Here is a 71,403-nt window from a genome sequence, read left to right on the forward strand (position 1 = left end):
AGAATTTGTCGACGGCGACCAGCAGGTGCGTGTAGCCCCCGGGCACCTTCTGCAAGGGACCGACGAGGTCCAGACCCCATACAGCGAAAGGCTAGGTGATGGGTATTGTTTGCAGAGCCTGAGCGGGCAGGTGGGTCCGCTTCGCATAGAATTGTCACCCTTCGCAGGTGCGGACAATTCTAGTGGCGTCGGCCACCGCCGTTGGCCAGTAGAAGCCTTGCCGGAAAGCACTCCCGACGAGGGCTCGAGGCGCTGCGTGATGGCCGCAAGCCCCCGAGTGTATCTCTTGCAGAAGTCCCTGACCTTCGGCGATGGAGATGCATCGCTGGAGGATGCCCGAGGGGCTGCGGTGGTAGAGCTCCTTCTCATCGCCCAGCAAGACGAACGACTTGGCGCGTCGCGCTACCCGCCGAGCCTCGGCTTGGTCGAGGGGTAGCTCTCCTTGGCGGAGATATTGCAGGTACGGGGTTTGCCACTGGCGTGGCCCCACTCCGCTCCTCCTCGATGCGCAGCGCCTCGCCCTCGGGGGCCGAGGGTACCTCGGGCTGGACCGAGGACGCCTCGGGATGGGCCGAGGGTACCTCAGGCTGGGCCGAGGGTACCTCGGGATGGGCCGAGGTTACCTCAGGCTGGGCCGAGGGTACCTCGGGCTCGGGCACGTCGTTGATCCTGACGGAGGGTTGGTGTAGATCCCGGGAGAAGACGTCCGGGGGAACCGTTGTTCGCCCCGAGGGTATTTTTGCCAGCTCGTCCGCAGTCTCGTTGTAGCGCCGAGCGATGTGGTTAAGTTCGAGCCCGTAGAACTTGTCTTCCAGGCGCCGAACCTCATCGCAGTAGGCCTCCATCTTCGGGTCGCGGTAGTGGGAGTTCTTCATGACTTGGTCGATGACGAGCTACGAGTCGCCGCGAGCGTCGAGGCGTCGGACCCCTAGCTCGATGGCGATTCGCAATCCGTTGATCAGAGCTTCGTACTTAGCCACATTGTTGGACGCCGGGAAATGGAGGCGTAGCACGTAGCGTAGGTGTTTCTCGAGGGGTGAGATGAAGAGCAGGCCCGCGCCGGCTCCCGTCTTCATCAGCGACCCGTCGAAAAACATGGTCCAGAGCTCCGGTTGGATCGGAGCCGTCGGTAGTTGGGTGTCGACCCATTCGGCTACGAAGTCCGCCAATACCTGGGACTTGATGGCCTTCCGAGGCGCGAACGAGATGGTCTCGCCCATGATTTCCACCGCCCACTTCGCAACTCTGCCCGAGGCTTCTCGGCACTGGATGATCTCCCCCAGGGGGAAGGATGACACCACAGTTACCGGGTGAGACTTGAAGTAGTGTCGCAACTTCCGCCTCGTCAGGATCACTGCATAGAGTAGCTTCTGAACTTGTGGGTAGCGGATCTTGGTTTCGGACAGTACCTCGCTGACGAAGTAAACCGGCCTCTGAACGGGCAATGCATGCCCCTCTTCTTGCCTCTCGACCACAATCGCGGCGCTAACCACCTGAAAGGTCGAGGCGACGTAGACCAAGAGGGCTTCTCCATCAGTTGGCGGTACCAAGATAGGCGCCTTTGTAAGGAGCGCCTTCAGGTTCCCGAGAGCTACCTCGGCCTCGGGTGTCCAAGTGAAGCTCTCGGCCTTCCTTAAGAGGCGATACAGAGGCAGACCTCTTTCGCCGAGGCGTGAGATGAACCGGCTCAGGGCCGCGAGACATCCCATGACCCTCTGTACACCTTTTAAGTCCTTGATGGGCCCCATGTTAGTGATGGCTGCGATCTTCTCCGGGTTGGCTTCGATGCCCCGCTCGGAGACGATGAACCCCAAGAGCATGCCTCGGGGCACCTCGAAGACACACTTCTCGGGGTTGAGCTTGACGCCTTTAGCTTTGAGACACCGGAATGTCACTTCAAGGTCGGAGAGGAGGTTGGAAGCCTTCCTTGTCTTGACTACGATGTCATCGACGTAGGCCTCGACTGTGCGACCGATGTGTTCGCCGAACACATGGTTCATGCACCGCTGGTACGTCGCGCCCGCATTCCTCAAACCGAACGGCATGGTGACATAGCAGTACATGCCGAAGGGCGTGATGAAAGAAGTCGCGAGCTGGTCGGACTCTTTCATCCGGATTTGGTGATACCCTAAGTAGGCATCGAGGAACGACAGGGTTTCGCACCCAGCAGTGGAATCCACGATTTGATCGATGCGAGGCAGAGGGTAGGGAACCTTCGAACATGCTTTGTTGAGACCAGTGTAGTCTACACACATCCGCCATTTCCCCCTTTTCTTTCTCACAAGCACAGGGTTGGCAAGCCATTCGGGATGGAATACCTCTTTGATAAACCCTGCCACCATTAGCTTGTGAATCTCCTCGCCTATCACTCTGCGCTTCTCCTCGTCGAATCGGCGCAGAGGCTGCCTGACGGGTCGGGCCCCGGCCCGAATATCCAGCGAGTGCTCGGCGACTTCTCTCGGTATGCCGGGCATGTCCGAGGGACTCCACGCAAAAACGTCGGCGTTTCTGTGGAGAAAGTCGACGAGCACTGCTTCCTATTTGGGGTCGAGCGCGGAACCGATCCGGATCTGCTTGGAGGCGTCGCCGCCGGGGTCGAGAGGGACGGCCTTAACCGTCTCCGCTGGCTCGAAGTTGCCAGCATGTCGCTTCACTTCTGGCACCTCTTTGGAGAGGTTCTCCATGTCGGCGATGAGGGCCTCGGACTCGGCGAGGGCCTCGGCGTACTCCACGCACTCCACGTCGCACTCGAACGCGTGTTTGTACGTGGGGCCGACGGTGATGACCCCGTTGGGGCCCGGCATTTTGAGCTTCAGGTAGGTGTAGATGGGGACGGCCATGAACTTCGCGTAGCATGGCCTCCCCAATATCGCGTGGTAGGTTCCTCGGAACCCGACCACCTCGAACGTCAGAGTCTCTCTTCGGAAATTGGAGGGCGTTCCGAAGCAGACGGGTAGGTCGAGCCGTCCGAGGGGCTGGACGCGCTTCCCAGGAATGATCCCGTGGAAAGGCGCAGCGCCTGCTCGGACGAAGGACAGATCGACGCGCAGGAGCCTGAGGGTCTCAGCGTAGATGATGTTGAGGCAGCTGCCCCATCCATCAGGACCTTGGTGAGCCTGACGTCGCCGATGATGGGGTCGACGACGAGTGGGTATTTCCCCGGGCTCGGCACGTGGTCGGGGTGGTCAGCTTGGTCGAAGGTGATGGGCTTGTCGGACCAGTCTAGGTAGACTGGCGCCGCCACCTTCACCGAGCAGACCTCCCGGCGCTCTTGCTTGCGATGCCGAGCCGAGGCATTCGCCGCATGCCCTCCGTAGATCATGAAGCAGTCGCGAACCTCGGGGAACTCTCCTGCTTGGTGATCTTCCTTTTTGTCGTCGTCGCGGGCCCTGCCACCCTCCGCGGGTGGTCCGGCCTTGTGGAAGTGGCGCCGAAGCATGACGCACTCCTCGAGGGTGTGCTTGACGGGCCCCTGATGATAGGGGCACGACTCCTTGAGCATCTTGTCGAAGAGGTTGGCACCTCTGGGGGGCTTCCGAGGGTTCTTGTACTCGGTGGCGGCGACAAGGTCTGCGTCGGCAGCGCCGCGTTTCGCTTGCGACTTCTTCTTGCCTTTCTTCTTGGCGCCGCGCGGGGTAGATGCCTCGGGAGCCTCTTCCGACGGGCAGCCCTGGGGCTGCTTGTCCTTTCGGAAGATGGCCTCGACCGCCTCCTGGCCAGAGGCGAACTTGGTGGCGATGTCCATCAGCTCGCTCGCCCTGGTGGGGGTCTTGCGACCCATCTTGCTCACCAGGTCGCGGCAGGTGGTGCCGGCAAGGAACGCGCCGATGACATCTGAGTCGGTGATGTTGGGCAGCTCGGTGCGCTGCTTCGAGAATCGCCGGATGTAGTCCCGAAGAGACTCTCCCGGCTGTTGCCGGCAGCTTCGGAGGTCCCAAGAATTCCCGGGGCGCACGTACGTGCCCTGGAAATTGCCGGCAAAGGCTTGGACCAAATCATCCCAGTTGGAGATCTGCCCCGGAGGCAGGTGCTCCAACCAGGCGCGAGCAGTATCGGAGAGGAACAGGGGGAGGTTGCGGATGATGAGGTTGTCGTCGTCCGTTCCACCCAGTTGGCAGGCCAGGCGGTAGTCCGCAAGCCACAGTTCCGGCCTCGTTTCCCCCGAGTACTTTGTGATAGTAGCCGGGGGTCGGAAACGGGTCGGGAACGGTGCCCGCCGGATGGCCCGGCTGAAGGCCTGCGGACCGGGTGGTTCGGGCGAGGGACTCTGATCCTCCCCGCTGTCGTAGCGTCCCCCACGCCTGGGGTAGTAGCCTCGGCGCACCCTTTCGTCGAGGTGGGCTCGACGGTCGCGACGATGGTGCTCGTTGCCGAGGTGGCCCGGGGCCGCAGGCGCGGTGTTGCGCGTGCGCCCGGTGTAGACCGAGGCTTCCCGCATGAATCGGGAAGTCGCGGCATGAGGTTCCGAGGGGTATCCCTGCCTCCGGGAGGCAGAGCTTTCGGCCCGTCGGGCCGCAGCGCCTTCCAGGAGATTTTTGAGCTCGCCCTGGATTCGCCGTCCCTCGGTGGTCGATGGCTCCGGCATCGCGCGGATAAGCATTGCTGCGGCTGCCAGGTTCTGACCGACCCCGCTGGACGCGGGTAGCGGCCTGACCCTGACGTCGTTGGCGACGCGGTGCTGGAAACCCTAGGGCAGGTGACGTATTTCTCCGGCCGGGGGCTGGCCCGCCCATACCTGCCCGACGTCCCGGCGGATCGACTCAAGTGCTCCTGCTCCCTCGTTGAGCCTGGCCTGCGCCCCGCGGACTTGCTCGAGCTGTGGGTCGTGACCCCCCGCCGGAACGGGGACCACAGCTAGCTCCCGCGGGATGTCGGCGCGAGGCGCCGGCCTAGGGAGATCACCGTCCTCCGGCATGCCGAGGTGGTTGCCTTCGGCGGGATCCCCTAGCTCGACGTGGAAACATTCGTGGCTTGGGCCGCAGTCCTTGTCGTCAAGGCTGCGGCTACCGTCGGAACAGTCGGAGAGGAAGTAGTCACATGCGGTCATAAAGTCCCGCATGGCACTGGGGTTGCCAAATCCAGAGAAATCCCAACAGATGCTGGGATCGTCATCTTCCTCAGACCCAGAGGGCCCGTAGGTCGAGACGTCCGTCAACCGGTCCCAAGGCGACCGCGTACGAAACCCCAGAGGGGTTGCACTCGCCTCAACGAGAGCGCCCGCCAAAGCGAGGTCGCTAGGCGGGTTGAGGCCGAGTCGACATAATGCAGGATGGGAATCAGTCAGTACCTTTTGGTCGACGAGGGGCGATGTAGTCACGCCGGGGGCTGATCGCGCCATCGTCCTAGGTACGAGGGCGACGTCCTGCAGGCCCTCCGCGAGCTCGCTGGCGTCGTCCACTTGCTCGGGATTGGCGTGTCACGGGGGGACGGCGCTCGCCTTCGTCTCGAATGCGAGGTCGACGCCCGACGCGCCCTCCGTTGGGGCGCTGGGGACATCAATTCGCTCGACAGCCGACGAAGCGCGGCCTCCCGCCCGGCCTTGGTTGCCCCGCCTCCTCCTCCGTTGGCGGGGGAGAGGACGGGGCGAGCTCGAATGTCGTTCTTCCACTGCGCGGGGAAGACGTCGTCGATTCCGCCACCGGAGGGCGGGTTGTCGGCCACCATTGTCGTTTTCGCGCGACGGTGGAAGGAGTATCATGTCGTAGCTGCCGTCGAGGGACATGAACTCAAGACTCCCGAAACGGAGCACCATCCCGGGTTGGAGAGGTTGTCGGAGACTGCCCATCTGGAGCTTGACGGGAAGCTGCTCGTCAACACGCAGCGGGCCCCTACCTGGCGCGCCAACTGTCGGCGTTTCGAGACCGGGGGGTCCCTAAGCCGACGAGTGAGTGTGCTGCGTGCCCCAGCCCAGATGGGTCGAGCGCGTGGGCGAGCGCGAAGGGGGGAAAGGAGCGAGGAGGCCGGAGTCCGGCGAGAGAGAGGTGGGAATCCCGCGGCCTTCGTGTTCGTCCCGCGCCCAGGTCGGGTGCGCTTGCAGTAGGGGGTTACAAGCGTCCACGCGGGTGAGGGAAGCGAGCGGCCCCAAGAGAGCGCCTGTCCCCGTCCTCGTCCCCGCGCGGCCAACCTTTTCTAAGAAGGCCCTGGTCCTTCCTTTTATAGGCGTAAGGAGAGGATCCAGGCGTACAATGGGGTGTAGCGGAGTGCTACGTGTCTAGCGGGGGGAGAGATAGTGCCCTAAGTACATGCCAATGTGGCAGCCGGAGAGATCTTGGCACCCTGCTGGCGTGATGTCGTGGCTGTCGGAGGAGCAACGGAGCCTGGCGGAGGGACAGCTGTTGGAACGGTCGTGTCCTTGCTGACGTCGCCCTGCTTCCGTAAGAGAGCTGAGAGCCGCCGTCGTCACGGGGCTAGCGGGGCGCCATCATTGCCTATCTGGCGGAGCCAGCCAGATGGGACACAGGTCTTGTTCTCTGCGACCCGAGTCGGCTCGGGGTAGGGTGATGATGGCGCTTCCTGTCGACGTGGCTGGCCTGTGCCCTAGGTTGGGCGACGTGGAGGCTCCTCCGAAGCCGGGGTCGAGTCTGTCTTCCATGGCCGAGGCCGAGTCTGAGCCCCTGGGTCGGGCGAGGCGGAGGTCGTCAGCAGAGGCCGAGTCCGAGCCCCTGGGTCGGGCGAGGCGGAGGTCGTCAGCAGAGGCCGAGTCCGAGCCCCTGGGTCGGGCGAGGCAGAGGTCGTCAGCAGAGGCCGAGTCCGAGCCCCTGGGTCGGGCGAGGCGGAGGTCGTCAGCGGAGGCCGAGTCCGAGCCCCTGGGTCGGGCGAGGCGGAGGTCGTCAGCAGAGGCCGAGTCCGAGCCCCTGGGTCGGGCGAGGCGGAGTTCGTCAGCAGAGGCCGAGTCCGAGCCCCTGGGTCGGGCGAGGCGGAGTTCGTCGTCTTCCAGGGCTTAGCCCGAGTCCGAGCCCTTGGGCGGGTGGAGCGGAGTTCGCCGTCTTCCGGGGCTTAGCCCGAGTCCGAGCCCTGGGTCGGGCGGAGCAGAGTTCGCCGTCTTCCGGGGCTTAGCCCGAGTCCGAGCCCTGGGTCGGGCGGAGCGGAGTTCGCCGTCTTCCAGGGCTTAGCCCGAGTCTGAGCCCTTGGTCGGGCGGAGCGGAGTTCGCTGTCTTCCGGGGCTTAGCCCGAGTCCGAGCCCTAGGTCGGGCGGAGCGGAGTTCGCTATGGTGCCTTTGGCAGGGCCTGGTTCCCTTTGCGTTAAATGCTCCTGCGACTTGGCCGGTCGGTGTGGCGATTCAGTCAGGGTTGCTTCTCAGCGAAGGCAAGGCCTCGGGCAAGCCGGAGATGTGTCCGCCGTTGAAGGGGGGCCTCGGGCGAGACGGAAACCCCTTCGGGGTCGGCTGCCCTTGCCCGAGGCTAGGCTCGGGCGAGGCGTGATTGAGTCGCTCGTATGGACTTATCCCTGACTTAATCGCACCCATCAGGCCTCTGCAGCTTTATGCTGATGGGGGTTACCAGCTGAGAATTAGGCGTCTTGAGGGTACCCCTAATTATGGTCCCCGACAGGTTGCAACAAACCTGTAGGTCTCTGATGTTCTGCTTTAATCCTTTGACAACAGTCACATACAGCCACATACTCTGCTATTTCTCTTTTCATACCGTACCACCAGAATCTTTTCTTCAGGTCTTGGTACATCTTCTCACTACCAGGGTGTATAGAGTATGTTGTCTCATGGGCTTCCTTGAGAATCAGTTCCCGGATTGATTTGATGTTGGGAACACACAATCTGTCCTTGAACCATACCACTCCTTCTGCATCTTCATGGAAATCCTTGCATTTTCCATCTATGATCAACTGTCGGATCTCATTGATCTTCAAATCATCCTTCTGACCTTTTCTGATATCTTGCTCTATAGTGGGTTCCAACTCAATTGCCACTCCTTGGGTGTTGTTCAGAAATCCGAGACTCAATCTATCGAACTCCTTCGCTAGCTCATACGGCATCGGGTGGGCTGCCAACATATGGACTTGACTCTTTCTACTCAGAGCATCTGCAACCACATTTGATTTGCCTGGGTGGTAATGAATCTCCAGCTCATAATATTTGATCAACTCTAGCCATCTTCGTTGCCTCATGTTTAGCTCTGACTGAGTGAATATATATTTGAGACTCTTGTGATCCGTGTAGATATCACACTTCTGCCCATAAAGATAATGTCTCCAGGTCTTCAATGCATGAACCACGTCTGCTAATTCCAAACCATGAGTAGGATAATTCTTCTCATGAATCTTCAACTGTCGGGACGAGTATGCCACTACTCTCCCTTCCTGCATCAACACACATCCCAGTCCTGTGTGCGAAGCATCACAATATACTGAGAATGACTTGTGAACATCTGGCAGAATCAGTACTGGTGTCGTTGTCAACTTCTCTTTCAATGTCTCAAAGGACTTCTAGCATGCTGGGGTCCACTTGAACTCAACCTTCTTTGCCAACAAGGCTGTCATTGGCCTGGCAATCTTGGAGAAACCTTCAATGAAACGCCGATAATAACCAGCCATTCCGATGAAACTCTTGATTCCTCGGACATCTTTTGGTGTTTTCTAGTCCAAGATAGTTGTTACCTTCTTCGGATCTACAACCAATCCCTCTCGGTTTGTAACGTGACCCAAGAATAGGACTTCATTGATCCAGAAGTCGCACTTGCTAAGCTTGGCATACAGCTGACAATCTCATAGCCTCTGAAGTACCTTCCTCAAATGCTCCTCATGCTCTTGCTCATTCTGGGAATATATAAGAATGCCATCAATGAACACTACTACGAACTTGTCGAGGTAGTCCATGAACACACTATTCATCAAGTACATGAAGTAGGCTGGCGCATTCGTCAAACCGAATGACATGACCGTGAACTCATATAGTCCATACTTAGTGATGAATGTCGTCTTCAGTATATCTGAGGGTCGGATTCTGAGCTGATGGTAGCCTGACCTCAGATCTATCTTCGAGAACACACTGGCTCTTCTCAACTGATCGAATAGGTCTTCAATTCTAGGCAGGGGGTACTTGTTCTTGATAGTAACCTCATTCAAGGATCTGTAGTCAATGCACATCCTCTTTGTGCCATCCTTCTTCTCCACAAACAGCACTAGGGCTGCCCAAGGCGAGGTACTCGGTCTGATGTAACCTTTCTCCGACAACTCATCAATCTGCTTCTTGAGTACCACCAATTCTGGTCCGGACACTCGATAGGCTCTCTTGGAAATAGGGGTGGTGCCTGGAATAAGCTTTATGGCAAATTCAACCTTCCTTTCAGGTGGCATACCTAGTAACTCCTTGGGAAACACATCTGGGAAATCTGATACTACACTGATAGCCTCTGATGGTTTAATCTCCTCAATATGAGCGGTGACTTGGTGACAACTCCCTTTCCTTGGTCCTGACAAGACCAATTCCACTAACACTTCTTCTCCTGATAAGGACACTAGCTTCACTGTTCTCTTGTCACAGCTAAGACTGGCTTGGTACTTGGTTAACCAATTCATCCCTAGGATGACATCTATAGTTGTATCTTGGTTACCCATGACTATTAAATCAATGGGGAACTCTATCCCTCTTATTTGAACCTTTGCACTAGGGCAAAATCTATCATTTTGGGTCCTTCCACCAACTGAACTAACTCTCATAGGTGGATACATGGGTGCTACTGGTATATTATGTGATTCTACCCATGATGCAGTCACAAAAGAATGTGTGGCTCCAGTATCAAATAAGACATTTGCAGAATGGTACTCGACTGAAAACATACCTAGTGCCACTCCTAGAGTCTCCTGGACTGTGTCGGCCTCCAAGTGGTTCACCTTTCCATACTGGGCACGAGGTTGCCCACGGTTGTTGCCTCCTTGCTGCATTGCATTCTGTCTGACTGGGGCATTGGGAGCTGGTTGTTGTTGGGTTGCTTTCTTTGGGCAATGATTCGCCCAATGGCCTTGTTCCCCACAGTGGAAACATGCACGACTTCCTCCTTGAGCTGGCACTACTTGATTGTTATGGTTGGTTGCTAGGGTAGGAAGACGAGCTGCCTGGTTGCTGTGACGCTGGTATTGATTTCCTCCATGTTGGTTGTTCTGACAGTACTGCTGCTGCTGCTGAGGAAACTGCCTCTGGTACTGTTGCGGATGGTTCTGACGGTGATGCTGATGCTGGTGCTGGTGACCTTGCTTGAATGGCTGAGGTGGGTTGCCTGAGTAGCGAGGACGGCTGCTACTCCCAACCTGAGGTCCACCAATCTTGCGTTTCCTATCCTCCATCTCCCGACGCTTCCTTTCTGTCATGATTGCTCTGTCTATCAAATACTAGAAGGTACGGAAGGTGTGGTTCATCAGCTGATAGTGGAGGGGATCGACCAATCCTCTCAAGAAGCGGTACTGTCTCTTGGCATCCGTGTTGACATCCTCTGGGGCATAACGTGACAGCTGCAGAAACTTGTCCCTGTACTCACTGACGGACAGGGGACCTTGCTTCAGGACAAGAAACTCCTCCTTCCTCACTATCATCAGTCCCTCGGGCACATGGTAGCGACAGAAGTTGTCCCTGAACTCCTCCCAAGTGATAGCTTCAGGGTTGGCATGGGTGGCGAGATAGGACTCCCACCAAGACTGTGCTGCTCCCCCAGCTGTCGGGGACCATACAACACCTTCTCACGATCGTTGCACTGGGCAGTGTGCAACTCACGCTCCACGGTACGCAGCCAATCTTCGGCATCCATGGGATCAGTGGAGTGGGCAAAGACTGGGGGATGGCCCCTCATGAACTCGGCCCGCTTGTCTCTGGGCACTTGTGGCATCTGGACTTGCACTGGAGGCTGGGGCGGTGGTGGATGCTGCTGCACCTGCTGCATGGCTGCTAAGGTCTGACCAATTGCCTGGACTGCTTGGGTCTGCATCAAGAACATCTGCTCAATGGTCATCGGTGGTGGCGGTGGCAAATGCTGCTGCAGGGCTGCTTCCTCTTGGGGTGCCTGCTGTTCAAGCTGAGCACGCCTCACACCTCTACGCCTGTTCTCATACATCTATAGAAATCACACACATATATCAAATCTGACTCTGCAGTCTTTCAGCATAAGAAAAGATGTATAGAAGATCTTCATAGAACTGAACAATTGACCATCTTCACTGACAGCTTCTCAGATAAAGAGGAAAGTGGAAATAAGTGGATTACCCAACTAAATAACTGACTTTTATTAATAACTACACCAAGTTGCAGGGGATACCCACAGCTTGGTGACAATCATTACAAAGATCCAACTTCAGTATATGTCCATCATAACAAGCATCCAACATAAAATAAGTAAACTAACTCTAACTAGACTGACTAGATTGAGACACTGAACTAAGCATTATTACAGACTCTGACTCTATCGATCTAGGGATCCAAATCTATCCGGGTCCTGCAGTCTGGGGTACCATAGTCGAAGCGACCACAGGGCGGTGAACGATAAGGGTGCTGAATCCTGACAGGGGCGGGGGAACCACCATCCAGATAATGGCGTGCTGCGCACTCAACACGCAATTATGCAACCTCCACCTGAACCTTGCCCAACTCATCAAGGGCGTGGGCCAACTCTATGTTGAGCACGACGACCAAGTTGACCATGCTGTTCAGCCTGGGATTGCCCTCACCTACTGGCGAGGCAATCACACCTCCAACACTGACAGTCGAACGACGGGGGTAGTACTTCAGGTCAAGGCCATCAGCTACCCCGCTGAACAACAAGCAATACTGAGAAAGTGCCCGTCATGCTGCATCTTGCATGGCTGCCTCGGCAGTATCCCTCTCAGTAATAAAATAGTGCTCTAAGAAGGCTTTTGCACCCTGGAGATCATCGTCCGGACGGTGCACCAAGCAAGTAGCCTCCCACTGGTTCGGGTATAGCCCGCGACTATGCTGGTAGACTACACAATGGTACTCGATAGACCATGTGTGTCGATCGAAGGCCCGACACAGCAGGGTATCGAGAGCGTCGTGGAAGTGACACCCGCGAGCGGCATCACGAGTGATGGGTCTAGCGATCCATCCCTCCGGCTCCGGCTCCTCCAAAAGCTCTGTGTCGTGGCTCGAACTGCCACCGGTGTCGTTGTCATCTCCGTCTCCGTCAGGGTCTCCTCCAGTAGCCGGGATGCCCTGAGGTGGTGCAGGGGGCATCTCTGGCTGAGGTGCAGGAGAAGGCGGCCTCTCAGACTCCACCTCCTGCTGAGGCGAGGGGGAAGAGTCCTGCTGCTCCTGGTCCTGGTCCTGCTCCTGCTCCTGGCGTCGGCGCTCCTGCTCCTCGTGCAGGCGACGATGCAGTCTCTCCAGCTGACTGGACTGACCTGACACCGTGCGACGCAGGGGACACTCCGCCAGGCGAGAAGGCAAAGATGGAATCACAGACTTATGTGCAGTGCATCTAAGATGAGCCGTCTACAGAAGACATCGTAAGCACAAGAGTAAGAGTAGAACTATTAGACCAGAAAGTAAACAGATAGAAAAGTGAGACAAAACTTTTTGAGATAAGTAGATAACATAGAGTTGGTCAAGATGACCAACTTTTGAAAGAACTCTAAGGTCAAGGTAAGAGTAGAGGTCTATAGTCCTTAGGGCGAGCATTCTAGTCTAGGTTAGCAGTCCTACAGTCAGCAAGGCTTTGATACCACTTATGTCACACCCGGTTTTCGAAGGCAAACCGAATGTGAACCATGTACGTGCCAGGATCAGAAATTCACGTACACAGCGATTACATAATTGGACATCATCACACAATGCTTGAAATAAATAGCGGAGAGGTACTTTATTACATCAAGATGTCCAAGACATCCACAGAGTCTAATATATAACCATTGATCAACATAAATATCAAAGTGCGGAAATACGAAACGTAGATGCTAAGCCTACACAGGCGGCTGACTAGGGGTTTGCCACTAAGAAAGAACTAGAACTCGTCATATTCCTGGAACTCCTCGAAGTCATCCATGTTGCCAGCATCACCTCCTGAGCATTGGGCACACTGGGGACAACCTGGGGTGGGGGTGGTGTGTAAAGCAAGGGTGAGTACACATCAACGTACTCAGCAAATGTCCTGTTTGGCTAAAGTGGACCAGCTGTATGTGGGGTTGAAGTTAAGCAGTTGCTTTTAGTTGGTCAAATATTTATTATTATTAGTAGAGCCAAGTTTTAGTAATAAACACAGTTATTACCCAAAAGTACTCCCTCAAAAGTGGAAATACCAGAGATCAGATTTTATAACATCATTATTAATCATCGTCATAAAGGTATCCAGAGTTCTTCTAATCAAAGAGGATCCCAAGGCTGCTCTTAACCGTGAGCTCGGCTGATATACTAGTTTTTAACACTTTGCAGAGGTTGTACACTTTACCCACAAGTCGTGATCCCTTTCCAGCCTAGGTTGTACAGACCCAATCTTCACTACCAAGGTGAATGGCCAGGGATACACTACGTAGCCTTTACAAAGACTCCCCTGATGCATAGCTGCTCGTTAGGTTTCGCCAGTCGCATAAACGAAGTACACCTCCCCAAGGTGGGTGACTAACAAAACCAAATCGAAAGAACTTCTGCACCCCAACCTTGGCAGAGCGAGCACTACACCCTGGCCCCCATTGACGGCCCTCCGGCAAAGCCAACTACACCCCCAGGTCCATCTAATTAATCAGCTAAGGGCGTCCCATTCCACCCTCATGGTTGTACTGTTATCCTGGGTGGTCACTCCACGAACAGGTCCTTACGGAGAGGTACTCAGGAAAAAGGCCTGAGCCCCCTAAGGTATCACAAGATCATCCACATAATCAGGATAACAGTATCATATCATGAATGTTCACATCATGTTCATTGATTAAGTTAAGGCAATAGCAACGTGCTAACCATGATAACCCAAAAAGGTAAACAAGGATAGGTGAATACAGACTAGTCAATCCTTAGGTTTCATAAAGTAATGCGGGACAGTGAATCATAAAGTATGTAGGACATAATGGGTTAGAGGACACTTGCCTTCACCAGGTTGTTGCTCAGGGAGGTCTCCAACAACACACTCAGGAACCTTGGACTGCTCGTTGTCTAAATAAAGCGAGCATGCATTCAATATGTTTGGAAAGTACAAATGAACATCACACAAAACATGTACAAACATTGGAACACATCTTAAAAAGACACAATACTACATAAGGGATAATGAATTCAGGGTATAACATAAACTATGGCATAGATTAACTTTATTTGACAATAGATTATTATTTCCCTAAGTGTTATTTACATGTACATAATCATAGATCAATTTATTTTATGTTATGGTGACCTAAAATTTAGAACATAGATGAACTTATGTAATACATATTATTAATCTCACAACATTAAACATGTTTAAATCTCTAAGGTTCTCCTTTTATTTATTTTATTAAATAAATAAAACTACATCTATATTAGTTCATATTCAATCATAAAAATTAGAATGTGCAGACAGTGAGTGAAACCATTTTTTTAAACAGAGAATAATTCTATGAACATTTTGCAATTTGAATCACTAAATTCGGAGTTCATATGCAAAAGTTATGAAATAAACAAGTTTGGGAATTCAAAATATGAAATTAGGGCTAATTCTGTGAATAGATTAGAAGTCCAGGGTTCAATCTGCAAAAATACAGGGGCCTGCGCGCGAAAACCAGGGACGGCGGGTTGATTTCCAATAAACCGAGGGTCTCTTTAAGAAAACTACCGCGCGAAGGGGTATCGGGTGAATCTAATCGTCAGATCAGAAACCGACGGCCGAGATTAGATCTGCGGCCGAGGGCGCGCGCGCGGGCGGGCGAGCACTGACAGGTGGGACAGGGAGTGTCAGCGACAGAGGGGGAGAGCGCGCTGACCGAGGGGGAACGGACGGCTGCAGGGGTTCGAGGGGGTCCGAGCCGTTCGATCAAGATCCCACGGGAGGGGGTCCGAGGGGGGTCCGAGCCGCTCGATCAAGATCGGACGGGGGAAATCAGATCGGGGGAAACAGACGTGCGCGAAGCGGCGCCACTCCTCTCCGTGGCGGTGAAGTCGCTGAAGTTGAGGCAGGCGCAAGCTAGGGTGGCTCCGGGGTTGCCGGAGTTGGGTAGTGGGGAAGAGGGCGCCACGACGAACTCAATGGCGGGGAAGAGGCCATGAATCCATGGGCAGAGAGGGGAGAACGGCGGTGAGAGAGTCTCGGGCGGGCCAGAGCAACTCCGGCGAGCCATTCCGGCCACAGGGAGGGGACTTAAGGCGCGCTAAGGCCTTGGCTAACTTCAGCAGAGGCAAGGGCGACGCATGAACCTACTCCGGTGAACTAGACCGGGCTAAATCGGTCGGCCACCGCGTGAGCACGGCGGACCGCCGCGGCCGAGCACCGGCGAAGGCAAAATTGGCCGAACACAGGGCGCAATAGGGGAAATTGGGCATGGGGATGGGTGTCTCACCTCGGGGCGGAGCTCGAGAAGGCTTGGGGCGGTCTCCGGCGAGCTGGATGGCCGGGAACACGAGCGCGGGTCTCTGGCGGCGGCTGGCGGCGTGACAGAGCGCGAGAGAGGGTGAAGTTGAGCGAAGTGAGGCGAGGGGTGTGCCCGGGGCACTGGCGGGGCTCTAAAAAGGGGAGCTGGGCGCGTGGGCGGGCGTCGTGGCCAAGAAACCCGGCGACGTGCGCGAGTGCGCACTCGCCGGTCCACGGCGAGAGCGGGGAAGGCGGAACTGACAAGGCAGGCCCACGGCGCAGAGAGAGAAAAGGGGACGCGCTAGGGCAACGGCTCGGCACTGGCGAATCGGGCCCGCGAGACAGAGAGAGAGAGCGAACGGACGAAGGAAACTGGCGCCGACAGGTCGGCCCCACTGGGCAGCGAGCGAGAGAGGGAGGGCGCGCATGAGGGAGAACCGCCGCTGACAGGCGGGGTCCGCCTGTCAGGCGGCGCGGGCGCGTGGCCTGGCTGGGCTTAGTGGGCCGACTGGGCTACTTTCTCCTTTTCTTTTTCTCTGGATTTTCTAATTCCTTTTCTATTTCTTTTTCTATAGGGTTTTCAAATCCAAATTCAAACTAGGTTTCAAATTCAAATAAATTCACACTTGTGCAACACTTCAAAGAATATTTTAAGCTCAGCATGATGCAACATGTCATGACTCATAAGGTTTTGACAAAAATAAATAGTTAATCTCCACTAGTTTAAGCCATTTCTAATCAAAAAGGAAAAAGAGAAAGAATCTAGAGAGAGAGAATGCCTAGAGTGAGAAAAGGAGGAGTAACACATGATTTTGGGTGATAATTAGAAAGAAAATTTTATACCCCCAAAATCAGGGTGTTACAGTCATGCACAGTATTAGCCATTAAAATGTAAACAATATATTCATAGGTTCTAGCATTTCATCATCTATACATCAAAGATCGTTGTCCAACTGGTCTAGACCTTCCCATCTTTCTAGCAACTACAACCACATCTAGCCTTCATCTTACCATCGATCTGCATGTGAGAAACAACAATGAATTAGCTTTTGCATCCCAAATTGTAATCATACTTCATAGTACAAAGTTCACAAATGAGACATGTAAAATGCTAAGGTAATAGGCAAGATAAGTTTAAACCATATAATATTGTACTTCGAGCTAACAGATAAGACAATTTAATGTTTAAGATCAATGCTACAAACAATGCTAACTAGCTATTACAGAAAATGACATCAGGAAAAGAATATTTGCAGTTAGGCACGAGCTCATGACATTAGTTGATCTCATGACATTAGTTGAGCTCATGACATATAAAGCAACATTTATATATTCTAAGAATGTTATTCTAGTTAGAAATATTAAAAGTTATGAAACAGCACTACTGCAAAATGAAGTTCATGCAACTATATAATAGAAACATGAAACTTTGACTGAGCGTCAAAATATGAAAAGAGATGTCAATCCTTCAAACATGTTCGGTTGCTTCTCTGAATTTAATGTGTCCTCATTTTTATATCTTTAACCATGAGATTTCTATCATTGCCCAATCACTTAGTCGTTGCTTATCCCAATTTTTGCCTACACATATTGACAACAATGTGCAGTAGGACTAGTGTTTGTCCATTGTGTCGCAGTTTGTTGTTTGGAAACATGAAATATTCATATATCCAATGGACTATCAAGTGACGAACTAATATTAAGTGAACAAACTTGCGGTGGATCATGGCAAACTATATTAGATGCATGTTATGTTACCAACTGCTGTTGATCCTCATTCAAAGTGATTTGTACCTCTAGTATAAGCATTATTTGACACAAACTTCTAATCAAATACACTTCTACTAGCCTTGCCTCCCTACATTTTTTAATCGAGTGCAAAGAAAGATAAAACTAAACAAGCCCTTATCATGCAATGAGACTAATGTATAAAACTAGATAACTCATGAGCTATCATATCACCTATAAACTTACTGTGCAAAATTCATGACCTCTTATAATGCAAGCTATGCAAAATTGAGTTAGGATATGCAGTTAACCTTAGGTATACCTGCTAAGACATCTCGTCCCTCAACCACTTCAATGCAACCTATCTATCATCATTGCATGCACTCAAGAAAATTTGGCGATTGTCAAGGTCCTTGAACACCTTATAGCCTTTGACCTTCTCCTCCTTTGTGGCCTCCAATGTGTTTAGAACTGCTATGCAATTTTTAATTGAGAAGTCATCACCTCCTATTGCATTCTTTTCTCTTGCTAATAGTGTCGCCTCATCTTTAGCTTGTTTGCTTCTTATGTCTAGGTACCTCGCCATCAATGCCTTTATGTTGGAACTCTTCTTTTGTCTCTTTGGTCCTTTTTCTTCTCCATTCCTTGAAACAGCAGCAGTCCTTTTTGGTCTTTCATATTGTCTATCAGCATTTACATCCATTTCTTCAACTTCATACACTCTGTCATCTACTTCATTTTGTTCATGGTCTGCCAAAAGCTCTCACATCTTCATGGTCTTCTACATTGATAGGAACATCTCCAGTCCCAATTTGTGTGAGATCTAAACCATTTGGTTGAGTAGAAGTAAAGTTGTAGATCATTTTAGCATTATTGTTTGTACAAAGAGGTTTTAGTGCAAGGAATAGTACGACATGGTGAACAAGCATAGATATGACATGGTGAAACTAACCATCATGTAGCTATACCAAAGCTTCAAAGAGAGGAAAAGATTTGTTGCGAAATTTCTTAGCCTTTGGAAATGACTGCATAATAAAATCAAACAACTTATTTACTACTAGGTAAGTGTCGTGCGTTGCAACGGGAATATATAATATTATGATAACTTATGTACAAATATATGTTATACTATTATGAAAAAAGGTTTCGTAATCCATTTGTGATCCTAGCCATACATAATTTTTGTTATAGTATAATGCCCGTGCGTTGCGACGAAACATAAATTATTTGATGAAATATTAGTGCACAACTATTACATGAAAACGAACAATACATATATTATCATCGGCCTCAATATCTCACAAAATCTTTACCAACAACCAATACAGAACTATACTGATACAAAGATCAAATTTAAAGTTTCATTCGACATAGAGAGCACGGTGAGAGAGCTTCTTGCCTTCCTCGTTGGTAGTGAAGCCTGGTGCAGATAATGACTTGTTTCATATGTTTGGTTCTGAAGTTCATCATCTCTCCGAAAATGTTGTGTTGATCTTGGACTAGTTAGAAAACAAGTCACAATTGAAAACATGGGTCAAACTTAAACTTAAGCTGGTACATGCATGACTCTTTTTAGCAAGTAGCTACTACCATCCATAAAAAGTAACATTGTGCAAATTTTAGCTAACAATGCAAATAAGCTGCAACTAACACTTTTCCATTGTAGGTATCAGGTAATAGTGAAAATTAAAATATGAAATACTAAAACATGCAGATTGGAAAAATAAAGATTACGTCAAACGAAAAAGATGCATAGCACAATATTGGCACCTATACTTGTACCAATACTTTCTTGTTATTTAACTAACAAGGGACACAGATCTTAGGCAAAAACATTGAACATTGCAATCTAAACCCAAACAGAGATGATGAGTATTCAAGAAAGTTTAAATGGTTCAGTAAATGAATTTTAAATACTTTCTGTTTTAGTTAGATAACTTATAGTAATGGACATACCACCAAGACCTTTGTGGTTTCTTACAACAACACTTCAACCTTTGCTTGCCATGGAATAAGCCAAGTGTTTTACGTGATGCAACAAGTGATTACATCTAATATAGAAATAACTCAAACAACAGAAATACAAAGAGTTATTCATATCAGATACATACAATACTGACATAAGTCAACATCAGGAAAAAATATAGAAACTAACATCATAGGAAAGAACTTTATCAAAAACAAAGTGTTGTATTAATCTGTTCTTTTCATATAGCTTACTCTTCACGTGCAATTAGGGCCATTACCTTTTCATTGTATATGTCTCGACCAAAAAAATATGGGATTGACATGTTCAGGCTTCTCCCTTGAGGCATGAATATATATGATCTACCTTCCCTCATGGTCCTAATGAAATATCAGGAGGTCGTGGAGAATGAGAGCAAAAGATGATGACACAATAAATCATGATATTCCTTCAAAGATTAACAGGCCTTGGCAATGCCCATATTGTACCTTTAAACAAAAATTCTCAAGGTGTTTCATTAAATTGCAGCTGTTACAAATGAACTTAGAATAAAAAATCATAAATAGTAAAACATTATGTCTGGATAATAAAAATATATCTTACACATCATACAAAGAGTGGATTTAGGCTATAGTAGTTATGTAGGACTTCAAATAAGAACACTATTGAACCAAAACATAAGTTCAAAAGATTAATATATTTATTGATCCAATGTGATATACTGGCCCCTGGGATGGTGATATCCTAGACCAAGGCTTAATAGAATTAATAGAATATCCATACCAACAAGGTGCATCTTCTTTTTCGGAAGCCTATCTCGAAAGAACCTCCAAGTTAAGTGTGCTTTGTTTGGAGCAATTTACGATGGCTGACCAAACGTTTTCTCGGGTGCGCATGAGTGAGGACAAAATGTGCACAAAAGGCTCGTGTTGGTCTGTGGAGATAATATATGATCATATAGAGCTGCCAAGAGTAAGTGCTGCCGGTCTGGGAGTGGATGGGGTGTTACAAGTGGTATCAGAGCCTAAACCCTAAACTAAGGCAATGGTTTTAGGTCGGGGGTGAACTGATCGTATTTTTTTTGTTTTTTGTAGACTATTGAACGAAACAAAATGAATCTAAAGGTAGAATTATACCTCACGGGCAACCTGAATCTCAATACCACTCGATAGAGTACGAGTCCCGATCTTCCTTGAGATACGATAACTTGATTGGGTGGAGATCTCGCAGTTGATGATCAAAGGCTCCGAGCGAACGGCTCCTCGCAATCACTACACCACTGCTCCGTTGGTTATCACACATAACACATGAGTGACCTCACCACGAAGGCTTATCTCTGCAAGCGCAATCAAGAACACAAGCAATAATAGATATAACACAACCAAAATTGTGTTGATTATGAGATAGGGTCTCACAAGCTAATGACAGCGACACTGTTATATGACAGAATGATCTAAACAAAACCCAAACTCTAATGTGGCGGTGGCTGCTGTTAAAATAGAGGTTAGAGTCGTGCACAACCCTTGGAGGTACCCCTAATAGGCTCTAACATGATATACACCCCAATGGCCCAACGGACTGTGTCGTAGCACCAAAACGAAATCTGAGCATTGATTTGTTTTGACGAATCCCGTTGACTCCAGATGAATTTTAAGGTGGAACTAGTTGAGTTGGTTAGATAATCTTCTTATATTTCCAACCATATCAAGTTCATCGCAATCAGAGTCCGAATGCGTCCTAGGTGTCCATTTTAGCGCAGACTGGTCCTGGAACCCGAGATGGAATCGCAGCCGAGTCGGACTTCTCCTTCTTGTTGTGGACGCCCTTGATGCTCCTCCTCGACACCTTAGCCTTTCCGAAGTCCTTGATGGTCCTCTCCAAAGTTCCTAATCGTTAAAACATTTATGGCAACAAACGTAAGCTATAAAACACAATTGACTAGGCTATAACAAACCTAGATATTCAGGTTTCGTGCACGTGCTCGTGTTGTCGGTCCATACATTGTTTGTATGGGAGTGATGTCTTCATCAAACCCGCTCCCAGCGGAGGGGCAGCCTTCATTTTGGGCATCGGCAATGGAGAAACCAAAACCAGGCTTTGGAGGTGCATCTACAGGGCCTAACTAATTGATACTACAAATCTTACGTTGAGGACAGAGACCTTGCGAGGATGACGGGGGCGACCGGGCGGGGGTGGTGTCCATTTGCATCACATGACGGGGGCATGGTATTGTGGATGGAAGGGCGGCGTGGATGGAAGGACGATGAGCGAGGATGGTGCGATGCAGTTATAGAATGTGGCATGTCGGGTGTGGATAGGGGTGACAATGAACTCTAAATTTTGCATTATAAGGTTTAAGGATCGAATCAGATTAGGATCGGACACTATTTCTATTCATTTTGAACTAAAATTTATTTAGGGTCCTACCATTTTATGGAGAAGCATTTAGATCGTGATCTATTACCACCACTAGAGTGGATGGCGTAGCTGCCCTAGAACGACGAGCGTCGACTGTCAAGAGAAGGAGCGGAGCGGAGGCAGAGAGCCATAGTACACGGTCTACAATGGTGCTTATATATATATACTAGCAGTGGCGGACGCAGGACAAAATTGTAGGTGGGGCCATACAGTAAGATGCAAATCACTAGAATAGACTATTAGATAAAAATAGTTTTATAATAATAATATTTACGGTGGTTAAGTGATAATACGAGAAGTGTTCTAAACTAACATGAATATAAAAAAAACCTTTTTGGTCATCCTAAATGAGAGTTGGAGAGGGCAAAGAGGCGGGCCAGCGGTAGCGGTGTGCTAGGGCAGAGCGACCGCTTCAGTGCGTCAGTGTGGCGTGTCAGTGCCAGTGAGTCCAACATGAAACAGTGACGGTGAGGTGACAACAGGCGAGGGTTAGCGAGGGTAGGTGGGGTTAGCGAGGGCAGGCGATGATGTGGTGGTACATGGCGGCGGCAGCAAGCGACAACCATTGCCGCATTGCAACGACATTGTGAGACCCTGTGAGACAGTGAGAGCAAGTGGTGTCATGGTGCCAAGGCAAGATCCTACCGATAGCCTACCCATCTGCTGGTGTGGACTACTGAAAGTCGCCTAGAGGGGAGGGTGAATAGGCAAATCTGAAATTTACAAACTTAAGCACACACTACAAGCCGGGGTTAGCGTTAGAAATAGAAACGAGTCCGAAAGAGAGGGCGAAAATAAATCACAAGCGAATAAGAGCGGATGACATGGTGATTTGTTTTACCGAGGTTCGGTTCTTGCAAACCTACTCCCCGTTGAGGTGGTCACAAAGACCGGGTCTCTTTCAACCCTTTCCCTCTCTCAAACGGTCACTTAGACCGAGTGAGCTTCTCTTTTCAATCAAACAGGACACTAAGAACCCACAAGGACCACCACACAATTGGTGTCTCTTGTCTTGGTTACAATTGAGTTGGAAACAAGAAAGAAGGAAGAAGAAAAGCAATCCAAGCGCAAGAGCTCAAATGAACACAATTGTCTCTCTCAATCTATGACTTAGCATGTAATATACTTGAAAAGCACATTAGTCATAGCACATGAAAGAGATATGATCAAAGGTATAGAAATGAGCTATGTGTGCAAAACATTAATCAAAATTCCTAGAATCAAGAATATTTAGCTCATGCCTAAGTTTGGTAAAAGTTTTCTCATCTAATGGCTTGGTAAAGATATCGACCAATTGTTCTTTGGTGTTAATATATGCAATCTCGATATCCCCCGTTGCTGGTGATCCCTGAAAAAGTGATACCGAATGGCTATGTGCTTAGTGCGGCTGTGCTCAACGGGATTATCCGCCATGCGGATTGCACTCTCATTATCACATAGGAGAGGAACTTTGGTCAATTTGTAACCATAGTCCCTAAGGGTTTGCCTCATCCAAAGCAATTGCGCGCAACAATGGCCTGCGGCAATATACTCGGCTTTGGCGGTACAAAGAGCTACAGAATTTTGTTTCTTTGAAGCCCAAGACACCAGAGATCTTCCCAAGAACTGGCAAGTCCCTGATGTGCTCTTTCTATCAATTTTACACCCTGCCCAATCAGCATCTGAATAACCAATTAAATCAAAAGTGGATTCCCTGGGGTACCATAGGCCAAACTTAGGAGTATAAACTAAATATCTCAAGATTCGTTTCATGGCCCTAAGATGAACTTCCTTAGGATCGGCTTGGAATCTTGCACACATGCATACGGAAAGCATAATATCCGGTCGAGATGCACATAAATAGAGTAAAGATCCTATCATCGACCGGTATACCTTTTGATCTACGGATTTACATCCTATGTCGAGGTCGAGATGCCCATTGGTTCCCATGGGTGTCTTGATGGGCTTGGCATCCTTCATCCCAAACTTGGTAAGAATGTCTTGAATGTACTTTGTTTGGCTAATGAAGGTCCCCTCTTGGAGTTGCCTCACTTGAAATCCTAAGAAATACTTCAACTCCCCCATCATAGACATCTTGAATTTTTGAATCATAATCCTACTAAACTCTTCACAAGTAGATTTGTTAGTAGACCCAAATATGATATCATCAACATAAATTTGGCATACAAACAAATCATTTGCAATAGTTTTAGCGAATAAAGTAGGATCGGCTTTTCCGACTTTGAAGTCATTGGAAATAAGAAAATCTCTTAGGACATGGAACAAGATGCCATACCTCGTTCCTCGTGAAGTTGTTGAGTTCCTCTTGCATTGCCAACATCCAATCTGAATCCCTTAATGTGTCTTCCACCCTGTATGGCTCAATAGAAGACACAAAGGAGTAATGTTCACAAAAATGAGCAACACGAGATCGAGTGGTTACCCCCTTATGAATGTCGCCGAGGATGGTGTTCACGGGGTGATCTCGTTGTATTGCTTGGTGGACTCTTGGGTGTGGCGGTCTTGGATCCTCATCATCTTCCTTGTCTTGATCATTGACATCTCCCCCTTGATCATTGCCCTCCTCTTGAGGTGGCTCATCTTCTTGATCTTCATTTTCATCCTCTTGGGCTTGATCCTCATCTTGGGTCGGTGGAGATACTTGCATTGAGGAAGATGATGGTTGATCTTGTGCATGTGGAGGCTCTTTGGATTCCTTAGGACACACATCCCCAATGGACATGTTCCTTAGCGCAACGCATGGAGCCTCTTCATCATCTAGCTCATCAAGATCAACTTGCTCTACTTGAGAGTCGTTAGTCTCATCAAACACAATGTCACAAGAAACTTCAACTAGTCCAGTGGACTTGTTAAAGACTCTATATGCCCTTGTGTTTGAATCATAACCAAGTAAAAAGCCTTCTACAGCCTTAGGAGCAAATTTAGATTTTCTACCTCTTTTAACAAGAATAAAGCATTTGCTACCAAAGACTCTAAAATATGAAACATTAGGCTTTTTACCTGTGAGGAGTTCATATGATGTCTTCTTGAGGATTCGGTGAAGGTAGAGACGGTTGATGGCGTAGCAAGCGGTGTTGATTGCTTCCGCCCAAAACCGGTCTGAAGTCTTGTATTCATCAAGCATGGTCCTCGCCATGTCAAGTTGAGTTCTATTCTTCCTCTCCACTACACCATTTTGTTGTGGCGTGTAGGGAGAAGAGAACTCATGCTTGATGCCCTCATCCTCAAGGAAGCCTTCTATTTGTGAGTTCTTGAACTCCGTCCCGTTGTCGCTTCTAATCTTTTTGATCCTTAAGCCGAACTCATTTTGAGCCCGTCTCAAGAATCCCTTTAAGGTCTCTTGGGTTTGTGATTTTTCCTGCAAAAAGAACACCTAAGTGAAGCGAGAATAATCATCCACAATAACTAGACAGTACTTACTCCCGCCGATGCTTATGTAAGCTATCGGGCTGAATAGGTCCATGTGGAGTAGCTCAAGCGGCCTGTTAGTCGTCATGATGTTCTTGTGTGGATGATGAACACCAACTTACTTCCCTGCTTGTTATGCGCTACAAACCCTGTCTTTCTCAAAATGAACATTGGTTAGTCCCAAAATGTGCTTCCCTTTAGAAGCTTATGAAGATTCTTCATCCCAACATGGGCTAGTCGGCGGTGCCAGAGCCAACCCATGTTAGTCTTAGCAATTAAGCAATTGTCGAGTTCAGCTCTATTAAAATCAACTAAGTATAGCTGACCCTCTAACACTCCCTTAAATGCTACTGAATCATCACTTCTTCTAAAGACAGTGACACCTATATCCGTAAAAAGACAGTTGTAGATCATTTTACATAATTGAGAAACAGAAAGCAAATTGTAATCTAAAGAGTCTACAAGAAAAACATTGGAAATAGAATGGTCAGAAGATATAGCAATTTTACCAAGTCCTTTGACCAAACCTTTATTTCCATCCCCGAATGTGATAGCTCTTTGGGGATCATGGTTTTTCTCATAGGAGGAGAACATCCTTTTCTCCCCAGTCATGTGGTTTGTGCACCCGCTATTAATTATCTAACTTGAGCCCCCAGATGCATAAACCTACAAAACAAATTTAGGCCTTGTTCTTAGGTACCCAAACGGTCTTGGGTCCTTTGACATTCGAAACAAGCACCTTGGGTACCCAAACACAAGTCTTTGATCCCTTGTGTTTGGCCCCAACATATTTGGCAACTACTTTGCCTGATTTGTTAGTTAAAACATAAGAAGCATAAAAGGTAAATGTTGTGATCATTTGATGCAATAGGAGATTTCTTTTTAGGCAATTTAGCATGAGTGGATTCCCTACAACTAGATGTCTCACTCTTATACATAAAAGCATGATGAGAGCCAGAGTGAGACTTCCTAGAATGAATTCTCCTAATTTTGTGTTTGGGATAACCGGCAGGGTATAAAATGTAACCCTCGTTATCCTGAACCATGGGAGCCTTGACCTTAACAAAGTTAGACAATCTTTTAGGGGCATTGAGTTTGACATTGTCTCCCTGTTGGAAACCAATGCCATCCTTAACGTCAGGGCATTTCCCACTATAAAGCATACTACGAGCAAATTTAAAATTTTCATTCTCTAATTCATGCTCGGCAATTTTAGCATCTAATTTTGCTATATGATCATTTTGTTGTTTAATCATAGCAATGTGATCATGGATAGCATCAATGTTAACATCTCTACATCTAGTGCAAATAGAAACATGCTCAACGGTAGATGTAGAGGGTTTGCAAGTATTTAATTCAACAATCTTAGCATGCAAAATAGCATTCTTATCTCTAAGATTAGAAATAGCATCATTGCAAACATTTAAATCTTTAGCCTTAGCAATTAATTTTTCATTTTGAATCTTAAGGCTAGAAAGAGATGCATTCAATTTGTCAATCTTAGCAATTAAACTAGCATTATCATTTCTAAGATTAACAATTGAATCATCACAAACATTTGATTTCTCAACCTTAGCAATTAATTTGGCATTTTCATTTCTAAGGCTAGAAATAGTGTCATGGCAAGTGCTTAGCTCACTAGTCAATTTTTCACATTTTTCTACCTTTAGAGCATAAGCATTTTTAACTTTAACATGCTTCTTATTTTCTTTAACTAGGTGAGTGCCCGCACGTTGCGACGGTGTACAAATTATTTTGCAATTAATGGACCAAGTTCTTTTTGCTTTGTTTCATTTTGAAGGAAATTTGATCAATCTGTTCCTGTCGCAACAGTTGTTTTCTTTCCTGGGTCAGCCCATGGGTTGTCTGATAGGCTCTTCTTTTTGTTTTTGCTGCGCTGTGCTGCAATTTGAAGGAAATTTGATCCAAGTATAGCTGCAGTTTTATTTCTCGACATTGCTCTCAAATGAAAAGGCTTCGGCCATTGCTGGAACGGTCAGTAGGTCGTCTATGACAGGCTTCTCTTTATTTTTCTCGCTTTTTTCTGCCCTTCAGCTTCTGAATTAAAACCCGTGCAAAATATTCCTACCCCCAATCCCCCATCATATCCATACAAACAGTTCTCTAATTTGTTACAAAACCCAGTAGAATCGTGTTGTCTGTCACAAAAGAAAGTGGATGAGTTGACAGGATCATTACAATTCTTAAGCTGTTACTTTCCTACAGAACTGTCGCTTCCTCGAGATCTTTCAGTACAAGCAAGGCTAGAGCTCCACGAGTGGTGACGGAATTGTTGTTTATCTCTGTCTGATCTTTCACATCGCCAACAACTCTCTCGAGGCATGCGGCCAGCAGATGAACGCTTCTGCAGACACACATCACGTCACTACGCACGCGATCGATGCTATATCTCGTTCTTCCTTGACGATCACAGAACCAGCCGGTTGATGCAGCATCTTTGTCAGCCGTAGGAAAAGCCTCTGAAACCGCTGATCGCTGCCTTCCCTCGGTCGCTTACCGTGCTCGCCTGCTTTTCGTCTCCTTGTGTTCTCAGCGGTACGACGTCGTGCGCGGCCCGACGTCGATCGCCAATGGCGTGCAAGGTGAAAGGGATCTTCAAGGGCCTCAAGGCCTTCTCCTGGATCTTTGGTAAGCGGGCATTTTGTTTCTCTTTCCCGCCTGAAAACCTCAAACTCTGGACATGGACGCACTGTCTGTTTTCCTCCATGGGTCGTCGCCGGTCCTTGCAGCGGTGAAGGAGCACGAGATGGAGATCGGTTGTCCGACTGACGTGAAGCACGTCGCGCACATCGGCTGGGACAGCGTGGCGGGCGGCGTGTCTCCGAGCTGGGTAAACGGACACCAGAAATTCAGGGCACTGTCGCTGCGACTTCCTTCAAATGTCTGGATTCTGATCGGTACAGTTTTTGATTTGGTTCTGGGTCTTAGATGAACGACATCATGGCGTCCTCAGACTTGTCGTCCCTGGGCAACTTCGCAGCGCTCACTGGTACCTCCTGGGTTTCTCAAGGTACAGTGACCATTTCCTCATGCTCTCCGGTTCAGAATGCATCGCTTTGTTTTGCTATAGTTCAGTTCAGCAGCTACTTCCGTATGACTGTTGTGTTGCACATTTCTTAGCAAAGGTTTTTGGTTCTTCGTGTGATCTTGCTAGTAGCTAGGATCATGCGCATGTCCCGGAGTTTTGCTTTGTCCATTCCTCTGTTAGTTCTTGTACCCGCAGCACAACACACGCACTGGCTTCAGGTTTCTGAAGCCTGAGATACCAGCAGCATCTCTGAACTCTGTGAGATACCTCCGGGGGAACATTTCTTAGCAACTTCTATGGCTCTTACATACATGACAGCAGAATCGGGGTCCTTATTGAAGTGAATTGTGAGACTGACTTTGTGTCTCGAGGTGACATTTTCAAAGAGTTAGTTGACGATCTTGCCCTGCAAATTGCTGCTTGCCCTCAAGTGCAGTACATCTCTATTGATGACGTCCCTAAGGAGGTTGTGAAGAAGGATACCGAGCTGGAGATGCAGAGGGAGGACCTTTTGACGAAGCCTGAGCAGGTCCAGGCTAAGATTGTCAAAGGGCGTGTAAAGAAGAGGCTTGGAGAATTCGCGTTGTTCGAACAACCATTCATCAAGAATGACAAGGTCACAATAAGTGAGTGGCTGAAGCAAACTATAGGTACAACTGGAGAGAATATGAAGGTCAGGAGATTTGCCCGATACAACCTAGGTGAAGGGCTGGAGAAGGAAAGCCAGGATTTTGCTGCTGAAGTTGCAGCACAGACAGCAGCGAAGCCGGCACCATCTGCTCCTCCCAAGGATGAGAAGCCTGCTGAAACAACAGAATCTGCTGAAACAACAGAATCCACATGCAATTATATTAGCTTAATTTGTGTCTAAATTACTATTATTAGAATGGTTTCTAATTCTAAAAAACCAAACGGGGCCTTACTTAAAAACAAAACAAAAGGTTGTGTTCTCTGGCATCTATTTGCTAGTTACACACTACTCTAAAATTTGTATGCAAAAGTATTTCTGAGAATGAAACCAAAATTGGCAATTCACTGTGTTCAAAACCACTGCCGAAGCAAGTATTTTGGGGCTGATCAGTGATTAATTCTCCCATTCTCCCAGAACAATTCATAAGAGATGTTAGTGGCTGCAAACCAGCTTTTCGTGAATAGTGATGATTTATAAGGAACAAATAAGCAAGCTATGTGCTTGCATCATAAAAATGGTTACGCCACTAATTACAGGTGATGACCGGGGAATGTTGATTCAGGTTCGATGAAGTTCTGATAGTCCAAAGGTTCAGGTGATCCTTGAGAAGTTGTAAGCATTCTTGTGCTGGTTCAGGTTTTTGTGTTTTCCACATTTTCCAAATATACTTAAGATTCACAAGAAGATGGAGTTGTTCATATTAGTAGGACTGCAGGAACACCAAACAAGGTCTACAGGAGTGCCTTTTTTGCATCTAGTAATTTGCAGGTTCAACTTGCTGCTTCACTTTGCAGCTCTAATTGACAAAGTCAAATGAGTATATTTATCATTTGACTCGTGATTACCTGTTCCAGTTAAAGACTATCCATTGCATGTGATGTCTATCTTGCCAGCGAGTATGATCAACCGGTCCATTTCTTCATCCATATCAATATGATCTTTTGCAATCATCTCAAGGACATTCGGTGGCACAACGTCAGCATTGATATATGCTCGAATCAATGACTTGTATAGGGGCAAGCTTGTCAAGTTGAATCTCTAGAGAACCTTAATATATCGATATGCATCGTCAGCACTTCCTTGCTCCTCGAAATGTTTGCCAATGGCCTCCATCAGTTCAACTGGAGGTCTCCAATGGCAACTCTTCAACAGAGACAAACCTTTCTTCATGCAACCCACAGCTTTGTCCATTTGCCTGCTTTGAACATAGCCCTCCATCAATATCTCCCATGTCTTGTAATTTGGACATGCTCCTTTCTCTAGCATGTGGAGGTGGAGCCTCTCAGCCTTTTCAATCCACCTATTCCTCACATAAGCACCAAGAAGAACATTTGAAACCCTCACATCATGCTTTCTGCACCCTGCTTCCCACTTTCCAAAGATACACTCGGCCTGGCTGATGTCGCCAACTTTTATTGAACATGACATAGCAGCCATGTAGTATGCAGTGAGAATTCTACCTGGCACACTTTTGCTAGCCTCCCACATTCTCATAACTCCATCGCTGTCATTCAGAGCCGCATAACATGTCATTACAAAAGAGTATCCTAAGCGCCCTGTAGGTGACAATTTTGCTTCAGCTTTCACAAGGCACGCTTGTGCTTCAGTGTTCAGTCCATTCTTCCTGAAAATGTTGGCTAATGTGCAGTATGTGCTCCAACCAACCTTGACCGTCTCATCATTCAACATCACCTGGAACACTGATTGTACCGAGTCAACACCAGAGACTTCAGCACAAGCATTCATCCAAAGGTTGTAGGAGAGAACATTTCTGTGAATGTTGTTCCGTTTCATGAGGTCAATTACACTAAGGACCTTCTCATGCTAACATGTTGCAACATAGAGGTTCATGATTTCATTGAAAGAGTGAGGATCAACGGGCAACCCATGACTCTGCAACTGAGCCATGAAGGTTTCAGCCTTCTGTACATCTCTTTCCATAACATAGCAATGGAGGAGCGGGAACGATGCTGCTTGTCTGGTAGCAGGGCTCTGTAGTTTGTTGTAGTATTCCTCGGCTTGAGAAGTACTGTAAGCTTTAGCAATCAAGTCCAGTCTTGCTGCATGATCCCATGACGACAGTCGAAGGGAGCTGCATGATTCCATCCAAGAGAAAATCTGCAGCACAATGTAACTTGGTTTAGCTGGTGTAGCCTTTAATAATATGCTACGGAACATCCTACATCAATGCTGTCAATAACAGAACAGCCAGGCTGTTTAAACCTCGTATACAAAGCTTCAGGGTCCTGATCACCTCAAGCTTCAGGGTCCTGATCACCTCAAATGATACAACAACAATTGCCAGTTGGTGCGTCGACAAAAACGAGAGCCAGGACAAACCCCAAAATAGTGGAGACTGCTCACCTCGAGGGCCTGCTCGTAGCGACGTTCGCTAAACTTGGTATGGAAAGAAGGTACATCAGCCCTATAATGTATATGCAGGATATTGTTGTTTGTCAAACTATAAGCTACCCTTCCGTTAAAATGCCACGTCTACAAGCATAAGCCAAAATGAGCATTCAGTGTCATGAACAGACCATGAAATAGACATCGAGGATTAGTACAAAGTCATTTACAAACCAATTGATTGTGAATTTTCTGGCTACAGGTTGTTGACAACCCAGCAACGACCACCTTCGCCTCCAGATTGTCCTGAAATTTATATCTAATAATGTTACAGTAGATGAAGAATTTAACAATATTGTTACTGTAAACCTTACGAGGCAATCCACTTACCTTGTACTCTGTGATCAAACGGGAAACAACATGATAAGCAGGATCATATTTGCTCTCGACGATAAACAAGAATTCCAGTGGCCCACCATAAAGTGATGTAATCTGTACTTTTACGGATTATAAGGGCACATAACAATCCAAGAAATAAACTAAAATCATTATATATACTGCAGTTTAATCATACTCATACCTGAGTTCGCCAATTTTGCAAATTATGTTTGCCAAAGCCCTTCAAAGGCATGACTACAGAGACTCTAGGTAAATTCTCCTGAACAGAGTGCTCAAGCTCATCTATGTTGTCACAAAGAAATGCAAAACTGTTTCCATCTACAATGTTGCGCCTCATGTTCTTTATAACCCCTTTTCTGGTAAGAGAGCATAGATTGTATAAGAAAATCAGCTGATACGGCGTTTCCATCCTTGTCAAATAAAACAAAAAATCACGAAATTCCATTCTTTACCTGAAAATTGAAGCAGCCTCCCACCCGAGAGCAAGGACTAAATAGATCATGCACCCCTACATAAATGGGATTCTCTGGTCAGCCCCGGCTGCTCCCCCTCCACGATGTCGACGCCGCCCAATGGAGCTCCTCTGGCTCGCACTCCATGCCTGCCTGGGATTCGGTGACCATCACAAAAATTTCAGTCTAATTTTGCTCCCTAATCCACACAAAAATGATTCAAAAGGTCTTGTCACGCATTTCAGATCGATCTGAAGTTTCTTGCTTTATGGGGAGTGGTAAAAAAATCCCGGAATTGTAAACCCTGGTCGCAACCATGGCCAAAGCATCACCATTTCCATTCCTAACAAAAAATACCATGGCCGAAGCAAATTCCCAGTATCTTTTCCCATCATCGCCTGACGCTTCATTGTTCCCTTCCTCTCATGCATCTGCTCGGTGATAATTAGGGTGGTGTCCACACAGATTTTAAGAATTTGAATACTATACATAATCCAGTGTAGATCAAATTCTGGGACAAAATCTAATGCAAATTCAAGAGTCGTTTGGTTGATAATGAAATTCTAAAATGATATTCTAAAAAAGAGGTATGAACCAAACGTGGCCTTAAACCACGACTCATTTGCTAGCAAAATACAAGACGTAGTATGCTAGAAAAAGATTGCAGAAATCAGGCTCATACGGACGGCAGCACAATCGTCTCTTCTTCTTCTGCACCACTGACAGCAGCCCAGTCAGGGAGCTGCATATCAGCGGGAGCAGCGGGCAGCGGGTCCTGCTCCTGCACCGGCGTTGGCATCGCCAACTCCCCCGCTGGCTCGGCGTGCTCGAAGTCGGAGGGGAGGCGGCAGCAGCAGATGGGGCAGGAGTTGCGCAGCTCCAGCCACGGCACGATGCAGGGGGAGTGGTAGAGGTGGCGGCATGGGAGCCTTCTAGCGGCCGCCGCGAGGGGGAGGTCCTCCTTGCAGATGGTGTAGGTCTCGCCGGGCTCCGACACCTCCACCGTGGGCACGACCTCGATGGACGCTGCCGGCGCCGGATCGATGCTTCTCCTGCGCGGATCGATGCTTCTCCTGCGCGGCGGATGGTGGAGCGCGCGAGCCGCAGCGCGCGGTTGGGGTCGGCGGGTCGTGCGCCCCAACAGCGCGGCCACAGTGCGCCCCGCGCGATCTGCAGCGATGCCGCCGCGATGGGCAGGTCAAAGGCGGACCGCAGCCCCACGCGCGACCGCCAGTCCGGGATCACGGGGCGTCAATGGTGGTGGGTGGGCAGAGCGATCTCGCGGACGAGATTTCCGCGGGTGGGGGGCGAGGTCGCGGCGGTGGAGATTGCGGGCGTGGGCGCCGCAGCGGAGATTGCGGGCACGAGGTGGTGGGGGAAACGGACGCGGAGGCAGAACATGCCTGTGGACGCCTACACTACAAGCTTATAGAGTAGTAGAGATAAGGAAGTCCTCTTGGCTATCCAAGAGTTCATCCTTCTCATGAATGGCACTAGTTAATTCATTCAATTTCTCTTTTTGTTGCATGTTAAGATTGACAAAAAGAGTAAGCAAGTTATCCTCATCATCACTAGAATTATCCTCATTACTAGAGGTTGCATACTTAGTGGAGGATTTTGATTTTACCTTCTTCTTGTCGTCCTTTGCCATGAGGCACTTGTGGCCGACGTTGGGGAAGAGAAGACCTTTGTTGATGGCGATGTTTGCGGCGTCCTCGTCGGAGGAGGAGTCAGTGGAGCTCTTGTCGGAGTCTCACTCCCGGCAAACATGGGCATCGCCGCCCTTCTTCTTGTAGTACCTCTTCTTTTCTCACCTCTTTCCCTTCTTGTCGTTGACCCTGTCACTATCACTAGATAATGGACATTTAGCAATGAAATGACCAGGCTTACCACACTTGTAGCAAACTTTCTTGGAGCAAGGCTTGTAGTCCTTCCCCCTCCTTTGCTTGAGGATTTGACGGAAGCTCTTGATGATGAGCGTCATCTCCTCATTGTCGAGCTTAGAGGTGTCGATGGGGACCCTACTTGGTGTAGAGTCTTCTTTCTTCTCCTCCGTCGCTTTGAAGGCGACGGGTTGCACCTCGGATGTAGAGGTGGCGCCTTGCTCGATGATTTTCTTGGAGCCTTTGATCATCAATTCAAAGCTCACAAATTTCCCTATAACTTCCTCGGGAGACATTAGCTTGTATCTAGGATCACCACGAATTAATTGAACTTGTGTAGGATTAAGAAAAACGAGTGATCTTGGTCATCCCATTTGGTGCTCCCAAGGTTGCGCACTTGGTTCACCAAGGTTTTGAGCCGGTTGTACATGGCTTATGGCTCCTCCCCTTGGTGAAGCATGAAGCGACCGAGCTCCCTCTCGATCGTCTCCCGCTTGGTGATCTTGGTCACCTCGTCTCCTTCGTACGTGGTCTTGAGCATGTCCCAAATCTCCTTTGCACTCTTCAACCCTTGCACCTTATTATACTCCTCTCGACTTAGAGAGGCGAGGAGTATAGTGGTGGCTTGGGAATTGAAGTGTTGGATTTGTTCGACCTCCTCCGAATCATAATCCTTGTCCCCCTTCTTTGGTACCTGCGCTCCATACTCAACAATATCACATATGCTTTTGTGGAGTGAGGTTAGGTGATGCCTCATTTTATCACTCCACATAGAATAATCTTCACCATCAAACATAGGTGGTTTGCCTAATGGGACAGAAAGTAATGGAGTATGTTTTGAAATACGAGGATAGCGAAGGGGCATCTTACTATACTTCTTGTGCTCATGGCGCTTAGAAGTGGCGGATGCCGATTCCGAGCCGGAGGTGGAGGGTGACGAAGAGTCGGTCTCGTAGTAGACCACCTTCTTCATCTTCTTCTTCTTGTCACCCTTCCGTTGGGACTTGATGGAGGAAAAGGATTCCTCCTTGTGCTTGTGGGCGGATTCCCTTGAGTGCATTCTCCCCGAGCTTGCGGACTTGTCGCTAGTCCCGATCTCCCTCTTGGCGGATGCTCCCGACATCACTTCGAGCGGTTAGGCTCTAATGAAGTACCGGGCTCCGATACCAATTGAAAGTCGCCTAGAGGGGGGTGAATAGGCAAATCTGAAATTTACAAACTTAAGCACACACTACAAGCCGGGGTTAGCGTTAGAAATAGAAACGAGTCCGAAAGAGAGGGCGAAAACAAATCACAAGCGAATAAGAGCGGATGACATGGTGATTTGTTTTACCGAGGTTCGGTTCTTGCAAACCTACTCCCCGTTGAGGTGGTCACAAAGACTGGGTCTCTTTCAACCCTTTCCCTCTCTCAAACGGTCACTTAGACCGAGTGAGCTTCTCTTTTCAATCAAACAGGACACTAAGTCCCCACAAGGACCACCACAAAATTGGTGTCTCTTGTCTTGGTTACAATTGAGTTGGAAACAAGAAAGAAGGAAGATGAAAAGCAATCCAAGCGCAAGAGCTCAAATGAACACAATTGTCTCTCTCACTAGTCACTATTTGATTGGAATGATCTTTGGACTTGGGAGAGGATTTGATCTCTTGTTTGTGTCTTTGAATGAAGTCTAGAGCTCTTGTATGAGGTGTGAAGGCTGAAAACTTGGATGCAATGAATGGTGGGTGGTTGGGGGTATTTATAGCCCCAACCACCAAAGTGACCGTTGGTGAGGGCTTCTGTCGCCATGTCACCAGGCCGTTGGGTTCCGACCGTTGGAGCTCTGACAAGTGGGGCCACCGGACAGTCCGGTGGTGCACCGGACAGGTCCTGTTCACTATCCGGTGCGCCTCTGGCGCCTGCTCTGACTTCTGCGCGCAGAAGCGCGCACTGTAGCGTTGCAGTCGACCGTTGGCGCTTGTAGCTGTTGCTCTGCTTGGCACACTGGACAGTCCGGTGCTACACCGGACAGTCCGGTGAATTATAGCAGAGCCACATTCCAAATTCCCGAAGCTGAGCAGTTTAGAGTTGAGCTCCCTGGTGCACCGGACAGTCCGGTGCGCCAGACCAGGGCAGCCTTCGGGTTGTCTTTTGCTCTCTTTATTTGAACCCTTTTCTTGGTCTTTTTATTGGTTTGTTGTGAACCTTTGGCACCTGTAAAACTTATAATCTAGAGTAAACTAGTTAGTCCAATTGTTTGTGTTGGGCAATTCAACCACCAAAATCATTTAGGAAAAGGTGTAAGCCTATTTCCCTTTCAACTACGAGGCAAGGTAGCGGCACTACGTGCAAGATCATGATGATGCTTTATTTGGATACTCTAGTATCCATCTCGATCCACATGTATTGAGGTAGATTGTGGTGTAAATTAGTTTAACTTACACCACAATCTACCTCGATATAGGTGGGTTGGGGTGAATACTAGAGTACCTAGACAAAGCATGAGGCGACAAAGCTAAGTGATGAGGAAAGGTGGCGATGGTAGCGGTTGAGTTAGGTCACCCAACTGATCATTCGATGACCGAAGGAGCGAGCGAACCATGAGTGAGCTAGCGCTAGAGGAAGGAATCGAACGACTTGGGTGAGGAGTGGGCTGAGCAGTGGAGCATCGGAAAAATTAGATCAAAGCATAGTTTTCATTAAATTTGACCCAACTTACTATATAAAAATTTGATTATTTTATTGTATATATAAACTTAGGTATAAAATATTACAAAAATTGAGGTGGGGTCATGGCCCCCGTTGTCCCACCCCTGGATACGCCCCTGTATATTAGGTATATGCTCGTGCGTTGGCACGAGGCGGGGAAGCGGGTAGAGCGGTGCCTAGACTATAAATATAATTATTATTTATTTATAAACACTAATATACATGTGGTTTGGTGGTTACCCCGAAATGTTTGGAGCAAGGAGGTATGAGTTAGAGTACTCGTTTTGCACTATTTTTTGCATGGTGTAGTAACGCGGAGAGTGAAACCGTGGTATCACTAGATGCCCACATTAGGTTCAGTATAGTTTGCACGATATGGTAGCGCGGAGAGTGAAGCCGTGATATCAGTATAGATTGAAGTTTAATGATTTTAATATATTAAAAAAGGAACTTTTTAGTACTCGTTGTAGCTAAGGACGGGTAGTAAAGAGAAATTTTTAGTATATTTTTGCTTGGAACTAAAGTTTAATGATTTTAATCTCGGTTACCGAGTACCAATTATACATTCGGTATATAGCTGTTTTCAACCGATACTCGTACCGATATTCGTACCATTTTATCCCCTAGTGGACGAGTCCCAGCGTTACAGTGACAGTGCAGAACAAAAGAGAACAGAGAAGCAACTCCACGATTACCATGCATTTTTTCCCGTAGTAGGACTCGCACGTGACGTGACAGACAGAGCACAGGTGTGGCATGTCGATGGCGCGGTGGTGGTGCTATGAACACGACACACTATAGCGAGTCAAATTAATAATAACAACAACAATAATAAAGCTAACCCAAGGGAATTCGATCGATTCATCATTGAACAACAAGGCAATTAAGATAAGACGCTGCTGGCGTCGATCCTCCTCTCTGCTTGCCGCACTCAGGCGTCCACGACCTCGTCGTCCTTGTACGCAATCATCAACTCCTCGCGCAACGGCGGCGACATGGTCCCGTCCACGGCGTTGGGCCTGCCCAGGGCCTTGAGCGCCAGGTGCGCCGCCTTCTGGCCGGAGATCATCATGGCGCCAAACGTCGGGCCCTGCAACAACCAACAGACAATTTTAGACATATTCCTCATTGATTCAGTGAGTATCGCAATGACATGAGTATTGTCTTCCTCACTACTGACCATCCTGGGGGCGCCGTCAATCTCGGCGACCTCCATTCCGGTGACGATCATGCCGGGAACGACCTCGCGCGTGAGGCGCACGATCTCGTCCTCGGCGGTGTTCATGTCGAGCGCCTTCATCCCCGGCACGGCGCTGATCATGCCGATGTCCTGGAGCCTCTTGACGCCGGTGGCGCCGAAGGGCCCGTCGTGGCCGCAGGAGCTGACCACGACCTTGGCCTCCATGACGTTGGGGTCCATGCAGGACTGCGTGTCGTGGTTCATGGACACGAGCGCCCAGTTGGTGACGACGCCGCCGACGCGCCCTCCCCTGACGATGAGGTCCTCCACGGCCACGGCGTTGAACAGCTTCACGTTGGGGCGCGCCAGGAGCAGGCTCATGACCGTGGACGTGAAGAGCGCGGCGTGCTTGATGACCACGTAGTCCTCGGCCTCGTCGTACGCCACGCCCAGCTCGTCCAGGAACAGGTGCGCCGGCTTGCGCACCACCATGGCCGAGAACAGCTGCCCGCCCAGCCACGCGCCGCCGCCCGGCGACACCGACTGCTCCACGATGGCGATGCTCACGGCGGGGTCCTTGGAGAGCTCGTACGCGCAGGACAGCCCCGCGGAGCCGGCGCCCACGATGACGACGTCGGTGTCGGCGTAGGTGATCATGTCCGTCATGTAGCGACGGGTCATCTCGCGGGACACGATGGACTCCTTGATGGGGCTGAACCGGAAGGACGTCAGGTCGTAGGGCGGGTTGGAGGAGGACATGGACATGGACGCGCAGATGGGCCCCGCGCCGGCGCCGCGCGGGCCGGTGGCCACCACGAGGGACGCCGGTGTGGTCCGCGTGGCGGCCGGGAGCCGGGAGCCCGCGAAGGAGGACTTGAGGAGGCTAGACGCGGCGGCGGTGGCCATGGCTGACAAGCTATAAGCGCTAGCTTCTTTCCTTCTTGCTGCAGCAGAGGGGCACAAGGTTTATATTAAGAAGGGCACAAGACGAGACGAGGGCAACAAATATCTTGGCTGGCGTGGCCGTGGCGCCATGCATGGCTACGTGTTTAGCAGATGGGGCGTGGTTGGTCACGGGCACTCTGGCACCCACCCTGTGTCAGCTAGCTGGTGTATGCAGATATTTTGATCGATGGACGATGGCCATGGATGGCTTTGTGGAGAAATTCAAGTTCTCTGATTTCTAAAAGTATTCCGCTCCGCCGCCTAAAATTGGGAACCGTCCAAGTACCTATCATGCCTCCTGAGCAAATCCCACCACCTGCGAGAAAGATGCGATGCAAGCTTCTGCCTAATACTAACTTCGTTCTTAAATATTTGTCATTTATTTTCGAATTAAAAGATTAAAGATTGTAAAATATCATGCATGCCCTTCAATTGTAAAATATGCACTGCCGATCCCCTCAAATATCATGTATGCATGTGTGAAAGCGACCTTGCATCCCGATGAGGCGCCTTTCCTGTGAAAGGATGAGGTTTCACGTATTGTCCACCTTTCCTTTCCCTACGTTGTGACCCTGCTCCCAACGGAGATCTAGATCTTTTGGACCACTACTGTCCTATGGCCAATGATCTTGACAAATAGCCGATACTTCATAAGCACGTACGCATCAAGCATGAATTAGTTAACTAGAAGACTATATACTAGCAGTCTAGGGATAATTGCCTATCAATTAATTTGAACGTTAGATATATAGGCATTTTTCATATCATTTTAATTATATAAATTAACATTATAATGATAACATATAAAAGTGTGATCTCAAATATATCCATAACAATATGGATCATGAGAACACACAGCATATGAATCATATAAATCATATAATGATAAGCATATAAACTGACTGAACAATTGAAAATAAACAGATAGAAACATAAACAACATGACTGTAAAATTAAAACAGACAGATATAACATATTATAATAAGACAGAACAGATAAGCTAAAATCATTGCTACATATAAAACAGCACAGATGAATATATGAAACATATCTAATCTGTAGAACGTAAAACAGTAAAAAAATAAACTGATCATACCCTCTCATGCGCTCTGATGATCCAGATCTTTGTCCAGCTTCCCTTGTCATGTAGCCAGAAAGAAGATGTTTTGGGCAGTCGCGTAGACGCTCCCCAAAAACCTAATTGCCGATCCCCCGTGCAAGGTCTCGAACGGCAAGGGCTTCGGAGGCACCTGCCCTCTCGCTGCTCTGTGCGCGTAGAGTCACGAGATGGGAATACTCTCACTTGCGGCTGGGCTGTGACTCTGAAATAGTTCTGTTTCTCGTGTACCAAGTGCCATGGGTTCTCCTCTACTTAACCTCTCTCAAAGGGAAGCTGAAGGAGAAGGGTCGCATGCGGCACGCCAAGAGACGGGCAGCTGAAGGACAAGGGTCTCGCATGCTGCTGACGAAGAGACAGGCAACTGAAAGGTTTACGCGGTTAGTGAGTGCTAAAAATTAACACAACCACGGTTAGTGAGTGCTAAAAATTAACACAACCACACCACGCCCGCTCGCCTGCCACGCCACGGCCGGCCCGAGCCCGGCCCGGCCGGTGGCACGCCCTTTTCCGTTTCTTGACTTCTCAAGTTAGGTGGAATAATTCCCACCATATAAGTCAAGCCAAAAGACCCTTGGACTTCCAATATGGTACTATTGGTATTCTCCACCATTACACAGCATAGAGTTTATTCAATAAATGGGCCAAGCCCATAAAAGATCCAACAACCCCCACCAAATTCTAGGGTTTGTAATGATGAAGTATCATAATCACAATCCTTTGATATACCAGTGTTTCGATGGAGACTGTTAAGTTGAACATCCATCTAGAATAAAAGTTTCACCCATTCACAACTGAACAATGGACTAAGCCTTGAATTGACAGTTTTGTGCGAAGTGAGATTCACTTAAATCCTTTGCTGATACTAGGCTGCAAAAGGGTATTCCCGCTGTTTAGAAGCATATAAGTCACACTTCAGTGCCTTTCTTGAGTATTTAGGGATTACCCAAGTCCCATAGACTGTGACCAGCAGTCTGACTCATATAGGTGTATTCCTCAAAAGATGTTCTGTAGGACAACATCTCACCTTTATAAGACTCTTGGAATACATTAAGGTAAATACCATCCTGCCTTATAGATAGGAAAGATGTGCATCAGAAATGAGTTAAGGAAGGGATCTTTCCTCACAACCTACTCCTAGCTTGTTTCTCCACTCTACTTCACGGGATCTCCGATCACATAGAGCAGGTTACCACTAGAATAGATTTCACATGGGTCTCATACCCATTTCTCTCGATGCACTTTCTATCACATTGCGTGATAGACCCTTAGTGAATTGATCTGCCAGATTATTCGATGTGTGGACATAATCCACCGTTACAACTCTGGAGTTTTTCAGCTTTCTGAAAGATTTCAATCTCCTTTTAACATGCCTTGTAGACTTCATGTTATTCCTGGAACTGTTAACCTTTGTAATCACAGTTTGGTTGTCACAGTTCATGGAAATAGCCGGTATCGGTTTTTCAACTACCGATAAGTCCAATAGGAAATCACGAAGCCACTCGGCCTCAGCCCCAGCAGTGTCTAATGCTGCGAGTTCTGCTTCCATTGTAGACTTCGTTAAGATATTCTGCTTGCAAGACTTCCAGGAAACAACGCCATCTCCAAACAGAAACACATATCCGCTTGTGGCATAAAGCTCATCAGCATCAGAAATCCAGTTGGCATCACAATAGCCTTCCAGCACTTTTGGGTTTCCAGTATAATGAATACCGTATGACATAGTACCTTTCAAATACCTCAACACTCTCTCAAGAGCACGCCAGTGATCATCTCCTGGTTTCGACACAAACCGACTTAGCTTACTCACATCATAAGAGATGTCTGGCCTTGTTGCACTTGCAAGGTACATGAGCGAGCCAATGATCTGGGAGTATGTCAATTGATCCCTTGCTATTCTCCGATTCTTTCTCAATAGCACACTAGGGTCATAAGGTGTTGGAGCAGGATCACAGTCACTAAAACCAAAGCGACTTAATACCTTTTCCACATAATGGGATTGTAATAAAGTTACCCCACCATCAGCTTCTCTAACAAGCTTGATGTTTAGAATGACATCAGCTTCTCCCAAATCTTTCATTTCGAAATTGCTCGATAGAAGATTTTTAACTTCCTCAATCACATTGAGATTTGATCCAAAGATCAAGATGTCATCAACATAAAGGCACAACATAACAGACTCACCCCACCATACCGATAATACACACACGTGTCAGATTCATTTACAGCAAAGCCAACAGCTATAAGAGTATTATTAAACTTTTCATGCCATTGCTTAGGTGCTTGTTTTAGGCCATACAATGATTTTATCAACCTGCACACCTTGTTCTCTTGACCATCCGCAATGAACCCTTCTGGTTGACCCATATAGATCTCCTCATCCAACTCTCCATTAAGGAAAGCTGTCTTAACATCCATCTGATGAATGATAAGACCATAAGAGGCTGTCACGGCTATTAATGTGCGAATTGTAGTCAATCGAGCCACTGGTGAGTAGGTATCAAAGAAATCTTCACCCTCCTTTTGGGTATATCCTTTGGCCACAAGCCTTGCCTTGTACCTCTCGATTGTACCATCAGGCCTAAGCTTTTTCTTGAAGATCCATTTGCAACCTATAGGTTGACAACCATAAGGATGGTCAACGACCTCCCAAGTTCCATTAGACATAATAGATTCCATCTCACTCCTTACTGCTTCCTTCCATAAGTCAGCATCAGGAGAGGAATATGCCTCACTAATGGTAGTTGGTGTGTCTTCCACAAGGTACACTATAAAGTCATTACCAAAGGATTTTGCAACCCTCTGTCTCTTGCTCTTTCGAGTGACTATAGTGTCATGCTCCTCAGGGATGTGCACGTGAGAATCCTCAGCATGATCTATAGGAATCGATAGTTCGTGCTCATGGGGAATTATAGTCTCATGACTTATATCACTAGGTGTATTCTTCATGGGAAACTCATTCTCAAAAAATGTTGCGTCTCTTGATTCCATGATAGTATCAACATACATATCAGTCACATCAGATTTTATAATTAAGAACCTATACCCAGTGCTGTGAAAAGAGTACCCAAGGAATATACAATCAACAGTTTTAGGCCCAAGTTTACGCTTTTTGTTGATTGGCACATTCACTTTAGCCAAGCAACCCCAAGTACGCAAATATGAGAGATTTAATCTTCTCTTTTCCCATTCCTCAAATGGTGTGATCTCTTTGTTCTTTGTTGGAACTCTATTCAGGACATGACATGCTGTCAGAATCGCCTCACCCCACCATGCCTTGGATAATCCCGCTGTACTCAACATGACATTCACCAAATCTGTTAGAGTGCGGTTTTTCCTTTCAGCAATCCCATTGGATTGTGGTGAGAATGGCGGTGTCCTTTCATGAATAATACCATGTTCCACGCAGAACTCATCGAACACATTAGAGAAATATTCTCCACCTCGATGAGACCTTAAACGTTTTATTTTCCTCTCAAGTTGGTTCTCAACTTCAGCTTTATAGGTTTTAAAATAATTAAATGCTTCATCTTTTGTTTTTAAGAGATACACATAGCAAAATCTAGTGGAGTCATCTATAAAAGTGAGAAAGTATCTTTTACCATCTTTGGTCAAAATTCCATTCATCTCGCACAGATCAGAATGAACAAGTTCTAGAGGTGCCAAATTCCTCGCCTCAGCAGCCTTATGAGGCTTGCGGGGTTGTTTTGATTCAACACACACATGGCACTTAGACTTTTTGACCAAGTTAAATTTAGGAATTAGATTTAGATTTTCTAACCGCATAAGACAGCCAAAGCTTGCATGACAAAAACGTGAATGCCATAAATCTGACTCATCAGAAAAATGAACAGAATTCACCATTTTATTACACACATCATGCAGGGATAAGCAGAACAAGCCTCCACAGTCATATCCTTTACCAACAAAAGTACCATGTTTCGACACAACACATTTATTAGACTTAAGAACAACTTTGTATCCATCTCGACATAGCATAGAAGAGCTAACGAGATTCTTCTTGATAGAGGGCACATGCTGCACGCTCTTCATTGGCACCGTCTTTCCCGAAGTAAACTTTAGAATGACCGTACCAACACTAAGAACATGAGCACGTGACCCATTTCCCATTAACAAGGCGCCAGACCTCCCGACCTGATAGGAGGAGAACATAGAGGCATCAGCGCACACATGAATGTTTGCACCACTATCCATCCACCACTCAGGTGAATTACAAACTGAAAGAACAAATGGTAAAGAATTACCATACCCAGATGTTCCATCTTCAGTTTCAGTGGTTACAATATTTGCTGATTTCTTGTCCTGTGTGAACTTGCGATCAGGGCACTCTCTAGCCCAATGTTGATCACTGTCACAGACAAAGCATCCTCCCTTTTCCTTGTTATTGTTGTTCTTCTTTTTAAATTGTGCTGTTTGAATAGGTTTATTTGTGTTCTCTTGTTTGTTCTGGTTTTTCTTCTTGATAAACTTGCGGAAGTTTCTCTTCTGCACTACATTAGCAGTAGAGGTCTCAACACCTTTTCCACTGTCCTTTGTTCTAGCCCTTTCCTCAACATCAAGAGTACCAATGAGCTCTTCCACATTGAACTCTTGTCTCTTATGTTTGAGAGAGGTAGCAAAGTCCTTCCAAGAAGGTGGCAACTTGGCGATTATACCGCCAGCCACAAACTTGTCAGGCAAAGGACAAGGAAAAAGTTCGAGTTCCTTAGCTAGTGCCTGAAACTCATGAGCCTGTTCCACTACAGATCGGTTCTCAACCATCTTGTAGTCATACAACTGCTCCATAAGATACAGCTCACTACCAGTGTCAGTTACTCCAAACTTTCCAACAAGTGCATCCCACAGCTCTTTCCCTGTAGGAAGGATGATATAGCTTTTCTGGAATTTTGTATCAAGTGCGCTAATTACTGCTCCTCGAAAGAGGTTGTCTTCAGCCTTAAACTTAGCCTCATCCTCAGGAGGTAAGTTGATAGGCTTGCCCTCAGCGGCATGAAAACAAGACATTGCAGTAAGCCACAATTCCATTTTAGCTTTCCAGATCAAGAAGTTTTTACCATCAAAAGGATCAGACTTTAGCACAACATTAAAACCTCTGACAGAAAAATGCCTAACATTAGGTTTTTGGATTGTTAGATATATAGACATTTTCCATATCATTTTAATTCCATAAATTAACATTATGATGATGAAATATAAAAGATAATTAATCATAGAAATCGTGATCTCAAATATATCTATAACAATATGGATCATGAGAACACAAAGCATATGAATCATATAAATCATATAAATATGATAAACATATAAACTGACTGAACAATTGAAAATAAACAGATAGAAACATAAACAGTATGACTGTAAAATTAAAATAGACAGATATAACATATTATAATAAGACAGAACAGATAAGCTAAAATCATTGCTACATATAAAACAACACAAATGAATATATGAAACATATCTAATCTGCAGAACGTAAAACAGTAATGAAATAAACTGATCATACCCGCCCATGCACTCTGATGATCCAGATCCTTGTCCAGCTTCCCTTGTCATGTCGCCAGGAAGAAGATGTTTTGGGCAGTCGCGTAGACGCTCCCCAAAAACCTAATTGCTGATCCCCCGTGCAAGGTCTCGAACGACAAGGGCTTCGGAGGCACCTGCCCTCTCGCTGCTCTGTGCGCGCAGAGTCACGAGATGGGAATACTCTCACTTGCGGCTGGACTGTGACTCTGAAATAGTTCTGTTTCTCATGTAGGCCCGGCCCGGCCGACGGCGGTGGCGGCGCGCGCGCGTGTGGCACGCCCTTGTCCGTTTCTTGACTTCTCAAGTTAGGTGGAATAATTCCCACCATATAAGTCAAGCCAAAAGACCCTTGGACTTCCAATATGGTACTATTGGTATTCTCCACCATTACACACCATAGAGTTTATTCAATAAATGGGCCAAGCCCATAAAAGATCCAACACGTTCTCGTTGCCCAAAAATATTGACGATTTAATAGTTAGCTGATAATATTTGTTATGAGCTATAAGCTAGACCTAACTATAACTAGTGTTGGGGGCCTTCGGCTTCCGAAGGTCCTCAAAAACATGATTTAACAATGTTTCTGGAGTAAAGTACATTAACAGGTACCTTCGGACTCGGATCAGAGCCACGGTACGAAGAAGCACAAAGGTTGGCACAGAGCCGAAGCTGTGTGTAGAAGAGCTTCGGAATAGCGGCAGAAAAGGAAACCGACTTAAAGATGAAAAACCAGATTAGACCTCGAAGAGTTATCGTAAAGTTATTGATAAATGTAAAGGGCATTATTGTAATTTTCCATGGGCTGCGACCCGTGCCTATAAATAGGTGAACAGTATCCCTGTACTGTTCACGCTGATTTGGCATTGGCTTTTGCATCACACTTGTACCTTTACCTTCTCACGAGCTGAAGGTACATTTGTAATTTGATATCACTTCTATTTTTCCATCGTAAAAAATGGAAATGATTCGACAATAATACACAACTGTTTATGTTATCTTTTATGTTTCATATGATTCCTTCTTCATTAATATATTTTATGCTGATGAAGGTAAGTCCTTCATAACCTTCGTCCGAAAATCATTATATCCTTAGGGAAATAATGCTTCGAAGGACGAAGGATATTAACATTTAACATTTTGTGTTGCCTTGTTCTTGATTCATAGCATTTGAGAACAAGTCCCCAACATTGGTGCCCACCTCCGGTGAATTCACTTACATTTTTTGAATCTTGAACACTTTCGGCAAGCATCACCTTCGTCATGCCGCCGAAAAAAGCTTCAGCGACAGGGGCTGGTACTTTACAACCACTGGATCCCAATCAGGATGTCCTTTCTCTTAGAGAGGCCCGAAGCCAGAAGAGGAAGGCTGTTAGTCCAACACCTCCGGAGGATGACCTGGATCAGGAGATCCAAAACCTGGAGATCCTTCAGCAACAGGTGCAACGCAAGAAGGAGAAGATGGCTCGTCTAGCTGATCTTCAGAGACAGATAGACGAAGCTTCTGAAGAGGTTCGTCATCTTGTTCAAGATGATCAAAGCCGAAGGCCTCCACGCAGAGAGCTTCATCAGGAAGGCTTCCACAATGAGGATGACTGGTATGAAGATTTCCATCATGGAAACTTTGCTTTTGATGATGCTTCTCCTCTCTCAACAGAATTGCAGGCTACACCATGGCCACAGTCTTATAAGCCACCCCAACTCCCCATGTATGACGGTCACACAGACCCGAAGCAATTTCTAATGAGCTATGAAGCAACCATATCTTCGTATGGTGGCAATACGGCAGTCATGACAAAATCTTTTGTCATGGCCGTCAGGAGCGTTGCTCAGACTTGGTACTCTTCTCTCCGGCCAGGGACAATCACTTCTTGGCAGAAATTGAAGGATATGCTGATAACTAGCTTCCAAGGGTTTCAGACGAAGCCAGTCACCGCTCAGGCTCTCTTCCAGTGTACCCAGGACCATGAAGAGTACCTTCAGGCGTATGTCCGGAGGTTTCTGCGCCTGAGGGCACAAGCGCCAACAGTGCCCAATGAAATTGTCATTGAGGCCATGATTAAGGGGCTTCGGCCGGGACCATCAGCGCAGTACTTTGCCAGGAAGCCACCACAAACGTTGGAGAAGCTGCTCCAGAAGATGGACGAATACATTCGAGCTGACAATGACTTCCGCCAAAGAAGGGAGGAAGCATTCAGGTTCTCTGAAATGACCAGGGGCTTCGGAGGAAGATTTCACCTGAGGCATGTTAGGTCAATCCATAACTCTGCTTAAACTGATGATCGAGGGAGCCAGCAGCAAAGGCCATAACACTCTTCACAAGCTTCAGCCCAACAGCAGAGTTCTTTTCGGCCGCCAGCGCCAAGGGGCAGAGGCGCCAGGGGCTTCGGGGGAAGGTTTGGAGACCAGCCAAGAAAAATATATTGCCTATTCTGTGGTGAAGACAAGGGCCATACTACCAGGATGTGCCATGTTACCATCTAGAAGCAGAAGGAAATAGCGGAAGCAGCAGCGCAACAGAGTCAGCCGAAGCAGGTCATGCATACTGCTTCGTATCACTCACCTTATATTCCAGAATATGTAGGCAACCACCCTGCAGCTTCTGTTGCTTCGGCGAGCCAACCCCAAGCATCTTGGCAGCAACCTCCACCGCCACCGCCGATCCAGCGAGGACAACAGCCAGAAGGGAGTCACCACAATCATCTTCAGAGGGATTTCAGAGAGGAGTCCGAAGCTCGCACAGTCAACAGCACTGTGCCAGAGTCGAAGCACATTTATTGACAAATATCCTACCTCCACAGCAGTTTTTTTGCATTTTCTACATTCGCTATTACCCTTTTGTTAATAAGGAACAATTATGAAGAATTTAAATGTTTTTAATTGAATTTCAATTCCTTGTAATACTTTCGTCTTTTACCATAATAAAAATATGTTTTTTCCATAGGCTTGAGTTGCCGAAGCATACGAACTTATACTGATTTGAAGGACCTTTGTATTATCAAAAATTTGATCTAACGTACACAGTACAAATTGTTCGAAGCTGTAAAAAGTCGTTCCTAAGGGAGCGCAGTGTAAGTTTTCTAAACATACAGCGAAAAATAAACGCTGATTCCGCTGAAAGTAAAAGGCGAAGAAGCTCCTAAGGGAGGCTTACAGCGAAAAATAAACGCTGATTCCGCTGAAAGTAAAAGGCGAAGAAGCTCCTAAGGGAGGCTTACAACGAAAAATAAACGCTGATTCCGCTGAAAGTAAAAGGCGAAGAAGCTCCTAAGGGAGGCTTACAGCGAAAAGTCAGCGCTGATATAAAAAGTGTGTGTGCTTTATTACAGGGATATGTATCTGCGGCACAAATATCATTTTGCATAACATAACATCATCACATCATTTTTGCATAACATAAGCATCATACAGCATAGTGCATCTGGAACAAGAAGGGGATACAGTGTTGACCTTCGGAACATATTTTGGAAAAGAGAAAATCGTGCTAAGGCACAAGACAAATCGAGATGAAGTGTAGCCTCATCGGAAACGCAACACAAAACTTTTTTACAGCTTCGAAGAACATTTCACGAAGCTTGGACATTTCTCATCAGAGAAGTAAACAAATTCTTATGGTATAGAAAGGATTGTCTTCACGAAGCATGAAAAGAAGGGAAGGTGTTTTTTCGCCGAAGGCTCAAAAAATGGTATGTATGCAAAGTTTCATGCATCGTAAAGGATTAAACTATAAATAGATTGTATATTACATTTAAAGTTACAATATATTACACATTTTTACGTTTCAAATGTTTCTACAATGGCATTCAATCCTCTTTAAGCACTATCTCTACAGCTTCGTTCAATAGTTGGTTGACAACCTTGTCCATAATGGCTTCGGCCATTTTTCTAATTTCATCGTCCCCCTTCGGGTGGGGGCCCGGGGATGCCTCAGCAGCTTCTGAGGGAAGAAAAGATACGGCTATATTACTATTACAAACCGAGAACAGAGTCTGGAATTAAAAATTACAGCATGATAAAAACCACTAATTAATACCTATGTGCCCTTCGGGCTCTGTACTTTTCTCGGCAGCTTCCGCTACTTTTCTAGCATCGTGGATGCCTTTTTCACTCCTTTGAATAATTTCTTGCACCAATTCTCGGCCGCCGTTATCCCAGATATCGGTGAAGAATTTCCCGCCGACCATGCTTGCTTCGGGTGAGGGGTCTTTAATGTCTTCAGTAGACAAAGTAGCTTCGGACTGCGCTAAGGATTTTATATGTTCACAGCCTTTCCTCTCCAAAACAGCAGCAATCCCCCTAGCACCCGAAAAAGCGCAGATATCACCACGACTATTTAGGATTTCCTCGAAGGCCTCTGCTTCGTGACTGATCCATTCCATTGGACCTTCAGGATTACCTCTTGAAAAATTCTCTTCACTAGAGAACGCGCCAACGCTGGCGAAGCTATATTTTATCTTTTTGACGCACTCTATGGATTTAACATAACATTTCCTCTGGGATGCACGAAGCTCCTTAACACTTATCTCTAAATGATTGGCCAATTGATCACTAAGCTCCCGTTTTGTTTCTTCAAGTATACGCTCTTCTTTAGCTCTAGCTAGCTGTTTCTGAAGATCTTTAATTTCACGTCTTTGGGCTTCGGCCTGGGCCTTTGAGGCATCTTCGTCATTTTTTACCTTGTCCACCAATGTAAGCAGAATTTTATCCTTTTCCAGAGCTTCATTTCTCAGTTTAATAACTTCTGATCATAGGTTGTTGAATGCAATTTCATAGCTCTCGTCTTCGGCACTCTTTTGTGCTCTCAATGCGTTGCTTAAAATTAAACCCTATATGTAAAAAAGGTTAGTGTAAGAATAAAAGAATGAGTTATGAATTATAAATTTTGTAAACATCCAATTCCCATACCTTCAGGCTGTTGTACGCAAGACTATCCGCAAGATCCTCCTTCATCATAGCACATAGCCCAGCTTCGAGCTTCGGAAACCCCATACTTCTAGACATCTCCCGGTAGACGGATAATTCTTTATTGTCTGGGAGGCAGTATAGGAAATCCTCTTCGTCCGTCTCATTGAACACTAGTGCCCCCTTCGGATATTTCAATTCTTTGGCATAGTGATTAGCTTCAAAAACTTCTTCTTCCGATAACTTTTTCCCCGAAGCATGACGCACAATATAATCGTATATTTTGGAAGATGCTTCGGGGACGGCGGTATCAATTTCTTCGGCCGAAGCTGGCTCTGACATTTTCATTTCTTCGGTTGCCTTTGCAATTTTTACTTCTTCTGCTTCCGAAGGTATTACCTTGGTTGGTTCTGAAGGCCCGGTTTCAACTCCAGTCTGTTGCTTCGGAGCTTCAGCAACGGACACTTCAGCGGGTGCCTCAGAAGTTTCAGCAGTCTTCTTTGGGGTTGTGCTGGGAAGTTTAATTGTTTCCAAAACATCTAACACATTAACCATTCTTTTCCTTTTTGGGGTCACTGTCGGCCCCTTCTTAATTTTTGATGCTTCAATTTCTTCTGAAGGACTTAAAATTTCTGATACCTTCACTCCTTCAGCTGATGCTTTCGCTTCTTCCATCTCTGGTTCTTTTATCTTTTTTGTCGCTGGCACTTTGGCCATTTCTGCGACTTCTGGCAGCAGGGTTGGCTCTTCAGCCTCGGTAGCCGAAGAGGTCTCTCCGGTGAACTCAGGCACCGTGGCTGGTTCAATATAGCGTGGCCGATGTGTGAGAACTTTTACCCTTTTTCTCTTTGGTGCTGGCTCACTAGGAGCAGCTGCAGCTTTTTCTTTCGCAGAAGTGGTGCCTTTTCTTTTTTGCCCTCGTATTGGATAGCGATAGTCGGGGTAGACGAACCCGATTGCATCAAATACCCGGTTGAGTCTTTTCCTTTTTTGGCCTCCGAAGGCCGTTGACAATGCAGTGTCTTCGGCCTTCGAGTATACCCCAAGCAATTCATCACTTACAGTCTCAATACTCTTTAACCAATCATCATCTGGTTCAAAAAACTTGTCTCCGTACTTGAATGTATACTTCAACCGGACTAGCCCACCTTCGTCAGTTTCTTTAACAGTTTCTTTCGGCATTTCCCAATTATCTGCAAGAGGCCACACTCCGAAGGCAATATGTTCTTGAGTTAAATCCCTTGTACCAATAAAAGAGCAAACAACTCCGAAGGCTCTCTGGCATTCTTCGGCTGCTTCATTCATTTCCACCTTCGGCCTTCACAGGCCGAAGCGTTGCCAGATGGGATGCATAATGATCTTCTTTATATCCTCTCGAGATTTCAAGTCATTTTTCACGTAAAACCATTCCGTCATCCAGTCGCCAGGCCATCTCTTTCGAAAGGTCGGCACTGGGCAGCTTGACCCAGACCGAGAGCCGAAGCTATAGCAGCCAAAGTTGTTGTGATATTGTTCCTTACCCCAGGGTTTTGTCTCGTATAACAATTCGTGCACGTTGCAGAAGCTTTTTGCATCAGGTTCCAAGCCTTGGCTCCTCACAGCTCACACAAAGATATTCATCCTTATGATTGCTTCGGGGGTAAGTTGGTGAAGATGGATTTCAAATATCTTCAGCACCTCCACAACAAAACGGCTCAGGGGAAATCGTAGTCCAGCTTTCAAGAAGCTTCGAAATATTATGACTTCATTTTCCTCAGGAGTTGGGCAAGTCTTCTCTCCTTCGTCGGCCCTTACAACAGACAAATCCCGGAAATATCTTCCCCTCATGTTGACAAGATGATTTTCTTTAATACTTGATTTGCCGAAAACCGCATGGCTTGGCCGCCAAGGTCGATTTTTGGAGTCTTCACCACCACTATCCGCATCATAACTGTCGCTATCACCAGTATCTTCAGATAAACCTTCCAAAATTTCTTTAGTGATCTTTTCTGTATTAGTCTTCGACATAGATCGAAGAAAACCCAGATGCATCTCTTCAGAAAGACTCAACTTCATTTCGGCAGCAACCTTCTTCTCCTCAGACATTCCTTCGGAATTTTTGCCTCTCGCTTCCGAAGCTTAAAACTAGGGAGGCAACCAAATATTTATAGGCAGAAAACTATTTGAGCAGGTAAAACAGATGGCAAGAAAGCGTGCCGAATAAATTGTGGCGAGCCCGTATTTATAAACCCATTATGTCGGAAACTGGAGGGCCCCATTTGCCAATGACTGTTGCTATTCTAGCAAAAGGAAGGTGTTTTTTCGGACCTTCGGCTCATAGCCTTCGTCCATTTCGCAATCTGAATTTATCATTCTGACAAATTAATATTGCGAGGGGCTACTGTTGGGGGCCTTCGGCTTCCGAAGGTCTTCAAAAACATGATTTAACAATGTTTTTGGAGTAAAGTACATTAACAGGTACCTTCGGACTCGGATCAGAGCCACGGTACGAAGAAGCACAAAGGTTGGCACAGAGCCGAAGCTGTGTGTAGAAGAGCTTCGGAATAGCGGCGGAAAAGGAAACCGACTTAAAGATGAAAAACCAGATTAGACCTCGAAGAGTTATCGTAAAGTTATTGATAAATGTAAAGGGCATTATTGTAATTTTCCATGGGCTGCGACCCGTGCCTATAAATAGGTGAACAGTATCCCTGTACTGTTCACGCTGATTTGGCATTGGCTTTTGCGTCACACTTGTACCTTTACCTTCTCACGAGCTGAAGGTACATTTGTAATTTGATATCACTTCTATTTTTCCATCGTAAAAAAATGGAAATGATTCGACAATAATACACAACTGTTTATGTTATCTTTTATGTTTCATATGATTCCTTCTTCATTAATATATTTTATGCTGATGAAGGTAAGTCCTTCATAACCTTCGTCCGAAAATCATTATATCCTTAGGGAAATAATGCTTCGAAGGACGAAGGATATTAACATTTAACATTTTGTGTTGCCTTGTTCTTGATTCATAGCATTTGAGAACAAGTCCCCAACAACTAGCTAATAATAGAATTAATCAGGACCTAAGGCCCTATTCAGATCCAACTATGCTAATAGTTATTTTGAAAAAAAACAAATAAGGCACATGTGTTTCTTACCGATGTCCAACTTATCTTGTACTAAAAAGCATCAATCGCCTAGTATTCTTAAAAATAAAATCATCAATTATATCTTCCTACTTAGGGCCTGTTCGTTTCGCATGGAATGAAGGGGTGGAATAAATCTGGCTTGGATTCTTTCAATAATTACTATAAGTTTTGGAGATTTGGAATTAATCCTGGTCTGTTCCAGCAGAAACGAACGGGCCCTTGACCTTCTCCAAACCACCACTTTCAAGTGCTATTGTCGCTAATCCATTGAGCCTTTCCTGTGTCATGGTACTGCGCAAGTATGACCTTAACAACTTCAATTTTGAAAAACTCCACTCCGTAGATGCAACAGTCGTAGTCAGTAAAATTCTGTATGCAATAAGGGCATTTGGAAAACATCTCATTTGTTTCACAAATCTATACTACTCTATTAAGAACCTAATATCAATATGGGCACTCGTGCTACCATGACTTCACCCTCCCCACGCCCAACGTCAACAAAAAATTAGTGCAGAACGAGTACTTGAACCCACACTCATCTACTCCAAAAATTGGGGGCTAACCACCACACCACATGTACCTTAGTGTTTAGAAATAAAAGAAAAAATATATTTGTAGTCTAGACGCTATTCCCCATGCTCTCCCGCCTCATGGCAACACACGTGCACATACCTAGTCTTGTACTAAAAAGCATCAATCACCTAGTATTCTTAGAAATAAAATCATCAATTTTATCTTCATACTTAACCTTCTCCAAACCATCATTTTCAAGTGCTATTGTCACTAATCCATTGAGCCTTTTCCTGTGTCATGGTACTGCACAAATATTACCTTGACAACTTCAATTTTGAAAAGCTCCACTTCGTAGATGCAACAGTCATAGTCTGTAAAATTCTGTAGGCAACAAGGGCATTTGGAAAACATCCCATTTGTTTCACAAACTTCAGAATGGCAGCAACTCCCAATGGTTTCCATGGGATAAAACCTTGAAGCAATTTTAATAAAAAATCTTTGCCATCAATATGAAAATGTTCACCACTTTTAAGTGCTTCCTTAAGATTAACACAAGCAGACAACAAACTTTTGTCATCTAAAGAACACAACTTTTATGAAGTGAATAAGAAACCAAAGATACTTTGAAATCCCTTGTACTGTTCAAACCGCCTGTTGGGGACTTGTTCTCAAATGCTATGAGATAAGAACAAGGCAACACGAAATGTTAATGGTTAAAGACCTTCGTCCTTCGAAGCATTATCTCCCTCAGGATATAATGATCTTCAGACGAAGGTCATGAAGGACGTACCTTCATCATCTCGGTGTATAATAAAGAAAGTAGAAACATATGAAACATGGAAAAAAGCATTAATAATTATATGACATCATTAGGATATTTTTATAATATCATCATGAACAAACATAAACAATATCGAATTACATTTATACCTTCGGTTTGACAAAAGGTGAAAATCCAGGTATGACGTGAACGAGTGAATACAAGTCAGCGTGAACAGTACAGGGTTACTGTTCACCTATTTATAGGCACGGGACACAGCCCGGTTGAAATTACATTTACGTCCTTGATAACAAATTACAAACATGACACAAATTATCAGGGATTGAACAGTCTTTTCCTCTTTAAGTCGGTGCCGCCCTTCGTCTCAAGACACATCGTTATGCCGAAGCTTTCTGAGTTGTAGCTTCAACATATACCTTCGTGTTATGTATGCGTTCATATCGTCCTGCTGAAGGTGTTTTTGCTTAGAGGACCTTCGGCGTAGAAGAAGGCCCCCAACAGTAGCCCCTTCACGGTGCTGGATCGTTTTTCATAACGAGCTCGATCCGTGAAAAATCTCAAAGGCTTCGGAACGCCGAAGGTCCGAAAAACACAATCCTTGAGCTCGTTGCCGAGAAACGATTAAAATACTCCAGGCGTAAGGTGGTCCACCGTTCAGCGAGTGCAGACGATCTGGCGGTTCGCCTTCCGAGTACCGAGTGGTCCACCGTTCAACGAGTACATGCGGTTTGACGATTCACCTTCCCACATGCAGCACTATATGAACAGACGGGTTGGTGCAGATTTACCACAACATTCATTGCTATTGCACTGTTGTGCTATTAAAAAATTTAACCATAGCCGAAGGTTTTTTACTGCGCTCTCAGGCAATCACTTCATTATTTAGAGTTAACTTCGTCAGAAGAGTGAGCTTCGTCATAACTGCACAAGAACCATCAATCTTCGTAAAAACCGAGAAAAATCAATCAAATGGTTAGAGTGCGCTCGACTGCAAGGGTGTCATGTGAGGGAGAAGAAACCGAAGTTACTGAGATGGCACCAATTTCTGAAGTCATGAAACGATCAGGTTTAGTTGTGATAGAGGGAACCATTGATGAAGGTACACCTGCTGCCGAAGCTGAACAGGCTGATATTGAAGAAGAAAATGCTGATGAAGAAGAGGAAGATTATAGCATTTTGATCCCATCGAAACCCAGCCACCTAGATTTTGAGAAATCTACTGTGTCTGAAGCCGACGTGCCCATAATGGTGAAGCTGGGCTACTTTGGAGAAGCTAAAAGGAAACTTGTTCGTTTTGCCGGAGAAGAAACCACCCAGCGCCGAGGGATGATGAAGTAGTGGTTTTCAAAAGTTTTTTTAGAGCAGGATTACGGTTTCCTCTGAACGAAATGATAGGAGAAGTTTTGAATTTTTTTTTTGAAATTTATCTTCATCAGCTGACCCCTAACGCTCGTTAGGCTCAGCATCTTCATCTGGGCCCTCTGAAGCCAAGGGATGGACCCAGATGCCGAAGCATTCTGCCGAGTGCACGAGTTGCACTACCAGACGAAGGCCAGGGCAGAAGGTTTACATGAAAATTTTGGTTGCTACAATTTTGCGTATCACAAGGATACGAAGGCTCCAGTTCTCAGCTATCGCACCAAGTGGCCAACCGGCTGGAAAGGTGAATGGTTCTATATCAAGGCTGATGAGAAGAAAATGGGGAAACTGATGACGATGGTTATGTCTCTGCTATCTCTAAACTTCGAAATGACCCGACCCCTGTGCAACATGCAGCTAGGGTCACCATGCCAACTGGCCGTAGTAGAATTCAGGGTGGTGGCTGAATAGATCAGCACCAGAGACCTGGTGCAAGAATACCTGGCCAATAGGACATCTCCAACGTCAAGTGATTGGGCCATGCCAAAGCTAAAGGGAACAAAGAAGAAATATGAACTTGTTCGATTACCTTACCGTTTTAAGTTTGAGAAACAGTTCAAGGAGCCTTGCCAAGAATGGCTGGAAATGATTGAAACTATGTGCAATGAAATTTTGGGGAACTACACTAAAAAAGAAGACCAATTAATGACAGCAGCCTTCAGCACCCGGCCAAAACGAAGGTTAAACCGGGTAATGGACGCTCTAAAATTTGAATACCCTGATTATGAGTGGCTCAACAAGGGTGTCGAAGGGGCAAAAAGAAAAAGGATTGTTTGCGTTCTGAGCAGACAAGCTGCTAGGATGGTGAAGGAGGATGAGAAGGTTTTAAAGAAGAGAAAATCCTCTCCTGAGCCGAGGGTAGCAGCTTTAAAGAAAAGAAAAGCTAAATCCCCAGAGCCGAAGATGATTGAAGAGGAAGAAGAGACTCCCTCAACACCTCCAGCTGCCGAAGTGGCAGAAATTTTAAAGGTAATGATTGAATCTCTACCTATCAAGCTGCTAAGCCCTCTGGGACCGGAACTGGCGAAGCTTTTTCAGAAGAAAGAAGAACCTTCGGCTACAAAGAAGGCAGATGGGCTGAAGAAACGAATAATTGGTAGCCTAATGCAAGCCATTGAAAAGACGCCACCATCGGCCACGACATCTAAGATAGCACCTACTGTAAGCGTCGAGGCCGCTGCCGAAGCAAACATATCGGCCGAAGCTGCCACCGAAGCTACCAACTTGGAGGCCACCTTATCTGGAATTAATACATTGCTATTGGATATGCCTACATAAGAAACAGTTGCAGCTGCAGAACAGGTCATGGCCCCAGTGCCTGACAAAGGAAAGAAAATTGCCGAAGCTGCTTCGGAAGAAAAAGATTTCAAGCTTCGGAGCCTGATCGGACAAGAACTATCTGAGGTTGAAAAGAAGGAGCTACAGGAATACGACATTTCCTGTGGCTACCAGCCAGGAGCCATGCTCTTTGGCGGAATCGATGAAGAGGCCTTGGAATGCGTTCACGACCGTACTAGGGCGAAGGTAATCGGCACTATATCGAAGAGTGTTGGTTTTCCAAAGCTCGAAGCCGATATCAGCAGCTACCGACGACAACATATTGTCGGTAATTTGTTTTATTCCAACTTTACGGTAAAATTCTTGTGATGAAGCAAAATTTTACTTATTTTTGCGACGAAGCAAATTTGCTGATGAAGGTCTATTTGTACAGAGTATGCTGCTGAGCAAAGCACTGCAAATGCAACAAGACCTCGAGGATAAAAAGAACGAAATTATAATTGAGGGTCTAGAGAACAAGATTAAAGAATACGAAGCTTCTCTTGAAAAGAAAGATTTCCTACTCCAAGCAATAGAAGGTTCCCTAGCAGAAGCGCAAACCGAAAATGCTAGATTAAACATGGGAGCTTCTCCAAAAATCAGAGAGCTTCGAACAAAAAAGAAAAAAATTACAGACAAAATTTGAAGCTGAAGCTGTCGAAAACACGAAACTGAAACAATCTTTGAAAGAACTTCAGAACATGTGTCTGGATTTTGGCAGTCGCTGCGTACAGCGATTGAAGAAGGTTTTCAACTCAGTTGGAGCCAACGCTGAAAAATTTACCCCTTCAGCCGAAAACATATCAAGCACCTTCGAACACATTGAAGGCGAAATCGAGGCGCTTGCCGAAGTAATAGCGGGGCACGGTGACTTCTGTGCCCTGCTAGCTTCTCGCGGCACAACTGCAACATTTCTGAAAGCTGGTTGTACGCACGGGAAAATTGTCAATAGACCAACTTTCAGCCTATCTTCAACGGATTTGGTTGACATTCCCAGCGAGGCCCGAAGCATAGGGAGTAGATTTATAACTCAAATTTGGGCGAAGGGTTGTCGAGATTTGGCTGGTGACGAGGCCCGAAGTTTGCTTAAACCGGTATGAAACTTATACCTATTGCTTACCTTTTCTTGTGATTACTTTTTACCTTATAAAACTTTGTTATGTGTAGGATGATGATGCCGAAGATTGATAATCCGAAGCAGACTCCGAAGGGCCGCTGATGCTGTTTTTTAGGCCTGCCTGCATAGATCTTTAGAGGCATTTGTATTATCTCTGTTAAAGACAGTGTAATCGAGAGTTGAACACTACTCTGTATATTTGTCCATACCTTGTAATATATTTTTACCTTTTCTTCCATGTGTAAATTGCTTTGCTGTGGACGAAACTTATATCTTTTGAGCGAAAGACAAAAAACACCTTCCCTTCTTTTCGTACACAACGAAGCATATCTTGCTTCTTCATGCTCATCGAAGCATTGTTATCAAAGCTGAAGTATCTGTTTGTGCTTTATGTTATGATGATGATGATCCTACGAATGTCTACATGAATGTATATGAATGCAATGAATGATGTAATGTAACGTGCAAATGAATGTCCCAAACACACACACGAAGCCACACCCAGACTCTGCATCCCCTTAGGAATGACTTTTGAGTCTTAAGCTCTGCATCCCCTTAGGAACGACTTTTGAGCTTCTTCACCTTCTATTTTGGTTGTATTTAAGTTCTGCATCCCCTTAGGAACGACTTTTGAACTTCTTCACCTTCTATTTCGGTGGTATTTAGCTCTGCATTCCCTTTGGAACGACTTTTAAGCAGAAAACTTACTCTATGCTCCCTTAGGAACGACTTTTTTACAGCTTCATCATGCTTTTGGCTCTGCATTCCCTTAGGAACGACTTTTGAGCAGAAAACTTACGCTGTGCTCCCTTAGGAACGACTTTTTTGCAGCTTCATCATGATTTGCATCCCCTTGGGTACGTCTTTTGAGCTTCTCCCTGTTTTTCTTTTTGCACTCGTCGGTGCATGCTCAGATTTTACATATTACATCCTTTTTGGGGGATTCTGCCCTCGTAGGGCTAGATAAGTGAAAAATTACAAACTATGGCCCCATTAAAAACCTTTCTCCCCTCTTGAAAGGAAAAGGGTGCCATAGAAAAAATGAAAAAAGATTACATCATGTTACACATAGTATCGCCGAAGCTCATCCGCATTCCAAGATCTGGGTATGTCGTTGCCGTCAATATCCTTCAATCTATAAGAACTGGGCCTTGACGAAGATACTACCAGAAAAGGACCTTCCCATTTCAGTTGCAACTTACCCACTGTGTCTGGGTTGGCTACCCTCCAAAGCACCAGATGTCCTGGCTTGATATTTTTCAATCGAACTTTTCTGTCACGTCATTTTATTGTTTCGGCCTGATATTTATTAATGTGCTCTATAGCCTGCAGCCTGGTCCCTTCTATAGTATCTTTTGTTACTTGATAATTAGCTTCGTCTTCTGTCGAAGTTATTGTTCTTATTGACCCTGTCTTTGCTTCTTCTGGAGTTATTGCTTCGTCACCAAATAACAGTTTGAAGGGTGTAAATCCTGTTGACCTTGACGCAGTTGTGTTGTGGCTCCACACCACTTTAATCAGCTCGTCTGGCCACTTTCCTCTAGGCTAGTTGAAGATTAGCTTCATTATTCCTGTCATTATAATATCATTTGCTCTTTCTACCAGCCCATTTGATTCTGGATGCGTAACTGATGCAAAATGGATCTTCGTACCAATTTGGTCACAAAAATCTTTGAATGCTTCAGCATCAAGTTGCGTACCATTGTCCACGGTTATTGCCTTCGGCACGCCGAAGCGACAAACAATATTTTGCCAGAAGAATTTTTGGACCGTGACCGAGGTTATTGTAGCTAAGAGTTTGGCCTCAATCCATCTAGAAAAATATTCTTCTGCCACTACAACATACTTCAAGTTGCCTTGTGCTAGTGGGAGTGGGCCCAACAAATCTAAACCCCGTCTTTGCAATGGCCAGGTTGGCTGTATTAGCTGAGTTAGCGACGAAGGTTGTTTCTGGTCTCTTGCACATTTTTGACAATTGTCACACTTTTGGACCAGATTTGTTGCATCCGAAGCTACCTTCAGCCAATAAAATCCTTATCTAAAAACCTTTCCCAACAAAGGTCTAGAACTAATGTGAGATCCACACAAACCTTCATGTATCCTTCATTAGCTCTATACCTTCGGTTCTGGATAAACACTTGTGAAGTGGAGAGCAGACTCCATGTTTGTATAACTCCCCTTCTATTATGACATATGGTCTTGTCCTTGCTTCCATTCTTTTATTATAAACTTCGTCATCCGAAAGACAGTTACCTTGAAGGAAAGATATAATTTTAGTCCTCCAATCTTCACTATGTACAGGTGATATTGTGAGCACTGCTCTCTCCATATGTTCAACCGAAGGTGCTTTTATTGTCTCAAAGAATACCTCCGAAGGTAGCAGGAGCCCCTATGCTGCTGACTTAGCTAGTAGATCTGCATGCTCATTTTCCCCTCTTGGGATATTTTTTACAGAAAAACCTTCGAAAGAAACCTCCAACCTTCGGACTGTGTCCAAATATTTTTTAAGCTTCGGATCCCTTACCTTGCTGCTTTTGTCTACATGGCCAGAGATGACTTGGGAGTTAGTTTTAAGGATCGCCCTTCTTATTCCCATTGCTTTTAATTTCCGAAGCCCCAATAGAAGGGCTTCGTACTCAACATTGTTATTTGTACAACTAAAATCCAGTCTTGCTGCATAGCATGTTCTGACTTTAGAAGGCGCTACTAGGACAGCAGCGGCTCCTGCATCGAAGGTTCCCCAAGAACCATCACAGAAGACTGTCCAGGCTTCGGCGTCTTTTGTTACTTCTTTCTGAGCCCCTAGCGTCCAATCAGCGATTGAAAGTCGCCTAGAGGGGGGGGGTGAATAGGCAAATCTGAAATTTATAAAGTTTAAGCACAACTACAAGCCGGGGTTAGCGTTAGAAATATAATCGAGTCCGAAAGAGAGGGCGAAAACAAATCACAAGCGAATAAGAGCGGATGGCACAGTGATTTGTTTTACCGAGGTTCGGTTCTTGCAAACCTACTCCCCATTGAGGTGGTCACAAAGACCGGGTCTCTTTCAACCCTTTCCCTCTCTCAAACGGTCACTTAGACCAAGTGAGCTTCTCTTCTCAATCAATTGGGACACTTAGTCCCCACAAGGACCAACACACAATTGGTGTCTCTTGCTTTGATTACAAAGATCTTAGGAACAAGAAATGGGGAAAAAGTGATCCAAGCGCAAGAGCTCAAAAGAACACGATAAAACTCTCTCTTCTAGTCACTATTGCTTTGAGTGGAATTGGGACTTGGAGAGATTTTGATTCACTCTATTTGTGTCTTGTATTGAATGCACTAGCTCTTGTATTAAATGTGTTGGCTGAAAACTTGGATGTCTTGAAGTGTGGTGGTTGGGGGTATTTATAGCCCCAACCACCAAAGTGACCGTTGGGGAAGGCTGCTGTCGAAGGGCGCACCGGACACTGTCCGGTGCACCAGCCACGTCACCCAACCATTAGGATTCGACCGTTGGAGCTCTGACATACAGTCCGGTGCGCCTTCTGGCGTCTGCTCTGACTCTGCGCGCGCAGTCCGCACTGTTCACTGTTCACTGTACACTTTTGCAGTCGACCGTTGGCGCTGTAGCCGTTACTCTGCTTGGCACACCGGACAGTCCGGTGAATTATAGCGGAGAGACAATCCCAGAAACCCGAAGGTGGCAAGTTCGGAGTTGATCTCCCTGGTGCACCGGATAGTCCGGTGGTACACCGGACAGTCCGGTGCGCCAGACCAGGACAACCTTCGGTTGTCTTTTGCTCTTTTAATTTGAACCCTTTCTTGGACTTTTTATTGGTTTGTGTTGAACCTTTGGCACCTGTAGAACTTATAATCTAGAGCAAATTAGTTAGTCCAATTATTTGTGTTGGGCAATTCAACCACGAAAATCATTTAGGTAAAGGTTTGACCCTATTTCCCTTTCAATCTCCCCCTTTTTGGTGATTGATGCCAACACAAACCAAAGCAAATATATAGGTGCAGTAATTGAACTAGTTTGCAAAAGGTAAGTGCAAAGGTTGCTTGGAATTAAACCAATTTACATTTCATAAGATATGCATGGATTGCTTTCTTCATTTTAACATTTTGGACCACGCTTGCACCACTTGTTTTGTTTTTGCAAATGTTTTTGGAAATTCTTTTTCAAAATCTTTTTGCAAATAGTCAAAGGTATATAACTAAGATTTTGAGAAGCATTTTCAAGATTTGAAATTTTATCCCCCTGTTTCAAATGCTTTTCCTTTGGCTAAACAAAACTCCCCCTCAATGAAATTCTCCTCTTAGTGTTCAAGAGGGTTTTAGATATTAATTTTGAAGGAGGTCAAACCAATTTGAAATTATATCAAAAATAAGATACCAATTGAAAAATTTCTTTTAATACAAATTGAAAGACTACATTTTTGAAATTGGTGGCGGTGCGGTCCTTTTGCTTTGGGCTAATACTTTCTCCCCCTTTGGCATGAATCGCCAAAAACGGATACTTGTGAGTGAAATATAAGCCCTTTTTACTTTCTCTCCCCCTTTGGCAAACAATATATGAGTGAAGATGATACCAAATTGGAGAGCGATGCGGAGTGTCGGCGAAGGATAAATAATACGACGGAGTGGAGTAGAAGCCTTATCTTCGCCGAAGACTCCATTTCCCTTTCAATCTATGACTTGGTATAAAATACACTTGACAATACATTAGTCATAGTAATTGAAAGAGATATGATCAAAGGTATATAAATGAGCTATGTGTGCAAAATATCAATCAAAATTCCTAGAATCAAGAATGTTTAGCTCATGCCTAAGTTTGGTAAAGGTTTTCTCATCTAATGGCTTGGTAAAGATATCGGCTAATTGTTCTTTGGTGCTAACATAAGCAATCTCGATATCCCCCCTTTGTTGGTGATCCCTCAAAAAGTGATACCGAATGGCTATGTGCTTAGTGCGGCTGTTCTCAACGGGATTATCCGCCATGCGGATTTCACTCTCATTATCACATAGGAGAGGAACTTTGGTTAATTTGTAACCATAGTCCCTAAGGGTTTGCCTCATCCAAGGCAATTGCGCGCAACAATGGCCTGCGGCAATGTACTCGGCTTTGGCGGTAGAAAGAGCTACCGAATTTTGTTTCTTTGAAGCCCAAGACACCAGGGATCTTCCCAAGAACTGACAAGTCCCTGATGTGCTCTTTCTATCAATTTTACACCCTGCCCAGTCAGCATCTGAATAACCAATTAAATCAAAAGTGGATCCCTTGGGGTACCAAAGGCCAAACTTAGGAGTATGAACTAAATATCTCAAGATTCGTTTTACGGCCCTAAGGTGAACTTCCTTAGGATCGGCTTGGAATCTTGCACACATGCATACAGAAAGCATAATATTTGGTCGAGATGCATATAAATAAAGTAGAGATCCTATCATCGACCGATATACCTTTTGATCTACGGATTTACCTCCTGTGTTGATGTCGAGATGCCCATTGGTTCCCATGGGTGTCTTGATGGGCTTGGCATCCTTTATCCCAAACTTGGTGAGTATGTCTTGAATGTACTTTGTTTGGCTGATGAAGGTGCCCTCTTGGAGTTGCTTGACTTGAAATCCTAGGAAATACTTCAACTCCCCCATCATAGACATCTCGATTTTTTGAACCATGATCCTACTAAACTCTTCACAAGTAGATTTGTTAGTAGACCCAAATATGATATCATCAACATAAATTTGGCATACAAACAAATCATTTGCAATAGTTTTAGTAAAGAGAGTAGGATCGACTTTTCCGACTTTGAAGCCATTAGCGATAAGAAAATCTCTTAGGCATTCATACCATGCTCTTGGGGCTTGCTTGAGCCCATAAAGCACCTTAGAGAGTTTATATACATGGTTAGGGTACTCACTATCTTCAAAGCCGGGAGGTTGCTCAACATAGACCTCCTCCTTGATTGGTCCATTGAGGAAGGCACTTTTCACGTCCATTTGATAGAGCTTAAAGTCATGGTAAGTAGCATAGTCAAGTAATATACGAATTGACTCAAGCCTAGCTATGGGTGCATAGGTTTCCCCGAAATCCAAACCTTCGACTTGTGAGTATCCCTTGGCCACAAGTCGGGCTTTGTTCCTTGTCACCACACCATGTTCATCTTACTTGTTGTGAAATACCCATTTGGTTCCTACAACATTTTGATTAGGACGTGGAACAAGATGCCATACCTCATTCCTCGTGAAGTTGTTGAGTTCCTCTTGCATTGCCAACACCCAATCTGAATCCCTTAATGCGTCTTCCACCCTGTATGGCTCAATAGGAGACACAAAGGAGTAACATTCACAAAAATGAGCGACACGAGATTGAGTGGTTACCCCCTTATGAATATCGCCGAGGATGGAGTTCACATGGTGATCTCGTTGTATCGCTTGGTGGACTCTTGGGTGTGGCGGCCTTGGACCCTCATCATCTTCCTTGTCTTGATGATTAGCATCTCCCCCTTGATCATTGTCCTCCTCTTGAGGTGGCTCCTCTTGATCTTCATTTTCATCATCTTGAGCTTGATCCTCATCTTGATTTGGTGGAGATGCTTGCATGGAGGAAGATGGTTGATCTTGTGCTTGAGGAGGCTCTTCGGATTCCTTAGGACACACATCCCTAATGGACATGTTCCTTAGCGCGACGCACGAAGCCTCTTCATCATCTAGCTCATCAAGATCAACTTGCTCTACTTGAGAGCCGTTAGTCTCATCAAACACAATGTCACAAGAAACTTCAACTAGTCCAGTGGACTTGTTAAAGACTCTATATGCCCTTGTGTTTGAATCATAACCAAGTAAAAAGCCTTCTACAACCTTAGGAGCAAATTTAGATTTTCTACCTCTTTTAACAAGAATAAAGCATTTGCTACCAAAGACTCTAAAATATGAAACATTGGGCTTTTCACCGGTGAGGAGTTCATATGATGTGTTCTTGAGGATTCGGTGAAGGTAGAGACGGTTGATGGCGTAGCAAGCGGTGTTGACTGCTTCCGCCCAAAAACCGGTCTGAAGTCTTGTACTCATCAAGCATGGTCCTTGCCATGTCAAGCAGAGTTCTATTCTTCCTCTCCACTACACCATTTTGTTGTGGCGTGTAGGGAGAAGAGAACTCATGCTTGATGCCCTCATCCTCAAGGAAGCCTTCTATTTGTGAGTTCTTAAACTCCGTTCCATTGTCGCTTCTAATCTTTTTGATTCTTAAGCCGAACTCATTTTGAGCCTGTCTCAAGAATCCCTTTAAGGTCTCTTGGGTTTGAGATTTATCCTGCAAAAAGAACACTCAAGTGAAGCGAGAATAATCATCCACAATAATTAGACAATACTTACTCCAGTCGATGCTTATGTAAGCGATCGGGCCGAATAGGTCCATGTGGAGTAGCTCAAGCGGCCTGTCAGTCATCATGATGTTATTGTGTGGATGATGAACACCAACTTGCTTTCCTGCTTGACATGCGCTACAAATCATGTCTTTCTCAAAATGAACATTTGTTAGTCCCAAAATGTGCTCTCCCTTTAGAAGCTTATGAAGATTCTTCATCCCAACGTGGGCTAGTCGGCGATGCCAGAGCCAACCCATGTTAGTCTTAGCAATTAAGCAAGTGTCGAGTTTAGCTCTATTAAAATCAACTAAGTATAGCTGACCCTCTAACACTCCCTTAAATGCTACTGAATCATCACTTCTTCTAAAGACAGTAACACCTATATCCGTAAAAAGACAATTGTAGCCCATTTTACATAATTGAGAAACTGAAAGCAAGTTGTAATCTAAAGAATCTACAAGAAAAACATTGGAAATGGAATGGTCAGGTGATATAACAATTTTGCCAAGTCCTTTGACCAAACCTTGATTTCCACCCCTGAATGTGATAGCTCTTTGGGGATCATGGTTTTTCTCATAGGTGGAGAACATCCTTTTCTCCCCTGTCATGTGGTTTGTGCACCGCTATCAATGATCCAACTTGAGCCCCCAGATGCATAAACCTACAAAATAATTTTAGGCCTTGTTCTTAGGTACCGAAACGGTCTTGGGTCCTTTTACATTAGAAACAAGCACCTTGGGTACCCAAACACAAGTCTTTGAGCCCTTGTGTTTGGCCCCAACATATTTGGCAACTACTTTGCCTGATTTGCTAGTTAAAACATATGAAGCATCAAAGGTCTTAAATGAAATGTTATGATCATTTGATGCAATAGGAGATTTCTTTTTAGGCATTTTAACATGGGTAAAACGCCTAGAGCTAGAAGCCTCATTCTTATAAATAAAAGCATGCTGAGAAACAGAAATAATCTTCTTAGCATGAATTCTCCTGATCTTATCCTCAGGATAACCAGCAGGATATAAAATATAGCCCTCGTTATCCTGAGGCATGGGAGCCTTGTCCTTAACAAAATTAGACAATCTTTTAGGGGCATTGAGTTTGACATTGCCTCCCTGTTAGAAGCCAATGCCATCCTTAATGCCAGGGCGTCTCCCACTATAGAGCATGCTTCTAGCAAATTTAAAATTTTCATTTTCTAAGTCATGCTCATTAATTTTAGCACTAAGTTGAGCTATGTGATCATTTTGTTGTTTAATTAAAGCTAGGTGATCATGAATAGCATCAACATTAATATCTCTACATCTAGTGCAAATAGTAACATGATCAATGGTAGATGTAGAGGGTTTGCAAATATTTAGTTCATCAATCTTAGCATGTAAAATATCATTCTCATTCTTAAGATTGGAAATAGAAACATTGCAAACATCTAAAATCTTTAGCCTTAGCAATTAATTTTTCATTCTCAATTTTAAGGCTAGAGAGTGATGCATTCAACTTGTCAATCTTAGTAATCAAACTAGCATTATCATTTCTAAGACTAACAATTGAATCATCACAAACATCTAACTTCTCAACCTTAGCAATTAATTTTGCATTTTCATTTCTAAGGTTTGAGATAATATCATGGCAAGTGCTTAGCTCACTAGTTAATTTTTCACATTTTTCAACTTCCTGAGCATAAGCATTTTTAACCTTAACATGCTTCTTGTTTTCTTTAATAAGGAAGTCCTCTTGGCTATCCAAGAGTTCATCCTTCTCATGAATAGCTCCTATCAATTCATTTAACTTTTCTTTTTGTTGCATGTTTAGGTTGGCAAAAAGAGCAAGCAAGTTATCCTCATCATCACTAGAGTTATCATCATCACTAGATGTTGCATATTTAGTGGAGGCTCTAGATTTTACCTTCTTTTTGTTTTCCCTTGCCATGAGGCACTTGTGGCCGACGTTGGGGAAGAGAAGACCCCTGTTGACGGTGATGTTTGTGGCGTCCTCGTCGGAGGAGGAGTCGGTGGAGCTCTCATCGGAGTCCCACTCCCAGCAAACATGGGCATCGCCGCCCTTCTTCTTGTAATACTTCTTCTCCTTCCTTCTTCCCTTCTTGTCCTTGCTCCTGTCACTATCACTTGATAATGGACATTTTGCAATAAAATGACCGGGACTACCACACTTGTAGCAAACTTTCTTGGAGCGGGGCTTGTAGTCCTTCCCCTCCTTTGCTTGAGGATTTGGCGAAAGATTTTGATGATTAAAGCCATCTCCTCATTGTCGAGCTTGGAGGCGTCGATGGGGAGCCTACTTGACGTAGACTCTTCTTTCTTTTCCTCCGTCGCTTTGAATGCGATGGGTTGCACCTCGAGTGTGGAGGTGGCGCCTCGCTCGATGATTTGTTTGGAGCCTTTGATCATCAATTCAAAGCTCACAAACTTTCCTATTACTTCCCCGGGAGACATTAGTTTATATCTAGGATCACCACGAATTAATTGAACTTGAGTAGGGTTAAGAAAAACGAGTGATCTAAGAATAACCTTGACCATTTCATGGTCATCCCATTTTGTGCTCCCGAGGTTGCGCACTTGGTTCACCAAGGTCTTGAGCCGGTTGTACATCCCTTGTGGCTCCTCTCCTTGGTTGAGCATAAATCGACCGAGCTCCCCCTCGATCGTTTCCCGCTTGGTGATCTTGGTCACCTCATCTCCTTCGTGCGCGGTCTTGAGCATGCCCCAAATCTCTTTGGCACTTTTCCACCCTTGCACCTTATTATACTCCTCTCGACTTAGAGAGGCGAGGAGTATAGTAGTGGCTTGGGAGTTGAAGTGTTGGATTTGGGCTACCTCGTCCGAATCATAGCCTTCAACCCCCACAGATGGTTCCTGCGCACCAAACTCAACAATGTCCCAAATGCTAGCGTGGAGTGAGGTTAGATGGTGCCACATTTTATCACTCCACATACAATAATCTTCACCGTTTAAAAACCGGTGGTTTGCCTAGTGGGACGGAAAGTAAAGGAGTGCGTTTGGAAATGTGAGGATAGCGTAAGGGAATCTTACTAAACTTCTTGCGCTCATGGCGCTTAGAAGTGACGGATGGCGTGTCAGAGCCGGAGGTGGAAGGCGACGAAGAATCGGTCTCGTAGTAGACCACTTTCTTCATTTTCTTCTTCTTGTCGCCACTCCGGTGCGACTTGACGCGGGGAGGTGATTCCTCCCTCTTCTTGTTGCCGGACTCTCCCGATGGAGCTTTCCTATGGCTTGTGGCGGGCTTCTCGCCGGTCACCATCTCCTTCTTGGCGTGAGCTCCCGACATCACTTTGAGCGGTTAGGCTCTAATGAAGTACCGAGCTCCGATACCAATTGAAAGTCGCCTAGAGGGCTTGCTGCTTTTGTCTACATGGACAAAGATGACTTGAGAGTTAGTTTTAAGGATCGCCCTTCTTATTTCCATTGCTTTTAATTTCCGAAGCCCCAATAGAAGGGCTTCGTACTCATCAATGTTATTTGTACAACTAAAATTCAGTCTTGCTACATAGCATGTTCTGACTTTAGAAGGCGCTACTAGGACAACAGTGGCTCCTGCGCCGAAGGTTCCCCAAGAACCATCACAGAAGACTATCCAGGCTTCGACGTCTTTTGTTACTTCTTCCTGAGCCCCTGGCGTCCAATCAGCGATTGAAAGTCGCCTAGAGGGGGGTGAATAGGCAAATCTGAAATTTATAAAGTTTAAGCACAACTAAAAGCCGGGGTTAGCATTAGAAATATAATCGAGTCCGAAAGAGAGGGCGAAAACAAATCACAAGCGAATAAGAGCGGATGACACAGTGATTTGTTTTACCGAGGTTCGGTTCTTGCAAACCTACTCCCTGTTGAGGTGGTCACAAAGACCGGGTCTCTTTCAACCCTTTCCCTCTCTCAAACAGTCACTTAGATCGAGTGAGCTTCTCTTCTCAATCAATTGGGACACTTAGTCCCCACAAGGACCAACACACAATTGGTGTCTCTTGCTTTGATTACAAAGATCTTAGGAACAAAAAATGGGGAAAAAGCTCAAAAGAACACGACAAAACTCTCTCTTCTAGTCACTATTGCTTTGAGTGGAATTGGGACTTGGAGAGATTTTGATTCACTCTATTTGTGTCTTGTATTGAATGCATTAGCTCTTGTATTGAATGTGTTAGCTGAAAACTTGGATGCCTTGAAGTGTGGTGGTTGGGGGGTATTTATAGCCAACCACCAAAGTGGCCGTTGGGGAAGGCTGTTGTCTAAGGGCGCACCGGACAGTCCGGTGCGCCAGCCACGTCACCCAACCGTTAGGGTTCGACCGTTGGAGCTCTGACATGTGGGGCCACCGGACAGTCCGGTGGTGCACCAGACATGTCCTGTTCACTGTCTGGTGTGCCTTCTGGCGCCTGGTCTGACTTTGTGCGCGCAGTCCGCACTGTTCACTGTTCACTGTACACTTTTGCAGTCGACCGTTGGCGCTGTAGCCGTTACTCCGCTTGGCACACCGGACAGTCCGGTGCTACACCGGACAGTCCGATGAATTATAGCGGAGAGACAATCCTAGAAACCCGAAGGTGGCAAGTTCGGAATTGATCTCCCTGGTGCACCGGACACTGTCCGGTGGCACACCGGACAGTCCGGTGCGCCAGACCAGGGCAGCCTTCGGTTGTCTTTTGCTCTTTTAATTTGAACCCTTTCTTGGACTTTTTATTGGTTTGTGTTGAACCTTTGGCTCCTGTAGAACTTATAATCTAGAGCAAACTAGTTAGTCCAATTATTTGTGTTGGGCAATTCAACCACCAAAACAATTTAGGAAAAGGTTTGACCCTATTTCCCTTTCAATGATGAAATCTGCTAATGCCTAGGACTGAATTGAGGACCTGTGTACATAGTCAATAGAAAATTCATTGAGCTCGGCAGCCCATTTTCCGATCCTCCCAGTAGCTTCTCTATTCCTCATTATGTCTTTCAAAGGTTGCGACGAAGGAACAATTATATGATATGCTTGAAAATAATGCCGAAGCTTCCTGGAGGCCATCAACATAGCATATAGCACCTTCTCCAATTCTGTATAATTTTTCTTTGATAAGCTTAGAACTTTAGAGACGAAATATACTGGTGCTTGTTTCTTGACCTGGCCATCTTGCTTCTCCTGTACAAGCGCCACACTGACTGCAGAGTGAGAGGCTGCTACATATAAGAGTAATGGAGCCTCTGGCGAAGGTGGAGTTAGAGTTGTCAAGTCTATCAAGTATTGCTTTAACTCTTCGAAAGCCTTTTGCTGAGCCGAACCCCATTGGAAAACTTCGACTGATTTAAGTATTTCAAAGAATGGTAGATTCCTTTCTGCTGATCTAGATATGAATCTATTTAATGATGCCAACCTTCCTGCCAATCTTTGGCCCCCTTCTTTGTATTTGGCGGCTCCATTCGAAGGATAGCTTCGATCTTATTTGGGTTAGCTTCGATTCCTTCGTTGATATCAGACAGCCAAGGAACTTGCCCTTCTTTACTCCAAAAACACACTTTTCTGGATTTAATTTCAGACCAGCTTGCCTGAAATTGGCAAATATCTCTT

At 46.0% G+C, this 71,403-nt stretch overlaps 4 protein-coding genes across 6 annotated transcripts; 2 read left to right on the forward strand and 2 right to left on the reverse strand.

Moving 5' to 3' along the window:
• The first annotated feature begins 27,336 nt into the window (after positions 1-27,336).
• On the forward strand, positions 27,337-58,794 carry LOC103637336 (CRIB domain-containing protein RIC10). Of its 3 annotated transcripts, none has more exons than XM_020542586.2 (4): positions 27,337-27,652; positions 27,754-27,854; positions 27,953-28,034; positions 58,531-58,794. In XM_020542586.2, the coding sequence occupies exons 1-4, from the start codon at positions 27,595-27,597 to the stop codon at positions 58,533-58,535; spliced, it is 246 nt and encodes an 81-aa protein (XP_020398175.1). In that variant the 5' UTR covers positions 27,337-27,594; the 3' UTR covers positions 58,536-58,794. The 3 variants fall into 3 exon arrangements, with proteins under 3 accessions (XP_020398175.1, XP_020398174.1, XP_008657778.1); XM_020542585.1 differs by lacking the exon at positions 58,531-58,794 and adding an exon at positions 31,352-31,535; XM_008659556.2 differs by lacking the exon at positions 58,531-58,794 and adding an exon at positions 28,489-28,510.
• LOC100381445 (uncharacterized) lies at positions 27,543-29,081 on the forward strand. Its single transcript, NM_001174284.1, has 2 exons — positions 27,543-27,854; positions 27,953-29,081. Exon 2 carries the CDS (start codon positions 28,546-28,548, stop codon positions 28,921-28,923), a length of 378 nt encoding a protein of 125 aa, NP_001167755.1. The 5' UTR covers positions 27,543-27,854; positions 27,953-28,545; the 3' UTR covers positions 28,924-29,081.
• On the reverse strand, positions 29,507-33,341 carry LOC103636013 (pentatricopeptide repeat-containing protein At5g27460). Its single transcript, XM_020542582.2, is given in 6 exon segments — positions 29,507-30,861; positions 31,108-31,236; positions 31,324-31,395; positions 31,480-31,581; positions 31,670-31,844; positions 31,941-33,341. Coding segments are annotated over 6 exon segments (1,785 nt in total). The 5' UTR covers positions 31,991-33,341; the 3' UTR covers positions 29,507-29,604.
• LOC542714 (thiamine biosynthesis 1) lies at positions 37,219-38,597 on the reverse strand. The gene is made up of 2 exons (NM_001112226.1): positions 37,692-38,597; positions 37,219-37,601 (listed from the first exon to the last, which is right to left on the reverse strand). The coding sequence occupies exons 1-2, from the start codon at positions 38,595-38,597 to the stop codon at positions 37,443-37,445; spliced, it is 1,065 nt and encodes a 354-aa protein (NP_001105696.1). The 3' UTR covers positions 37,219-37,442.
• Positions 58,795-71,403: the final 12,609 nt, after the last annotated feature.

The sequence above is a fragment of the Zea mays genome, chromosome 8 (assembly GCF_902167145.1).
Source record: "Zea mays cultivar B73 chromosome 8, Zm-B73-REFERENCE-NAM-5.0, whole genome shotgun sequence".
Classification (NCBI taxonomy): Eukaryota; Viridiplantae; Streptophyta; class Magnoliopsida; order Poales; family Poaceae; genus Zea; species Zea mays.

Excerpts from the sequence above, each read along its gene's own strand:
- LOC103637336 (XM_008659556.2), top strand. The coding sequence starts at position 27,595 with ATGGCGTGCAAGGTGAAAGGGATCTTCAAGGGCCTCAAGGCCTTCTCC. Across the intron at positions 27,653-27,753 it reads GGCCTTCTCCTGGATCTTTG|CGGTGAAGGAGCACGAGATG; the intron begins GTAAGCGGGCAT and ends CGGTCCTTGCAG. Across the intron at positions 27,855-27,952 it reads GCGGCGTGTCTCCGAGCTGG|ATGAACGACATCATGGCGTC; the intron begins GTAAACGGACAC and ends TCTGGGTCTTAG.
- LOC100381445 (NM_001174284.1), top strand. The coding sequence starts at position 28,546 with ATGCAGAGGGAGGACCTTTTGACGAAGCCTGAGCAGGTCCAGGCTAAG.
- LOC542714 (NM_001112226.1), bottom strand. The coding sequence starts at position 38,597 with ATGGCCACCGCCGCCGCGTCTAGCCTCCTCAAGTCCTCCTTCGCGGGC. Across the intron at positions 37,602-37,691 it reads TTGACGGCGCCCCCAGGATG|GGCCCGACGTTTGGCGCCAT; the intron begins GTCAGTAGTGAG and ends TGGTTGTTGCAG.